Genomic DNA, 72,089 nt, shown 5'->3' with positions numbered 1-72,089 from the left:
CAGGGCCAGAGAGTGGAATTCACTAATCCAAGTTTACATTTCTAGTCTATCTATCAATTCTAGACATAACTAGAATTAGATCTAGTTTGACTCCAAATTATCTACAACATGCTTGTATAATAAAGCAAAATAGAAATATCTTCAGTCTGAATCCAAACTCAAAGTATATACTGATAAACCAGATATATCTCAAAATATCTGTCTGACTATTGTCCTATTTATCTATCAATGCTGATTCACATTGTGGAATTTAATAAAGGCATATTAAGAAGCATATGGATATATGCACATGAAAATACTGTGCATTTTTATCTCTTTTCACAATAAAATCATGGTTCACAAGCTCTATAACCTGCTAAACAACTAAAAACATACATTGCTCAAATATTTAATAATATTTTAAATTCTTTTTAAATAATATTTTTATTGTATTATGTTAGTCACCATACAGTACATCCCAAGTTTTGATGTAAAGTTCCATGATTCATTACTTGTGTATAACACCCAGTGCACCATGCAATATGTCCCCTCCTTAATACCCATCACCAGCCTATCCCATTCTTAAGTCACTAGTATTATGAACTTTATACTATTTGTCCCTTTATAGAAGAATCTGTTGTGGAAACATGTGAAAGGAGAAAAAATTCATATGACTCCATGCAATTACTGTAGAGAACTATGCTTAGCTAGAGGATTCTCCTCACAATCATCTGATTCAGAGACTATGAAAGCCGTTTCACAATGACGTAGATTCTAGATAACTAATAGCAATGTGAAACAATTATTATCTATGGACATGGAGATACAAGTATGACCAAATATTTCAAAAACTAAGATAGACTGTGTGGAGACAATAGGGTCAAATTTGTCCTGGAAAATCTGATCTGATAGATCTTTTATAGGATTCCTTCTTCAAAATGAGTAAAAAATTCACTTTTGGTAAAATTCAGCACTCTAAACTATGGCAGGATTCTTGAAAAGAGAGGAAGCAATAAAAATGTATATGAAAACTAGTAGAGATTTTTGTTTTGTTTTGTATTTTAAGGAATCAATCATGACTTTATTTTATATACTGTTTCATAACTTTCACTCAAAAGAGAATTCATTCATCTTTTTTTTTATTATATGTTATTCGCCATACAGTACATTGGTAGTTTTTGATGTAGTGTTCCATGATTCATTGTTTTTGTCTAACATTCAGTGCTCCATGCAATACATGCCCTCCTTAATACCCGTTACCAGGCTAGCTCATCCCCCCCAACTTTCCTCTCCTCTAAAACACTCATTTTGTTTCCTAGAGTCATAGTCTCTTGTGGTTCATTTTCTCATCTGTTTACCCCCCCTTCATTTTCCCTTTCTTTCTCCTACCAATCTCCCTGCTATTTCTTATTTCCACAAATGAGTGAAACTATATGATAATGGTCTTTCTCTGCTTGACTAGTATCAATTAGTATAATCTCCTCCAGTACTGTCCATGTTGATACAAATGTTGGGTGATCCTTCTTTCTGATGGCTGAGTAATATTCTATTGTATATATGGACCACATCTTCCTTATCCAGTCATCTGTTGAAGGGCATCTTGGCTCCTTCCATGATTTAGCTATTGTGGACAATGCTGCTATGAACATTGGGGTGCATATGACCCTTCTCTTCAATACGTCTGTATCTTTGAGATAAATACCCAGTAGTACAATTGCTGGATCATAGGGTAGCTCAATTTTTAACTTTTTGAGGGACTTCCACCTGTTTTCCAAAGTGGCTGTACCAACTTGCATTCCCACCAACAGTGAAAGAGGGTTCCCCTTTCTCCACATTATCTCCTACACTTGTTTCTTGCCTTGTCAATTCTTACCATTCTAACTGGTGTAAGGTGGTATCTCAATGTGGTTTTGATTTGAATTTCCCTGATGGCTAATGATGTTGAACATTTTTTCATGTGTCTGTTAGACATTCATATGTCTTCATTGGAAAAGTGTCTGTTCATATCTTCTGTCTATTTTTTGATTTGGTTATTTCTTTCTTGGGTATTGAGTTTGAAAAGTTCTTTATAGATTCTGGATACCAGCCTTTTATCTGTAGTGTCATTTGCAAATATCTTCTCCCATTCTGTGGATTGCCTTTTTGTTTTGTTGGTTGTTTCCTTTGCTGTGCAGAAGCTTTCTATCTTGATGATGTCCCAAAAGTTCATTTTTGCTTTTGTTTCCATTGGCTTTGGAGATGTGTCATGAAGGAAGTTGTTGTGGCCGATGTTGACGAGGTTACTGCCTATGTTTTCCTCTATGATTTTGATGGATTCCTGTCTCACACCGAGGTCTTTCATCCATTTGGAGTTTATCTTTCTGTATGGTGTGGGAGAGTGGTCAAGTCTCATTCTTCCATATATAGCTGTCCAATTTTCCCAGAACCATTTATTGAAGAGACTGTCCTTTTTCCTCCTGCTTTGTTGAAGATTAGTTGACCATAGAGTCGAGAGTCCATTTCTGGAGTCTGTATTCTGTTCCATTGTCTGTTTTTATGCCAGTACCATGCTTTGCGATCACAGCTTTGTAGTATAGCTTGAAATCCAGCAACGTGATGCCTCCAGCTTTGTTTTTCATTTTTGACAATTCCTTGGAGATTCGGGCCTTTTCTGGTTCCACACTAATTTAAGGGCTGTTTGTTCCAGCACTTTGAAAAATGGCATTGGTATTTTGATTGGGATGGCATTGAAAGTGTATGGTTTTGTTTTTTGTTTTTTGTTTTTTTTTTTACATTCAGATTCTTTTTTTTATAATAATATTTTTTATGATGTTAGTCTCCATACATTACATCCCCAGTTTTTGATGTAAAGTTCCATGATTCATTACTTGCATATAATACCCAGTGCACCATGCGATACCTGCCGTCCTTAATACCCATCACCAGCCTATCCCATTCCCCCACCCCCTCCCCTCTGAAGCCCTCAGTTTGTTTCCTAGAGTCCATAGTCTCTCATGGTTTATCCCCCTTTCTGTTTACCCCCCCTTTCTTCTTCCCTTTCTTCTACTGATCTTCCTATTTCTTATGTTCCATAAATGAGTAAAACCATTTGATAATTGTCTTTCTCTGCTTGACTTATTTCACATTCAGATTCTGTTAAAATGTTTGATGATATTGCTTATAAAACTTCCAAGAAGCAATGTAAGGTTTCTTTGGTAAATGTACATTTTGATGGATTTGTCTGTGTTTCTGTAACTTTTATTTATGGAAATTTCAATTTGAACTTTTTTTATTTTCATGTATCATGAATCATTATTTTTTAAATTTTTTAAATTATTATGATGTTCAATTAGCCAACATATTAGCCAACATTATTAGTTTCTGATGTAGTGTTGAATAACTCATTAGTTGCATATAACCCAATTCTCATCACAACATGTGCCTTCCTTAGTAACCACGACCTACCCCTTCCCCCACCCCCCTCCCTTCTGTAACTCTCAGTTTGTTTCCCAGAGTACAAAGTTTCTCATGGTTTGCAAATGCACATTCTTGCTGCAACTATGCAAATCTCAGACCAAATCTAATGTGACCAGACTTATTCAGTGATCAGAAAGATATATATTTGAGATTGGTTTGCCTCAGAAGGAATTTCTATATTGTCTAGTATCTAGTGGATACCTCTCTAGATCTGCTACTAGATCACTATATAGTTTTAAATAATTTACTTCAAATCACTGGGAATCAGTTTTTCATCCTTATAATAATGAGCCTATATATGAAAAATCCATTTCTTCTGTATGCAAATGAATCCCTAATGTGAGATTTTTTTTCAATTTTTGTTCGCAATTGAATAGTAACATGGATACATAGGAAAATAACATATTAAGAAAAATAATGCTAATTAAATGCATGTGATTGTAACATGCAATTTATTCTTAAACTGGTCATCAGTTAATGGCTTTTCCTCATTATGATGTAGGAATGAACTGAATATGTTCTGAATATATATATTTACAACCTACTTTACAGAGAGGATAATACAGAGAAGAGTGTTTCTTTCTAAACAAAATCACTTAGGGACACATTGGTATTGGGGCAAAACATGAATTAGAGTTCATTTAGAGGATCTGGGAGTTGTTCGTGTATTCTCTAAACCATTTATTAAAGTTGCAGTGAAGAAGTGACAATACGATTAAGACATCAAATAAGAGAAAACAGAAAAGAATCCTGGAGTGAGCAACATATAAACATTCTTGACTCTCATCTATATTGAATGTTTAATAGCTTCTATATTTTTTTGTTTTCTTTATTTTCTTTTAAATTTTTGAGCAGTTAAAAATAATTACTTTTATTTTAGAATTGTTACCTAATTTTTTGGGGAATAAAATAAAATGAGAGTATCTGTATCTCTGTCATCTAGCATCCATCCAATTTACTAGCAGAAAAACAGGGAAAGTAACTTACATCTCTGAATCTTGATCTATCATTCGCACACATCTGTAAACCATATGGGAGGTTATACGAACCTCAAAAGCCATTGATAAGAATTAAATAAAACTTATTCCTGGCAAAAATCTTGACACATGTCAGGTTCCACCCAGTGGAGATGGTCAGTAAAAGCATATAGTTCTATCTTCTCTGCCATGAATGGATTTTGTTCAGGCTCCAGACTTATTGTCCAACTCACTAAAGAAACCATCTCTTTCCTTTATTTTCCACTGTATATTGTCAATAATGCTGATTCCAAAACCAAAAAGTTTTAGTGAAATTTAAAAGATCAAGACGGGTAAAAATCTTTTGTAAATGGTTTGTAAATAGATTACTATTTCATTGGTTAAAATCAAAATAAAAGGGAAATAATCTAATTTATTTTTACATACAAAAAATGTTCTGTTTACTTTAGACCTTGAAACAGGTATTCAATACCATAGTGGTTTCCATGTCAGGTGCAGTACTTCTTTAATTATATCACATGGCAAGTTATTAGCATGTGAGAACAAAGGAACATGGATCAACAAAATGATGCTGCATTAGCAGTCATGTGACATCAAAGAAGGAATTTTTTTGACATCCATGATTTCTATTCTGTTTTTTTCCATGATTAAACAGAGATAACACCAGCTACCCCTTGTAATCTTTTTTTTTTAAATTAAATTCAATTAGCCAAAGTATAGTACATCATTAGTTTTTGATATAATGATCAATGAATGATTCATTAGTTGTACCTCATAAAATCTTTGCCATAGCTGGTCCTGTAGAAAATACAATTGGTAGAAATACTACCAATGTTAATTTCATTGGTAACTACAAATAATACATTTTTAGTCCTGTCAATAGTTGAAACTAATAATAGAAATTATGTCTTATGATATCAGTCCAATATGCTGGTCTCATTCTTATCCAAATGCCAACTTATAAACAGAAATGGCTCTCCCAGTTTTCCTCTGAAAGTTGGCTGTGACTGCATAGTAATTGAAAATTAATTCCTCCATATACAACCAGGAAAATGCTGTAGGTTTTTCATAATAGATTTGGAGATTCACATATGCAGTAATCTGAATGCATGCAAGTTATTAACTGAAATAACTTTAATATCACTTTAATATTTTATTCAAATAATGCATGGACAGGGCATTAACAACTACAGGTAAAATGATGGTCCCATAGCCAACTTCTCCAGATCCTCAAGACAAGTACTTTAAATTATTTTATAATTTTTCCAATGTTTTGGATATTTTAAGCAATAATGCTTACCTCCTAATGGTTGATTCTTAACTCCAAATACAAAACCATGATTTGTACCTCAGGCCGCTGTGGATTGTGTGTTGCCACCTCCCTATGTTACCACTCTTTCCCTCTCCTTCCCCTCCCCTCATTCAACATAGTTACAATCCCATTTTATATTCAGGGACATGCATTGACAGCATTGTCTCATCTTTAGAACTTATTGGTTGCATATGTAATATATAACTACAGTAATTATGATGCTAGCTTATTTACATTATTGTATATATTTCTTCTCATATTACTATAATTTCCCTCAAGAAGACTTTAAGATCTCTTTTTAGGAGATACTGAGAATTATGAAGACATTTTTTCAAGAAGATAATTGTATTTTCCATAAAATATTATTTAGTAGATTACTTCTCATTTATTTATTGTATTCATTGCTTTCCTTTTTTTTTTTGGCAAAGGTGGCTTTAATTTTTTCTTTCGATTTTTTTTTCTTTAAATTTTTTATCCATGCAATTTATTTATTTATTTATTTATTTATTTATTTAATTTATTTATTTATAATTTTTATTTTGTTATATTAGTCACCATACAGTACATCCCCAGTTTTTGATGCAATGTTCCAGGATTCATTATTTGCGTATAACACTCAGTGCACCATGCAATATGTGCCCTCCTTAATACCCATCACTGGCCTATCCCAGTCCCCCACCCCCCTCCCCTCTGAAGCCCTCAGTTTGTTTCCCAGAGTCCATAGTCTCTCATAGTTCATTCCCCTTCTGTTTACCACCCCCCCCCGCAATCGTTTTAAATTCTAGATCAGTTAAGACCTGGTTTTAAGACTTAGCTTAAGTGACTCCATTTTTTAATGATTTTTTTATTATATTATGTTAGTCAAGTCACCAAACCAGGTCTTAACAGTAGCCTAATTGTGCTAACCAGGATGCAATGGATGTTACTCAAATAAGAAGGCTGAAAGCTATCAGCAGAAGGGAGGAGGGGAAGGGACAAAAGCCGGGTATGAACTATTTTGTTTTGCAGAACCTACAGTTGAAGCCAAGGAGACGCCCAACTAGGTGTTTCACCTGATAGCCCCTAGCTAAGTGTGTCTGGCCTGGTATCTCCTTACTGAGCCAGTTTGAGCCTGACTGGAGCTCAGGACCTGTGCAGAAACCCCCCTGAGTTGTCCTGAAGTTACCTGCAGTTCATGCTTTTGCCGTTTGCTGGACTATCTCAGGAAAGTGGTCACGGGTCCTGTATTGCTTTGCAGTTTATGACAAAACAAAGCAGAAACCCAGCACTAACACCCGCTGGTCTCAGCTGGCTTCCACTCTCCTATGTCTGGCAACATTTCAGCACTTAGGAGCCACCCGTTCTTCTTGCAACCCGGGGGATCCTCAGACCATGGTGTCACACCTGTGATTCCACCCCACTTTGACACCTGAGCACCTTTAAGCAGGGCACATCCCCCACTGTAGCAGACTTCTAAAAGTTCAGATTTTCTGCTCCACTGCTTATAATATTTTTCTGTAGCCTCCATAATCAGGTTCCCTCCCCACTGCCTTATCCACAGCTGTATCTCTGGTCATTTTTCTGCTTGTAGACTTGCAGTTTTTGTTCTCTCAGACCTCAAATTGATTTATTCGGTGTTCGGAATGATTTGACAACTATATAGCTGTGTTCAAGGAATGAGACAAATTTAAGGTCCCCTTAATTCTCCATCATCTTAACTTCTCCTTCTACTTGTTTATTATTATGCTGACTGAGTTTTATGACAAAGGGGTGATACATATATTTGCTGAACTCACACTTATCTAGAATGAAAAGAGCTTTAAATAAACAAAAACAAACAAAAAAATGATTAAGAAAATATGCTGTAACACAGTGCATAATGTCATGTAACTATTGGGAAGCAGAGGAACAGAATGCACATCTTTTTTCAAGGAACTTGAACAGAGTCATGGAAGATACAACAAACAAAAATGAGGACTAAGTTCTCAGAAAAGTATTTACTTAAACTAGTGCTTTTGGAAGTTGTGTGAGAAGGGAGAATAAAATTGCTTTGTGAAAATTGTATTTGGCAAAAATTCATTGTATATTTCTGGAGGAAAAGCAGGAAAATGATACTTGCTAAAAAGATTGATTTGGCAGGCTTTTTGAGAATAAATCAAAACATATGAATATACACCTGCAATATGACCTGATAGGCTACTGTAATTTCAGAAATATTGGACTTAATGATAAAAAAAGCATACCCTAAGAGTCATAAAAACGTATCCAAATACGATTCTGTAATTTAATTTGTTTATAGTGATTTATAATGCCTACATATAAGATATAACTTCTGACTTTGTTAATAGTTAAACTTATGTAGGAAAATAAAAAATATATATCTTAATAAAATCATTACAAAAATAAATAATTCTCACAAATTTACAGATTTCTGTAAAGTATTTTTAAAATACTTTGCACATAGATGCTTGCCTCGTAAAATTTTTTCTGTGAGGAAGAAATGTGAGTTTTTTTTCAAAATAATTATTTTTTTTAGATTTTTAAAAATTTATTCATTTGAGAGAGAGAGAGAGGGTGCAAGAGCCGGGGGAGGGTCAAAAGGAGAGGGAGAAGCAGACTCCCCACTGAGCAGGAACCCCAATGTGGAGCTTGATCTCAGGACCCTGGGATCACAACCTGACCCAAAGGCAGACTCAACTGAGCCACCTAGGCACCCTGATTATTATTATTATTTTAAAGTTGCAGTGTCTCCTGAATAAGTCACAGTGTAATTGTAATGAATTAATAAGAATTTATTTTTTATACTTAATGTGTGTCTGTCTTTAAGGAAAACTAAATTAATGCCCCATGGAAAATAATAACCAAACTTCTACAGATTTCTTCTTATCGGGGTTGTTTCCACCATCAAGAATTGGCCTGTTCTTCTTCATTCTCATTGTTCTCATTTTCCTAATGGCTCTTTTTGGCAACTTGTCCATGATCATCCTCATCCTCCTGGATACCCATCTCCACACACCCATGTATTTTCTACTTAGTCAGCTGTCCCTCATGGACCTGAACTACATCTCCACCATTGTCCCCAAGATGGCTTTTGATTATCTCTTTGGGAACAAGACTATTTCTTTCATCGGGTGTGGTGTTCAGAGCTTCTTCTTCTTGACTTTAGCGGGTGGAGAGGGATTATTATTGGCCTCGATGGCCTATGATCGTTATGTGGCTATTTGCTCTCCTCTCCACTATCCCATTCGTATGAGTAAGAGAATATGTGCTTTGATGATAATAGGATCTTGGCTAATGGGCTCAATCAACTCCTGTGCCCACACTGTATATGCCCTCCATATACCTTACTGTCAATCCAGGACCATCAACCATTTCTTCTGTGATGTCCCTGCCATGTTGACTCTGGCCTGCATGGACACCTGGGTCTATGAGTACACAGTATTTGTAAGCACCACACTCTTGATTGTTTTTCCTTTCATTGGCATTGCAAGTTCCTACAGCCGGGTTCTCTTTGCCATCTGCCACATGCAGTCAACAGAGGGGAGGAAGAAGGCCTATTCAACCTGCAGCACACATCTCACTGTGGTGACTTTCTACTATGCACCTTTTGCTTATACTTATCTACGCCCAAGATCCCTCCGTTCTCCAACAGAGGACAAGGTTCTGGCTGTCTTCTACACCATCTTGACCCCAATGCTCAACCCCATCATCTACAGCCTGAGAAACAAGGAGGTGATAGGGGCCCTGAGAAGAGTGATTCAGAGGATGTGCTCTGTAAAAATGTAGAGGAAGTTCTTATTAGTCCTGCAGCCTCAGAAGTAGATTACTTTCACCTTGTATACTCCTTAAGAACACTATTATTCCAGGATTGAAGGCAGGGACTAAAATAATTTAGAAGATTAAAATCATTGAGATTTGACAAAATGTATATTCCTCATCACTCTTTTTGTTTTCTTTGTGATAATTTTTCAATAAAGGAAAAGGTCATTTTTTCTTCCTAACTTGTGGGCAGTAAGGTTTTACTAATATGTAGAAATGATAATAGAAACAATCCAGGCTGATGGTATTATTCAGTATAATACATCTAATATACCTAGTATATATCCTCAAAATGGTTAAAAGAGGACAAAAGAACAATAAATGTTATACTATTGCCAGATTTATATAAAGAACAATAATCTTATCTATTTATCAATATTAATAGATTTATATTTGTTTTATTTATATTATAGTTAACTCTTAAATAGTGAACACTGTTTTTTTCTGATTCCCAATGTTCAGGGAAAGTGTTAGATATAGAGATTAAGGATAAAATTCTTCATGAACTTAGAAGTCCTCCCGCCTTTACAGAGGAAATTAAGTTTATATATTTTATGAGAGGGACCCTGGGGGAATCTAGATAAATCATAAGAAAGCAACTTATTACAAGTCTTCCTCGGGATAAATAGTTATGATTGGGGAGAAGCAAAATGAACTATTAAAGAAGACCCATTGTATAAAAGGATCGATGGGAATTACATACTATATAGTCCTGAGTAATCAGTCTGAGCCACTTCTAAATCATTCCTCTAAACACTGAAATATTACATCCCCCAAAGCCATTGCTAGCCTTTCATAAGATAATTTCTGTTATGGACATTTCATTATACACTTAGTATTCTCATAATTCTCATAATTCTACTCAACCAGAATTGGGGTTTGGTTTGGTTTAGCTCTTCCGTACCACAATTTTATATATATTCAATTACTAGTCTCGCCATCACTTCCAGCTTAGATCTACACATGAACACTATGGGTGAATGACCATCACTGTTTATGGGATAATTCTGTTATATTCTCTATTTTCTGAGGGAAGATGTAAAATTAGGAAGCTTGAATAAAAATGTAAGAAGCCCTGTATTATTCCAAGCATGGCAGTGATTTATGAATGATGCATTTGAATTGGAAATACATATTTGTCTTCCAAAATAGAGATCCACATTCTAGAAGGTATATACCAATATGGACATTTTTATAGTAAATCTAAGTGAGCCTTTAGAGATTTATAGACTATTAACTGATTATGAACTAGATTTGGGAATGGCATAAGTGTGAATTCTCCTAAAATATATAATGGGGAATATTTTCATCACAAGAAACTATATGACAATATATTAATATTTTCAAAAAGTTAGCATTTGCTTGAGATGGAAGGCTTACCTCATATCACATAATTTTCAAATCTTCAAAAAAGAAGACATTCACTGCTTAATATCAGTGACAATAAGCTCATTAAGCATTGCTCATTACAAGCAAGCTACTCAATTAAATTAATTTTGGATTTGAAATATGATTATCTAAGATTCTCAACTAAAGTAAATTCATTTTTTAACAAAAATAAATTCAGTCCAACTTACAAATAAAATACTATATTAAAAAAGAGTGAGGGGTAGGGAGCTAAGATGGCACAATAGTAGGAGGACCCTAGGGTCATCTCATTGTTTGAACACAACTGTATATCTATCAAATCATTCTGAATACCCTAGAAATTGTCTTGAGGACTGACAGAACAAATTCAACAAATAGAAGGATAGAAGAGGCCACATTGAGGAAGGTAGGGCATACAGAGTTGTGGTTTGGGGGAGAAATGGATCATAAGTGCTGTGGAAGAGAGGAAGCCCTGGTCGTAGAAAAGGAGGGAGGGTAGAAAGGGGAATGCTCAAGGAGAAGACTTACTCAAAGCCATTGGCTGGGAAAAGGAGGGGGCTGATTTCTCATGAGTTTTTGCAACCAGCTGGGGTTTGAAGACTAGAGTTCTAAAGGTCTGCAAGCTTGGCTGAGATAGAGCCATGCAGGTGTTACCCTACTCATGGAAAGAAGGCAGGCAAGCAACCAAAGGCAGAGAAAAAAAAATCTGAGGACAACCTGGAGCACTAAGGGTGGGGGAGATTATTCATTGTTCTTGGAGAATGTCCATGAGAGGTAACTTTCATGGAGACACCACCCTGGGGACAAAGGATCCAGCAGGCACGATTTTCCTCCCCTGACCCTCAGCATAAATGCAGAATCACCTGACTAGAGCAGCTCCACCGCAACACTGGCTGCTGAGCCTGCTAGCTCCAAACCCATGCCTCTGCACTCTAGCACAACTGTGCTTTTAAGTCAAACCTGACTCAATCCCAGCACAGGGAAACCCTCTCCCAGAAAACCACTGCAGGTACCTGCTTGCATCACTTTTCTAAAGTCTGGAATTGTGTTTGTTGGTTTGTTTTGTTTGTTCTTTTAAAAGATTTATTTTATTTAGAGAGGGAGAGAGAAAGAGATAATGCAAGGGGATGCAGCACAGGGAGAGGGAGAGGGAAAAGCAGCCTCCCCACTGAGTGGGGAGCCTGATGCAGAGCTCAGTCTCAAGACCCTTATATCATGACCCAAGCTAAAATCAGGAGTCAGAGGCTTAATTGACTGATGCACCCAGATACCCCAAAAGCCTGGAGTTTTAAAAGTCAGCAAGCTTGATGAAAGGATAAAGAATATATATATATATATATATATATATATATATATATATATATATATAATAGAATACTATTCAGCCATCAAAAATGAAATTTTTCCATTTGCAATGGTGTGGATGGAACTAGAGAGTGTTACACTACATGAAATAAATCAATCAGGGAAAGACAATTATCATATGATCTCACTGATATGTGGAATTTAAGAAACAGAGCAGAGGATCATAGGGGGAGAGAGGAAAAGTAAAATATGACAAAATCAGAGAGAGAGAGAAAGACAAAGTATGAAACTCTTAAACACAGGAAATGAACAGAGGGCTGCTGGAAGAGAGGGGAGTGGAGGGATAGGGTACCTGCGTGATGGACATTAAGGAGGGTACATGATGTAATGAACACTGGGTATTATATAAGACTGATGAATGACCCCTACCTCTTAACTTAATAATACATTATATGTTAATTAATTGAATTTAAATTTTAAAAATCAGCAAGTTTGGCTGAGATAGAGTCCCGAGGGCACTGTGTTGATCATGGAGAGAAGGGAGATAAACAACCCGGAGTGAAGGAGGATGAAAACAGTGACTGACAAAGGCCTGGGACACACAAGGGAGAGATTATTCACTCTTCTAGGAGTGCTTCCATGACAGCAGGAAGCACAGAGACCCCTCTCCCAAAGAAAAGGAGATGACCAGAGCAATTTCCGTGCCCCAGGCCTGGGGTAGACCACCTGAGGTAAACAACACGGGGCCTACATTGGTTGCCTAACCTGTTTACATTGGGCCCCACTCCTCTGCATTCTGGCAGTACTGCCCTTCCTGGTCAAAATTGCATTGGTCCCAGCATGGCAGGCCCCTTCCACATAAAACCAGCAGAAGACCCTGTCCATACCAAGTTTACTCACCATAGAGCTCTCCTAGGCTTCAGTTCTTATAAGTACCGCACGCTAACCGATTGCACCACTGGAGCTGCACTCCTAGGCTTCAGTTCTAATTGAAATAATATCAGGTCTCATTTAACAAGAAGACCATATCATACCTAATTAAAGTCCCACACTCTGGCCAAGGACCAAACTGCCCACTGAAGGCAAGGACAGCCCCTGCAGATGACTGGCCCAAAGGATGGAGCAGCCAAAAGACACCAACAGAGTGCATGCAGCACACACCAGAGACAACCCCTGAAGCACCCAGCCATGGACACTATACAACTTCTTCATAAAGCCATTACTCTCAGGGGCAGGAAACAGAACAGACTTTTCTAACACAGAGATGAAGACAGAGACATATGCAAAATGCCAAGATAGTGGAATTCATCACATATGAAACAACACAAGGTCACCGCCAGAGACCTGAGTGAAACTGATATAAGTAATATGCCTAATGGAGAATTTAAAGCAATGATCATAAGGATACTCACTGGGCTTGAGAAAATAATGGAAAGGAGGCCCTTACCACAGAGATAAAAGAGGTAAACAAAACAAAACAAACAACAACAAAAACAATCAGAAATGAAAGCTAGAGCACCTGGGTGTCTCAGTTGGTTAAATGTCCAACTCGATTTCATCTCATGTCACCATCCCAGGGTCCTGAGATCAAGTCCCATGTAGGTCTCCACACTCAGTGAGGAATTTGCTTCTCTGTCTCCCTCTAACTCTCTCCCTGCTTGTGCTCTTCCTCTCTAAAATAAATAAATAATTCTTAAAAAAAAAAAAAGAAATGAAAACTGCAATAAGTGAGATTCAAAACACATTGAATGCGTGAACACAAGGATGGAGGAAACAGAGGAATGTATAAGTGATATAAAAGATAAAATAATATAAAATAATGAAGCTTAATAAAAGAGAGAAAGAATTATGGAACTTGAGAACAGACTTAAGGAATTCAATGACTCCATCAAGCATAATAACATTCATATCATAGGAGTTTCACAGGAAAAGAGGAAAAAGGGGGCAGATATTTATTTAGGAAAGTATAGCTGAAAATTTTGCTAATTTAGGGAAGGAAGGAAACAGACATCCAGATCCAGAAGACACAAAGAACTCCCATCAAAAGCAAGAAAAGCAGGCAAAACCAACACATGCTGTAGTTAAATTTGTGAAATACAGTGAAAAAGAAAAAAAAAGTGCTGAAAACACTAAGAAAAACAAGTCCCTAACTTACAAGGAAAGCTCCATATCTCTGAACAGAAACTTGGCAAGCCAGAAGGGAGTGACATAATATATTCATCATGTTGAATGGGAAAAATCTGTAGCCAAGAATACTCTATCCAGGAAGGCTGGATAAATAGGAGTGATAAAGAGTTTCCCAGACACACAAAAACCAAAGGAGTCTGTAACCACTAAAACAGTCCTGCAAGAAATATTACAGGGAACTCTTTGAGTGGAAAAGCAAGACTGAAAGTGATAAATACTGGGAAAAAAAAACCCAACAGAGAAAACCTCCAGAAAAAATGACAAAACAAATAATAAAATGGCATTAAATACATATCTATCAATAACCACTGTAAAAGTAAATGGATTAAACACTCCAATCAAAAGACAGTGTGTCAGAATTGATTAAAAAATCCATAAAACAAAACAAACATATTCATCTATATGTTGCCTACAAAAGACTCATTTTAGGCCTAAAGACACCTGCAGATTGAAAGTGAAGGGATGAAAAAATATATGTCATGTAATAGATATCAAAGAAAGCCGGATTTGCAATTCTTATATCAGACAAGTTAGATTTTAAGCCAAGGACTGTAACAAGAGATGAAGAAGGGCACTATATCATAATAAAAGTAACTATTCAAGAAGAAGATCTAACAATTGTAAATGTTCCCAACATGGGAACGCCCAATGTATAAAACAATAACAAAAGTAAAGGAACACATTGATAATAATAAAATAATAGTAAGGGACAGTCACACCTCACTTACATCAATCAACAGATCAGATAAGCAGAAAATCAAGAAGGTAACAATGCCTTTGAAAGGCACACAGGACCAGATAGACTTAACAGATATATGCAGAACATTAGATACTCAATCAGGAGAATACACATTATTTTCAAGTGCACACAAGAAATTCTTCAGGAAAGATTACATACAAGGTCACAAATCAGGCCTCAACAAGTACAAAAAGATTAAGATCATACAATGCATATTTTCCAACCACAATGCAATGAAACTTGAAGGCAACCACAAGAAAAAATTTGGAAAGATTATAAATACATGATGGTTAAACAACATGCTACTAAACAATGAATGGGTCAACCAGGGAATCAAAGAAGGAATTTAAAAAACACCTAGAAACACATGGAAATGAAAACAACAGTCCAAAAACTTGGGATGCAGTCAACATGGCCAGAAGAGGGAATTGTATAGCAATACAGGTTTACTTTTAAAAGCAACAATAATCTCAAATGAACAACCTCTCTTTACACTTAAAGGAACTAGGATAAGTACAATAAACAAAGTCTAAAGCCAGCAGAAGATGGGAAAGAATAAAAATTATAGCAGGAATAAATAAGATAGAAACTTAAAAAAAATAAAAGAGTTCAATGAAACCAGGTTCTGGTTCTTTGAAAAATTAATAAAATTGATAAACCTCTGACCAGACATATTAAAGAGAGAGAAAGAGAGAGAGAGAGAAAGAAAAGACCCAATAAATTAAATCACAAATGAGACAGGAGAAACAACAATCAACACCACAGAAATACAAATCATTATAAAAGAATATTAGGAAAAGGTATACGACAAACAATTGGACAACCTGGAAGAAATGGATAAATTCCTACAATCATATTAACTACCAAAACTGAAACAGGAAGAAATCGAAAACTTGAACAGGCTGATAACCAGCAAAGAAAATGAAACAGTAATCAAAACTCCCCAAAAACAGAAATCCAGGGTCAGATGGCTTTACACAATTCTACCAAACATTTAAAGAAAAGTTAATACCTATTCTGAAATTATTCCAAAAAAATGAAATGGAAGGAAAACTTCCAAATTCATTCTGTGAGGTCAGTATTACCCTGATAACAAATCCACATAAAAACTCCACTAACAAAGATAACTATAGGCCAATATTTCTTATGAACATGGATGCAAAAATTCTCAAAAAAATACTAATAAATCTAATCCAGCAGTATGGTAAAAGAATCATTCACCATGATCAAGTGGGATTTATTCCTAGGTTGCAAAGGTGGTTCAATATTGACAAATAAATAAACAAACATAATGCACCACACTAATAAAAGAAAGCATAAGAAACATACGATCCTTTCAATAAATGCAGAAAAACCATTTGAAAAAGTACAGCACCCATTCCTGGTGTTGGGAAAATTGAACAACTATGTGTAGATGAATGAAATTGGACCATTTTCTTACACCATACACAAAGATAAACTCAAAATGGATGAAAGACCTCAAAGTGAGACAAGAATCCATCAAAATCCTAGAGGAGAACAGAGGCAGTAATCTCTTTGACCTCAGCCACAGCAGCTTCTTGCTAGACATATCTTCAAAGGCAAGGGAAACGAAAGCAACATTGAACTATTGGGACATCATCAAGATAAAAAGCTTTCACACAGCAAGGAAACAGTCAACAAAACTAAAAGGCAATCTATAGAATAGGAGAAGATATTTGCAAATGGCATATCAGATAAAGGGCTAGTATCCGAAATCTATAAAGACCTTCTCAAATTCAACACCCAAAAAAAAAAATAATCCAGTAAAGAAATGGGCAGAAGGCATGAACAGATATTTCTCCAAAGTAGATATACAAATGGCCAACAGAAACTTGGAAAAATGGTCCACATCACTTGGCATCAGGGAAATAAATCAAAATCACAATGAGATACCACCTCACATCAGTCAGAATGACTAAAATTGACTGCGAATGTTGGCAAGGATGTGGAGAAAGGGGAGCCCTCTTACAATGTTGATGGGAATGCAAACTGGTGCAGCCACTCTGGAAAGCAATATGGAGGTTCTTCCAAAAGTTAAAAAATAGAATTACTTTATGATCCACCAATTGAACTAGTAGGTATTTATGCAGAGGATACAAACTTAGTGATTCAATGGGGCACACACACTCCAATGCTTATGGCAGCACTGTCCACAATAGCCAAACTGTGGAAAGAGCCCAGATGTCCATCAATGGATGAATGAAGAAAGTAGGTGTTGTGTATATACAACGGAATATTACTCAACCATCAAAACTAATAAAATATTGCTGTTTGCAACAATGCTGATGGAAGTAGAGGACATTATGCCAAGCGAAATAAGTCAGTCAGGGAAAGACAAATACCATATGATTTCACTGGTATATGAAATTTAAGAAACAAAACTGATGAACATAGGGAAAGAGAAGTAAAAATAAACTAGGATAAAAAGCAAAGAGGGAGACAAACCATAATGACTCAACTATAGGGAACAAACTGAGGGCTGCTGGAGGGGACATGGGTAGGGTGATGGAGTAATTGGTTGATGTGCCCTGAGGAGGGCACTCTATATAATGAGCACTGGGTGTTATATGCAACTGATGAATCACCAAATTCTACCCCCAAATTAATAATACCTCTATGTTTACTAACTTGAATTTAAATAAAACCAAACAATAAAATAAGATAGGGGAATAAGGAATGCTCTTGTCATGATGACATCACTGGGTGATGTGTGGAATTGTTCAATCACTATATTGTACACCTGAAACTAATATAAAACTGTATGGTAACTATACTGGAATTAAAATAAAGCATAATAAAATAAAATAAAATAAGATTTAGGTTTGTACTCAAAGCCCAATGCAAAACTATTAGAGCCAGATTCAGATTGTTTTAAAATGAAGCTCTGGTCTTCTTTTAAACATTGAATCCACTGGGATAGCTTTTAACAGTGTGTTCATTAATGGGCTAAACTAGGATCAATCTTGTCTAATTAAAAGTAAAAGGATAGAATAAGAAACAATGTCCACTCCAGATTTAATTTGGCAAATCAACTCACCTGCATTCTGATTCAACTAAAACAAAAACACTAAAATTCTTAATATTCAACTCTAGCAAATTGATGCTGTTAACCAAAAGACCAAAGTGAATGGCTTCTGCTCTTATTGAAAGGGGCCAGTATATTGCAGGGGGCAAAGTGTTACAAAGTTGAGGGCTCCAGCCTCTCTTAGACCCTCTAGCCAGCTTTTCCAATGTTCTAATTACGAAAGATGAGGCTCCAAGAAACTGTAGGGACTTTTCTCAAGCCTCCCTTTTAATTGACTTAGAGAACTAAATTGGGAATGAATCTGTGTTCTTTTTTTTTAATTGAAAACAAATTTATTTTTTGGTGTTTTTATAATAATATTTTTATTATATTATGTTAGTCACCATACAGTACATCCCTGGTTTTTGATGTAAAGTTCGATGATTCATTAGCTGCGTATAACACCCAGTGCACCATGCAATACATGCCCTCATCTATGGAACATAAGAACTAGGAAGATCGGTAGGAGAAGAAAGGGATAATGATTCTGTGTTCTTATCGACACTGGGGCTACACTCTCAGTGCTCAATACCACTGCTATAAAGCAGCCCCTACCTGAGAGTACTAAAGAATTTTAAATACTGGGGTCACCAATGAACTTCAATAGGTCTTGTTTCTAAACATATTCCCTTATGTTTAGGCCTTTTTTAGAGATACCCATGTTTTTCTCCTTAGTTCCTTCTGGCCTATTCATTAATTGGGCCAAGAGTTCTTTAAAATATTATGTTGGATTTTCATTCTCTCATACAGGAAAAAAAAATCTAGAATTTGAAAGCAGTGTAAAATTAGCCAACCAAGTGAATTAAATAACCATACAGCAACTTTAAATTGCTCCATCTCTAACGGCACTATAGTTGAGTCAGGGAACAATGATCATTTGTTCCTCTTGGGTAAGCTACTATCCCCTTTATGGGAAAAGTCTTCACTTGATCTTGGCAAAATTCACAGTGCAGTTCCTGTCAATATTCAAATAGATTTCTCAAAACTTTTCCCAAGAATTAACAGCCTATAAATAAAGAAGCCCTTCACAGCATCAAGCCCATAATAGAAGACTATAAAGCTCAGCATATTATTATTCCCTGCACTGTTCCCTATAATATCCCTATTTTACCTTTGATCAAACCCAATGATTGAGGATGGAGGTTTATTTAGGACCTCTGAGCAAGAAATAACATTGCTATCCCTCAATACACTGTTGTTCCTAACTCCCATTTACCAGAGATTTCAGTTCTCACTACAAGCAAATTTTCCATGGCAAATGACCTATACAATGCATTTTTTAGTATTCCAGTTGGTAATAATAACCAAAACTAATTTGCTTTCACTTGGTAGAAAAAAAATACACCTGGATAGTAATGCCCCAGGATTTCACAGAGAATCCTCAATTTTCACAAACATTAAAGGTTAATATTGATGATAAAAAGTTTTCTGTAGGCTTTGCTTTGTTACATTACATAGATGATTTGCTTCTCTGTCGCCCTTCTCAGGTCTCTTCACAGGAAGGCAGCGCCTACCTATTAGAACTTTTAGCCTTAAAGGGATGAAAGTGTCCAAAGGAAACAAAAACCACTTTTATTAAACTGGCATTCAATGTTTGAAGACTCAAGGACACTTGATCCCAGAAAAGGGGGCACATTTAGATTCAGATAGGTTTTATGACATCTGAACCTTCTCAAAACCCAAAACTAAGTGCCAATTATGAGGTAATCTCAACTCAGCTAACTACTGTAACATTGGATTCCATACTTTGTTTTTATGGACCAACTTCTATATGCTTTACTAAACAAAGACAGACTTGACACTATTATTCGGAAAGATCAGGATGACGTGGCTTTTGGGACTTTAATGAAAAGTCTAAGGAAATCTTCTGCCCTTGGAATTCCTAGTCATCAATTTCCCTTTTTCCTCTTTGTGTGTGAGAAGGAAGAGGATTCCCCTGGATTATTCACCCACAAACATGGTGACTTTCATTGACCTGTAGAGTATTATAGCCAACAACTAGACCTTGTGGCATAGGGAAATACTCCTTGCCCCAGAGCCATTCCTACCACTGACCTTTAGTTAAGGTGACTGAAGATATACTCATGGAATCTCCTTTAACCATCCTTGTGCCCCATGTGATAGAAGGTCTCCTGAACACTTACCATACTCAAATTCTTTCAGTCAGTTTTCTCACTTCATTTGTGAGGATGCGAAACCCTTTGATATCCTTTTTTGTAACTATTCCTCATATAACTCTTGCTATAATCAAGTTAACCTTGCTGTTCTTCTTTTCCCCTTCACTTACAAAACTTTCACAACTGTTTAATGCTGACAGATCACCTTTTGATGCCCCATGACAATTCACAGAGAAATCCTCTAACCAATGCCAATTATCATGGTTTACTGATGGTTCTTATTTAAGGGATAAAAGTGGTAAATATAATGCTATGTATGTTATTGCAATTCCTTTTTAAGTTATTGAGGTAGCACCTTTACCTTTGGCTACTTTGGTCCCCAAACCTGAATCATATGTCCTTACTCAAGCTTGTACCTCAGTCAATGGTAAAATTGCAAACATTTATATTCTGATAGTCCACATGCTTTTGGGGGTAGCTTGTGACATTGGAATATTAGGGGAACAGCAAGTTTCCTTACCTCCAAAGTGGGTGAAATTAAAAAAGTCTCCTGTGTCCACAGTTTATTAAATGCCATAGTTTTGATGTTTGCTCTGGCTATTATTAAGTTTTCTGCACAGTCCAGATTTGACTTCCTAATATTTCCATCAAAGATGACAGTCTCAAGGAAACCAATTGATAAACATCTGTCATGGTCCAAAGGGATGTTCTCCCAACTGATAATTTAGAAAAAAATGACCAGACACACTTAATAATTGACCCCAGAAAAGATAATAAATAAATAAATAAATAAATAAATAAATAAATAAATAAATAAAATCTCATAATTGTTTGTATAAAAAGGGAGAGCTGTAATTTGAACCAAATAAAAATTGAGTCCTACCAGAATTCTAAAATCCCATTACTTACCACTGCATATGCATTCAACCATTGACATAATGGCAAAATGACAGCATTAACGAATCAATATCAGTATTTGGGAAACATTAATCAGTCCATAGGAAGTGTCCATCTTGCTTGTCGTACCTGCCCAAAATACAATATTGGGAAGCCTGTCCACACTACCCCTGTGCATTTTAAATTGCCCTAATTACCATTCAAGGTTTAGCAAATGGATTTCATACAACTTCCTCATCTTGTGGCTATAAATATGTTTTAATCATGGTTTGTATTTTTTCTCACTGGGCCAAAGCTTCCCCTTGTAAACAGGCTACTCCTTCTTCTCTGGATAAAATTCAGTTAGAGATTATTCCTACCCGAGGAACTCCTGTGGAACCTTATAGTGACCAGGAAACCTACTTCACTGGTAGCTAATCCCCATAACTGTGAATCCAAAATTAAGTAGATCTGTGCTGTTTGGCTGGTCCCACAACATTTTCACTGTGCTAAACACCCTCAATCCTTGGGTTTATTTGAATGCACTAATGGCACCATTAAGTCATTTGGCAAAATGTGTAGAAATCCTTCAAATACCCTGGTCAAAAGTATTGTTATTGCTCATTATAAATCTCAGATCCACTCCCTTTGGACTCATAAACTGTCATCTTTTGAGATAGTCACAGGGTGACCTATACACCTGGCTCCTACAACTTTTGATGTACAGTTTATAAAAAGAAATAGAACTTCAATATTGTAAAGGCCTAATTGATTCTGTTGAGAATAACCATGTTTTAGCAGAACAACCATTTTCACAACACACTCCCAGGAGACAAAGACCTTAACTATCACATCTTGCAACTCAGAGATTTTGTCTATTGGAAAAGCTACCTCCAAAAAGACAATGTTTAACCTTTAGAAATGTTCCATACAAAGTACTGCTAACCAACTCTTGTGTCACCAAACCTCAGGGAACAGATTTCTTAATTTAAGTTTTACATCTAAAGAAAGCACCAACCCCAAACTGGACTTGCACATCACCTGGTGACCTGAAAGTAAATATTGCCAAGAATTAAAGCAGATGATATCTGATAGAAACAGCTTTCTCAGCTGAAGTCTACAGCAGATCTGAAGTCTTCTGTACTTCAATTGGTTTCCTTTTCTTTTTCTGTGGTGAATTGCATTCCCATGGGTATATGAGTGTTTAGATAACAGGCAAATTGAATTTCAGTGCTTATTGGGATGTTTACCTGCCCCCATCAATGTGCATAATAAATTCGAAATCTCCAATTTCTCCATCTTAAATCCCCATAACTGTTTCATCCAGGAGGTGTACATGACTTTGAGTTTTCCTCCACAAAGAGAGACTTTATCCCCTAGGTCAAAATAAGTGTCAATTAATGTGTAATCAAAAATCTCTCCCTAACATTAAAGAGCAAGCCAATTCCCCAGGGAAAACTGCACCCCACCAATAATCACTTGACTCGTTGGCTAAAACAGTTTCAGATAATTGCACAGCCCTTGATTACCTACTTGCGGAACAAGAAGGTGCTTATGCAATAGTAAATACAACCCGTTACACGTGATTAAACTCCTCTAGAGGGGTAAAAATTCCATTACACTAGATCAGGGAACAAGCTCACTGGTTACAACAAATTTCATGTAATGACTCATGGTCATTTGACATATTGAGCTGGTTAGACTTCAGGTTTGGGGTCCTGGGTTAAATCATACAAACTGAATTTGTAATATATGTTATACATAATATATAATTATATAGATATATAAATTATATAAATATATAATTATATTTTAATATAATTAAATATAAATATAAATATAATCAAATATAATATAATATAATATAAATTATATAAATATATAATTATATATATATAATTTAAATTAAATTAGCCAACATATAGTACATTATTAGTTTTTGGTGTAGGGTTCAATGATTCATTAGTTGGAGGGCACGTGATGTGATGAGAACTGGGTGTTACATACAAGTACTACCACTTTTGATTCTGCTTTGCATAATTATTTGTAAGTATTGGATTTGCTGCATGTCCAAACTTTGTAGAAATGATATACCAATAAAGTGATGCTAGCTCAGTTTTGAGATGATTGTTGGGAATTTACAACATTGATAAAGCATAGGCTTTTTGTTTCTTTGTTTGACTTTATGTAAGGAATGTCTAAGAATTCTCCCTCCATTTATTTATTTATTTATTTGTTTATTTATTTATTTATTTATTTATTTATTTATTTTTTACTCAAATATGTCCTTAGATGGTTTTCAATTGCTATGTGTTTTCCCTCTAATGTGGAACATAACAACTAGAAAGGTCCTTTGTGACACCAAGGGACAAAAATCACTACATATGGAAAACCTGACTCTTTAACAGCTATATTGTCAGAGAAAGATAATGATCAAAAGGGGGAAATAAGAAAGTGAATACAGGAAACACCACTTAAAATTGAGTTGGGAGGGCAGGAAGGGGATCTCTCACATCTTATGACTCATCATTAATTGCAGACCTGAATAGGAACAGATGTACTTTGCATTGCCAACAGGAAGGAGATTACTTTACTACTGCAGCAGGGCAGAAGAATTTTTTCTTGCACAACGACAAACACAGCCAATAAGAATATACCACAATTTAAGCAATGAGAAACCATCACCACCTTGACCTCTCCCTTTCTTCTCATGGAGTTTTATTCAGCCATCTTCCTCCTTATCTCCTTTAAATTACATTCCTCTCCTTTGATCCTCAAGCTTGTCTGTGATGTTCCTTAGCAATTGCAATTTCTCTGCTATTCCTGACCAAACCCATTTTACTGGTAAAATTACTGGCAATTTCATCAGGATAAAAAGCTTCCACACAGCGGAGGAAACAGTCCAAAACTAAAAGGCAGCCCACAGAATGGGAGAAGACATTTGCAAATGACACTACAGATCAAAGACTGGTATCCAAGGTCTACAAAGACCTTCTCAAACTCAATACACAAGAAACAAATAAATTAAAAAAATGGGCAGAAGATATGAACAGACACTTTTCCAATGAAGACATACAAATGGCTAACAGACACATGACAAAATGTTCAACATCATTAGCCATCAGGGAAATTCAAATCAAAACCACATTGAGATACCACCTTATGCCAGTTAGAATGGCAAAAATTGACAAGGCAGAAAACAACAAATGTTGGAGGGGATATGAGAAAGGGGATCCCTCCTACATTGTTGGTGGGAATGCAAGTTGGTACAGCCACTCTGGAAAACAGTCTGGAGGTCCCTTAAAAAGTTAAAAATTGAGCTACCCTATGACCCAGCAATTCCACTACTGGGTATTTACCCCAAAGATACAGACGTGGTGAAGAAAAGGGCCATGTGCACCCCAATGTTCATAGCAGCACTATCTACAATAGCTAAATGGTGAAAGGAGCCAAGATGTCCTTCAACAGATGACTGGATTAAGAAGATGTGGTCCATATATACAATGGAATATTACTCAGCCATCAAAAAGAACGATTTCTCAACATTTGCTACCACATGGACGGGACTGGAGGAGATAATGCTAAGCGAAATAAGTCAAGCAGAGAAAGACAATTATCATATGGTTTCACTCATTTATGGAACATAAGAAGTAGGAAGATCGGTAGGAGAAGAAAGGGAAGAAGAAAGGGGGGTGTAAACAGAAGGGGGAATGAACCATGAGAGACTGTGGACTCTGGGATACAAACTGAGGGCTTCAGAGGGAAGGGGGTGGGGGAATGGGATAGGCTGGTGATGGGTATTAAGGAGGGCACATATTGCATGGTGCACTGGCTGTTATACGCAAGTATTGAATCATGGAACTTTACATCAAAAGCTAGGGATGTACTGTATGGTGACTAACATAATATAATAAAAATATTATTAATAAAAAAATTACTGGCAATTTTACGTTTAACATAGACAAAAGTAAGTATGGTACTAAATTTGTGGATTGAGCAGCAGAAACAGTTAAAAACAAACACACAAATGTATATTTTTAGAAGCTCTTGAATATTAATGAAAGGTTGGCAATTTTTGTAAAACCAATAGGAAATCAAAGATTGTGGAATGACAGCATCATATTTACATTTTATGAAAATAACATTGATGACGATATGTATGATACACTTTAGAGTTGTGGTAGACTGAAATCATGAGAATGCTTAAGAAGGAATTAGAAGAAGCCAAAGAAAGATAGTGGGAGATTGAATTTGGTCAATGAATAGATAATTGGGAAATGGACTCCTAAAACTTCACTTTTTTCTACAAAAAGTAAAACTCCTATATAAATCCCTTTATATATGGACTTGAAGTAACTTAAGTGTATTAGTAAACTGGCAGTAGTAAAACCTTTGTTAAGCACAATATGATGACATGATGACATATTAGCATATAATTTCAATCTCCGCAAGGTCATATTTATATTTTACATGTTGTAGCTAAAACCAGAAATTTCTGATTTCATTTTGTATGTTGCATGCTGCAGCTACATAATCATTTTTTAAAAAAATATTTTATTTATTTATTTGACAGAAAGAAAAACAGCCAGGGAGAGAGGGAACACAAGCAGGGGAAGTGGGAGAGGAAGAAGCAGGCTCCAGTGGAGCAGGGAGTCCAATGCGGGGCTCAATCCCAGGACCCTGGGATCACGTCCTGGGCCAAAAGCGGACACTTAATGACTGAGCCACCCAGGTGCTCCTACATAATCATTTTTGTCCATGCTTTTCAAGTAAGTAATTTCTTTTAGTATAAAGAAATTAAGTTAATTTAAATATATAATTTAATATCTGAATATAGAATAAATTGTCAATTATTCTCATGTTTCCATGCGGGTCACTTAATTTCAGTATTCTTATTTAAGTTTAAAAAAATCCTAAATCTGGGACACCTGAGTGGCTCAACTGCTTAAGTGTTTGCCTTCAGCTCAGGTCATGATCCCAGGGTTCTGGGATCAAGTCCCGCATCAGACTCCTTGCTCAGGAGGGAGCCTGCTTCTTTCTCAGCCTGCTGCTCCCCTGCTTGTGGTTGCTCTTTCTCTCTCTCTCTCTGACAAATATATAATAAAAAATAAAATCTTTTAAAAAATCCTAAATCAAATAACTCCCCTAAAAATAGTTTTATAAAAGGATGTTAGGATAAGATGGACTTCAGATGTCAACTGTAACTAAGATAAAGGAAGAGAACAGTAAATAAACTTATAAGCACCACATTTGCATGCTTATTTTGCTTATTACTTCATATACCATTACTTATATTCTATATATCACAAATATATTTCATATACCATATATATATATTTAAAACAATATATTAGATGTCTAAGTTTGTGCCATCAGTTAACAAATGGCCCCATCTGCTATTGGGCACTTGAAATGTGTATAGTCAAAATTACAATGTGCTCTAAGTGTAAAATACACACAAGATTATGAAGATTTAGACTGAAAAAAATAAAAGATCACATTAATAAACTTATTTTGATTAAATATAAAAATGATAATATGTCAATATAAGTAGGAATATTAATTTGTACCAACATTGTATGTAATATAGTACAGTGATATATTGACATCAGTGCTAATATCAGTATTAATTGTAATGTTTTGAATTAAATTGATATGTTATTTAAATCAATTTCATTTTTTTAATGTGGCTACTAGAAAATTTTAAATTACATGTGGTTCACATTAGATTTCTATCAGAGAGTGCTGCTCTAGGATGTTCTAATTAATATGAAAAAGGAAAATAAAGGAGAGTTAAGGGCAGCCTTGATTATTGTTTCTTGGCAGAGAAAATCCCAAACTCTTGTCATGGCCCCCAGCTGTAGATAGTGAGATTGAGCATGGGGGTGAGGATGGTGTAGAAGACTGCTGGAATCTAATCTTCTGCTGGTGAATGGAGATTCCTGGATCAAAGGTACGTGTACACAAAAGGTGCATTGTAAAAGTGACTACAGATAAATATATTGAGCAGGTGGTGAAGGCCTTTTTTCTATCCTCTTTAGAGCAAAAACATCCTAACCATAGGAAGCAGTGATTCCAAGGAAAGGTAGGGGGAGAAAGAGACTTGTACTCACAAAAACCTTTTTCTCATTGTCCCAGATATCTATACAGGCCAACGGCAACATGGTTGGCACATCACAGAAGTGATCAATGGCCCTGGACCAGCAGCAAAGAATATGAAGAGCACAGACTGTGTGTGCCATGGAGTTGATATACCCCCAAATCCAAGATCCTATGATCATTTTCACACACATCATTTTACTCATGCAGATAGAATAATTGAAGGGATGACAGATGGCACATAATGGTCACAGTCCATAAAGGACAGGAGTAAACCTTCAGAGCATGCCATGGTCAAGAAGAAGCTTTGCACACCACATCTCAGGAAGAAGATACCTTTCTGGCCAGAGAGGAAGTTGAATGCCATCTTTGCAACAGGGTTGGAGAGAGCGAGAGTGACCTAAGGAGAAAGTACATTGGTGCATTGAGCCAGGGATCTAAGCATACAAAGTGAATTGTGGCTGAGTTACCCACTAAGGCAAGAAAAAATATGAAGACAATACAGAACAAGAGAAGCAGGCCAGTTTGATTTGAGGGAAACAACCCCAATAAAATGAAATCAGTTGAAATATGATTCTATTTCCCCATGAAATCTTATTGTTTCAACTCCCTTGGAAGAAAAATAAAGACAAAATCAAAGCATAGAACAAGAACGAAAATAAAACAGGACCATGAAAAAGAACTCTTACTTTACTAATATTTGTTTACAATGGGTTACCTTTTTTTTTTTACTACTGAATCTTTCATAGAACCGATTTTAATATCTGAATTGAATGCTCCCCTCCCACAACAAGTGATCTTAAGTGTTAAGTCTAATATAAGCCAGAAACATAAACAAGATAACTAAAACATTATTGTCTTAATAACTCTTGGCTATGCATATCTTTCAGAATTTACAAAATGTCACAGGAATCTCTGTATTTTCCAGTGTCTGTCAAAATAACATAGCATATTTGCAGTAGTAACTGGATTATGTGACTCAAAAACTTTGCGTATGTTAAATTCTAAGTCCTCTATTACCTAGTCCTTTTCTACATCCTTAATTTCCGGTCTTTCTTCCTCAAATGGCACTATGGGAGCCAGGAAAATGTTCATACTCTACCTCTCATATTCTTTAACACTTTGGTGCCTTTCATAAAAATGTGCCCACTACCCAAATTTACTATCCTTGAACTGTAAAGATATTGTAAACTTTGTGAGATCCACACTAATTATAAAACATTATTTGAATATTCTCTCTTCCATTAATGATGGTTACATCTTTTGAGGCCTTACAGAATGCAAAGTCAAATGCACATGTTTTCATGCATAATTTTCTATTCTTGAGTAATTTTCACTCTTTTGCAAAAAAAAATCAGGCTTAATTCCATATTTTGGGCTGGGTCAAAGCATACTGAAATTGGAGAGGATTCCCTTTTCCTGTACTTTAGTTTCTAAATAGCCAAAGGCAGCAAAGACAATCAAATGAAAAGCTGTCCTAGAAAAGCAGATATATGTAGGAAAATGTTCTTCTTTTATAGCTTACATGTTTGTACTTAAGAAAAGTAGTAATATTACTATAATGTATTAATTACTTTAAACAATCTAGAAAAACTTCCTTTCTGAAAAATTTTCTATCATTTTAATCTCCACAACTTTCCAAGGGAATTTTAATGTGTACCTAAATTTTTTTTTCAGATTTTAATTTAAATTCTAGTTATTTGGGGAGCCCATGTGGCTCAGTCAGTTAAGCGACTGTCTTTGGCTCAGGTCATGATCCTGGAATCTCAGGATTGAGTCCCACACAGGCTTCCTGCTCAATGGGGAGCCTGCTTCTCCCTCTCCCATTCCCCCTGCTTGTGCTCACTCTCTCTCTCTCTTTCACTCAGTCTTTCTCTGTCCAATAAATAAACACAATCTTTAAAAAACTGAATTCCAGTTATTTAACACAGAATAATATTACTTTCAGTTGTAGAATTTAGTGATTCATCACTTACATACAGCATCCAGTGCTCATCACAACCAGTACCCTCCTTGATACCCATTACCTATTTGACCCATCTCCTTGACCACCTCTCCTCCAGGATTCCTCAGTTTGTTCTCTGTAGTGAAGAGTCTGTTTTCTGGTTTGCCTCTCCCCTCCCCATGTTCATCTGTTTTGTTTCTTAAATTCCATATGAGGGATTCCATATGATTTTATAAAATATGAATGAAATTGTATGGTATTTGTCTTTCTCTGGCTATTTTGCTTAGCATAATAGTATCTAGCTCCATCCATATTGTTGCACATATAGTGAAAAGAAGGGGCACTTGTACCCCAATATTCATAGCAGCAATGTCCACAATAGCCTAACTGTGGAAGGAGCCAAGATGTCCTTCATCAGATGAATGGATAAAGAATATGTGGTTCATATACACAATGAAATATTATTCAGCCATTGGAAGGGGTGAATACATACATCATTTGCATCAACATGGATGGAACTAGAGGGGATTATGCTAAGTGAAGCAAGTCAAGCAAGGAAAGACAATTATTACATGGTTTTACTCATATATGGAATATGAGGAATACCACAGAGGACAATAGGGGAAGGGAGGTAACACTGGTGAACAAATCAGAAAGGGAGACAAACCATGAGAGACTCTGGACTCCAGAAAAAAACTGTAGGTTACAGAAGGGAGAGGGGTGGTGGGGATGAGGTAACCATGTGACAGGTATTAAGGAGGGCATGTGTTGTGATGAACACTGGGTGTTATATGCAACTAATAAACCATTGAACACTACATCAAAAACTAATGATGTACTATATGTTGGCTAATTGAACATAATAAAAATAATCGATTAATTAATTAAAGTTAAGAAACCAGTCAAATACATATGAAAATATGAAGTCCCAAAATAATACTTGGATACGAGTAATATGGGAAAAACAAAACAAAACAAAACAAAACAAACAAGATTTTTTAAAGTTTTAATTTTAATTCAAGTTATTTTACATACAGTGTTATATTTATTTCAGGTGTACAATATAGTAATGCAACACTTCCATACTTCATCCTGTGCTAATTACAAGTGGAGTCCTTAATCTCCACCACCTATGTAACCCAGCCTCCCCTCCTCTGGTAATCATCAGTTTGTTCTCTATAATTAAGAGTCTAGTTCTTGATTTCTCTCTCTCTCTCTTTCTCTCTCTCTAGTTTTTCTCCTTTGCTTCAATACAAGAATGTTAACATAGCACACACACATAAGAAAGGGTTTCATAATCAATTGACATTCATCAAATAAATATATATTGCAATTTTTAGGAGGTCCCTATCACTTACTACTTCAATAAATAAAATTAAAAAATTATACATTTATTTGCTATGTTATAAATGTACATGATTCATCAAATTGATAAGAAAATAAATAAGAAAAATAATCATTTCCCAGGACCCATTATTTTCCTTCTGAAATTATATTAATAAATACATTTCATAGAAATGAGGAACACTACACAGAAAAAAATATGTATATATGTATAAATAAATATTATATATATATAATATATGAGTTGGATGAAACAGTGTGATAAATTAAAAATAGATAGATATCATAATCAATCAAGTCCAGCTACTGTAGTTAATTAGTTAAATACTACCAAAGCTATAATAGTGTGCTTCTAGGTGTTAGTAAAACAAAACAATAGTGTTATACACAACTAATGAGTCATTGAACATGACATCAAAAACTAATGATGTTGGCTAACTGAACATAAAAATAAATGAATAAATAAATGTATTAATTAATTTTAAAAAAGAAAATTATATTATCACTTCTAACATGAAGTGGTAAGAACAAGAAGAAAAATTTGTGTTTGTGGGCCACGCTTACAATCTGGTTTGCTTCTTAGCAGAGAAAAATAAATAAATAAATAAAAACTACAGATTAGCTCACTAGTATTTGTAGATAAAAAGGAGCCTGTGACAAATTTCAAAATTAAAATTTTAAGTATTCAAAATTAAATTTTTTTAAAGAATTGGAAAACTTAGGTTTGGAGCAATATATTATAAATATTTACTTCCAAAATGTTTATATATTACTGGTATTAAGGAACAATTATTATAAAATTTGGTATGGGGTCAATATTGCATAGGGTCCACATTTCTTCTCTTGTTTAATAAAAAAATAAAGACCATAAAGACTGCTGTGTTTTATATTGATTGCTGACTGGCAGGTTTCTGATGTATAGCATTTTTCTTAATACATTTGAAAGATCATATGAAGCACAAGAGAAAGGAGTGGTCTGCTCCACTAGCAGTGTGCCAAGGATAGGGTGACGTGGTTTGACCATGAGATGTCTGTAGAAAAGTAGCATCGCTTGCTCTATATTGCCTGTCTCTGTTACAATAATATCCTTCTGCAACCAAGATCCATCCTTTCATGTCCTATTATCAACATGTATCAATTTATTAAGGTAATTATCTTCCCAGCACTTTTCTGAGAGCTCCAGCCACGTCCTTGTACCATAGACTGTAGATGAGGGGGTTGAGCATAGGTGTAAGAATGGTGTAGAAGACAGAGACTACTTTGTCCTGCTCCTCAGTGTGATAGGCTTTGGGGAGAAAATACTTGATGATGGCACTTCCATAGAAGAGAGACACAACAATCATATGGGAAGAACAGGTTGCCAAAGCTTTTCTCATCCCCAAATTTGATCTTAATCTCAAAATAGTGGAAAGGATCTGCCCATATGAGGCCATGATGGCAGATATTGGAAAAAGGAGAAACAGAACACCACTGACAAAAAGACCATTTTCATAAAGAGAAGTATCTTCACAAACAAGTTTCAGTAGTGCTGGGATCTCACAAAAGAAATGATGGATTTCCCTGGAGGCACAGTAAGGAAGACTCAGAGTATAGATAACATGGATCAAAGCATTGAGAAGTGCACCCAGCCAAGTGCCAGTCACCATGAAAGCACAGACTACAGGACACATGAGGACTGAGTAATGGAGGGGATGGCATATAGCTACATAGCGGTCATAAGCCATTACTGCCAGAAGAAGACACTCTGCTCCCACAAGAGTCGTGAAGAGGAAAAGCTGAATTCCGCAACCTATATATGAAATGCTGTTTCTTCCAGACAAAAAGTCAATGGCTATCTTGGGAACAAAAGTAGAGCTATATAAAAGATCCATTAAGGAGAGTTGACTGAGAAGGAAATACATAGGAGTGTGGAGGTGAGAATCCAACCAAATAAGAATCATCATCATAACATTGCCACCAAGAGCTGTAAGAAAAACCAGGAAGATGAGAGTGAAGAGAACCTTGGGGGCTTGAATGTGAAGAAACAGCCCCAGAAGAACAAAGTCAGGTCCAGCGGTGCTATTGATCCATCTTTCCATTCTCTCCTGTATTCTTTACCCTGGGTAGAGTTTACAAATATATTGAGACCTACTCTATCCATTTTGGTACCATCCTCATTTTATAATGTGTCAATTTCATTTTATCCCTTAGTTTAGCAATATCAAATATATTAAGTTTTATATAAAACTTAATTTAAACACTGTCTTAACCCAGTTTTACTTCTCTTGTTATTGAGTATTTCTAAAGAATATATGGCATCAGACATGTGGTAAATACATAAATCTGGTATTTCAAAGTACTTCTCAATTTTACTAATATTTATACTGAATTAAATATGTAAATATGTTATTTTGTAACTTTACTTTTCATTGTGTTGCAAAGGCAAGGCTGATGATGTTGAATAAAGTAACTATTCACCTAAGCCAAACAATATTTTGGTCATCATAAAACCTAACATTCAATTACATTTTGGTATCAAGTAAATCTATTTTTGTCTGAAATACTATATAGAAATGATTACCTTTTATTACTTTTTTCCTCAAGACATCACCAGGAAACTATTTACATGAATAGAAGTATTATGCATAAATGTATCCAGATTGATTCATCTTCATCTTCACTTGATGTCAGGGCCATACATTGCCAACAAACTAAGGAGGTTAAAGAGTAATACAAATCTCCTTACAAAACAGACTTTTGACAAATTATAATTCTACCTGCACTGTCCTCAGAGTACATGTCCCTTGTTTGCCTCTCTTTTCCCTTAGGTACACAGTAGCACAATTATTCCATTGTCTTTCAAATGTCCTAATTAAACAAATATGTTCCCTTAAAAACAAGCAAACACAAATATAATTCTGCTGAGTATTTATTTATCTGCACCAGATTGATAATTTAGCAACTGATGTGGTGAAATCCCAGTTCAGAATTTAGTAATTGTCAATTATAGAAAAATTATCACTTAAGACCCACAGCAAGTGGACTTTTTTTTCCTGACTTTGCCATTTTTTAGTGATCTCAGATATTTTAATTAACATTTATTTCTTTTGACTCTTCATGTATAAAAAGAGATACATGTGTATAGTTTTGTGAGTATAAAGTTCATTGACTGTAGCAATTCTTTTTTTGTTTCTTTTTTTAATAATAATTTTTTATTAAGTTATGTTAGTCACCATATGGTATATCCTTAGCTTTTGATGTCGTGTTCCATGATTCATTATTTTCATGTAACACCCAGTGCAATTCTTTTGGATAGTGACAGATGCACAAGAAATACTAGAAGTTTCCATATGGAATTGAGTTTGAACTTTAAGAATAAATATTATTAGGAATATGAATTGATTTATCATATATAATTATGTTTTACCTTCTAGTAATATCAAATATACAAATTAGAGACATATAACAATCAACATCTTTATTTTTCACAGACCTAAAGCTTAATATAGTTTTTATTTTTATCGAGGTACCCATGTACAGAAATTGAACTTCAAATACTTCTAAAAGGTTTATAATAAAAATAACAATAATCTTGCTCCAATCTCTCCTCTTCCAGTCTTGATGGCCAAAACCAATCACTCAAAAAAATTTTTAGCTATTTATTCTGTGTTTATGACACAAGTTTAAATTAACGCTAGTGCTTTTATTTCTTCATTTCCCAACTTTAGATATTATCAGTTGAGATTATCAACCTGTCAATCTCCTGAATGAGGCCACCACTCATGGGATATCAGGCTTCACTTCATCTCATTTTGCTAAAGCACATCTTGGGTAAGGATAGAGAAACAAAAGATAAAATGAACTTGTGGGACTTCATCAAGATAAAAAGCTTCTGCACAGCCAAGGAAACAGTCAAAAAAACTAAGAGGCAGCCCACGGAATGGGAGAATATATTTGCAAATGACACTACAGATAAAGGACTGGTATCCAAGATCTACAAAGAACTTCTCAAACTCAATAAACAAGAAACAAATAAATCAAAAAATTTGCAGAAGATATGAATAGAATCTTTTCCAATGAAGACATACAAATGGCTAACAAACACATGAAAAAATGTTCAAAATCATTAGCCATTAGGGAAATTCAAATCAAAACCACATTGAGATACCACCTTATGCCAGTTAGAATGGCAAAAATTGACAAGGCAGGAAGCAACAAATGTTGGAGAGGATATGGAGAAAGGGGATCCCTCCTACATTGTTGGTGGGAATGCAAGTTAGTACAGCCACTCTGGAAAAGAGTGTGGAGGTCCCTTAAAAAGTTAAAAATTGAGCTACCCTATGACCCAGCCATTGCACTACTGGGTATCTACCCCAAAGATACAGACATACTGAAGAGGAGGGCCATATGCACCCCAATGTTCATAGCAGCACTGCCCACAGTAGCTAAATCATGGAAGGATCCGAGATGTCTTTCAACAGATGACTGGATTAAGAAGATGTGGTCCATATATACAATGGAATATTACTCAGTTATCAAAAAGAATGATTTCTCAACATTTGCTGCAACATGGACGACACTGGAGGAGATAATGCTAAGTGAAATAAGTCAAGCAGAGAAAGAGAATTATCATATGGTTTCACTCATCTCTGGAACATAAGAAATAGGAAGATCGGTAGGAGAAGAAAGGGATAAAAAGGGGGGTAATCAGAAGGGGGAATGAAGCATGAGAGACTATGAACTCTGAGAAACAAACTTAGGGCTTAAGAGGGGTGGGTGGTGGGGGAATGGGATAGCCTGGTGATGGGTATTAGGGAGGGCATGTATTGCATGGTGCACTGGGTGTTATATGCAAGTAATGAATCATGGAACTTTATATCAAAAGCTAGGGATGTACTGTATGGTGACTAACATAATATAATAAAGAATATTATTTAAAAAAAAGACATAGCGCCCCCCCCCCAGAAAATAAGGGTAGGAACTCACCTTCCTATTGCCCTCTGGCCTCCTAGAGCTATACTGCTGATTTTAAAGTATCTAGAGGTAAGCTCAGATGATCATAATATTCACAATGCTAAGCCTTACGATTTTTCAAAGCCAAATATGGGGACTCATCTTTCCAGTTCAGGTCCCATGTACCTGGGGTACCTGGTGTGGGATCAGCTTTTTTTCCTTCTCCATGTTTGTTGTGTTCCTCCCATTGGGTTTAGTCTTCTGGGAGCTTGGTTCCTGACTATATTTCAGTCCCTCCTACCATTTTTGATGTGGGCTCCACTCTAGGATTAATTGTGGACAGTCTGTTCTGCTGGTCTTAGTCATTTCTGAGTTGCATGGATGTGGCTGCTATCTAGATGTGTCTTTGAGACAAAGGGAGCTTTGTATCCTTATAACCATCTTCCATTCTTGATCTCTTATTGATGTAATTAAAGTGTTGTAATGTTTACTTTTATTTCACCTGTTTTTGCCTGTATATTCAAATAAATTTTGCAATGTATATTCAATAAAATACAATGTCTGCAATTCAATAATTAATATATTTTAAGGAAATAATTATTTGACAGATGATTTACTTAGTTTTATGTAGAAAATGGTGATTAAAATAGAATAAGTTCACAAATTATAAGATAGATGATCATAAATTAAACGCAGCTACTTGAAAGTAGTAGCATATTACAAGCACATGTGGATGCCCCCGTCTTTTCCTATTCTTTACCATTTTTTTCCTTCCAAAAGTACCACAATATTTACTTGTAACAGACTGATAATTTGCACACATTTTTTTTGCAGTTGAATATGTGGAGTCATATTGTATGTAATTCTTTGTGTCTGACTGCTTTCATGTAATATTATTTTCCTGAGATTCATCGATGGGGTTTTGTTTAGAAGCAGGTAATAGAATTGTATTGCTATGTGGTATGCTCTCATATAACTACATATAATCTATTTAAGCATTTTGTTTGCAATGGATATTTGGGTTGTGTCTGGTTGGGCTTTTGTGAATAACACTGTTGTGAACATTCTAGTAATTGCCTTCTGGAACATACATACATGTTTTTCTGATAGGAATTTACTTAAGAGTGGAATTGTTAAATGCTAAGCTCTCTGTAGAGGGTGAAAAGTTAATCTACAGCTAAATAAAACATGGGGAAATGTAGACATTACAATAAAATTGCAAACCTTTTAGAATAAATGATATGTAGATAGATTATTCTTAGCATGAAACTAATAAGCCTAAGTGATAATATCAGAGAAAAAAAAACAATGTAATTACACAAATTTAACAAGACTGTTACATATTTAAATCTTATATTATAGAATTTTATTTCTATACATATAAAGTTTATATAATTTCCATTAAAAAGGGATCAGTTTGTATGTATATATGTAAGTTTTCAAGTTAGCCATATAATTAATTAATTGATGGAAATACCTAGGTAGCTCAATTAAAATTTATAATTAATGAGAAAAAGTACTTTATGAAATATGAAAACCTATAATAAAACACAATAATTATTTGTCATATCAGTTCAAGAACAGGAGAATGCAACAAACTAGGAAGTGCAGATATAAATTTGTACTAATTTATGACAAAGGTGCCCATTTAGGTCAATGGGGGAAAAACTGTTTAGTGAAGCTTCTGAATAAACTGCACATTCAGTGTAAAAAAACAAGTGTGCTCATTCTTCTGATCATTTGCAAATTAAAAATAAATATAAATCTAGATAGCTATAGATCTAAAGTGTTAAAGATAAAACAATAAAACATCAAGAAAATAATTAAGGAAAATATTTTCATTACCTAGGAGGCAAAAAAACATTCTTAGGTATAATAAAAACATGTTAATCATAAAGAACAAGATTGATAAATCATACTGTAAGAAGCAAAGGTTGGTAACAGATTTCCTCAAACATAATTTTTTATTTCATTATTACCTGAGTATCTTGTAATAAACTCACATTTGACAATTTCCCTGCAAAAGGATAGCTGTTCTTCACAAGATCCAATTTTTACTTTATGTATTTGCATATACAGGGAAAATAGATACTTATTGACTGCTTGCAGCATGTTATGCAAGACTGTATGCTACTTTCCTGTATTAACTAATTTAATTCTTAAAAATCACCCTCAGGAGTAGGTGCTATCATGTGTCCCACTAGAAAGTTAGGAGTAAATCTCTGAGTAAATAAAGCAAATATGTTCCTGTTCTCCCATACGGACAGAGTAAGCCAGCCTTCCCCAGTTCACCTCCACCACAGCAATCTACTTCCAACACAGGGCCCAATGTATGAATTCCTAATGGCATACCTCCATTTTTATACCACAGGCACCATTTGAAATTTAATTTTCACATAAACATCCTAAGTAATTTACTTTTATTGTTACAGGATACATTTAAAGTATTTTCTAACAAAATATCAAATGCAAATAAAAACAATGAATGAGCACTATTAAAACATATTCGACTTTGGCTCAGTTAGTTAAGCATCCAACTTTTGGTTTTGGCTCAGGCCATGATCTCAGGGTCATGAGATCCAGCTCCACATCAGGCCCCACATTCAGTGTAGAGTTTGCTTGAGATTATCTCTCTCCTCCTCTGTCCCTCCCCCCACTTTCTCTCTCTCTCACTCTCTCTCTCTCAAGTAAGTAAATCTTAAAAAAAAAAAAACACCTCATTTGACTTAGATCAGAGACAGATTTGAAGCTAAAGAAACTGAACATTTGAAGCTTCTCACTTACATAGAGTTTTTCCAAGGGCAGATGTCAATTTTTTGCTTGTATTTGTTTTTGTTATATTTTCCTTAAGAGATCTCCCCAAACTGCAAGATTCAGGGTTCTCAAAATTAAATTTACCATTTGATATTCTAGAAATATTTCCTATTGCTTGGATTTAGGCAAGTGTTAACTATTAAAGGGACTTATTTTTCATTAAAATTAGATATATGAGAGGGTGTGGGGAGAAGGGTAAAATGGGTGATGGGGATTAAGAAGTGTAGTTGAGATGAGCACTGTGTGATATATGGAATTGTTGGATCACTCTATTGTACACCCAAAACTAACAAAACACTGTATGTTAACTAACTGTAATTAAAATAGAAACTCAAAAAGACAAAAATAAAGATGTTATTTGAAGGATACATTATAAAAATAAAATCAGATATTTGGACTTAAAAGTGCTGTTTCCATCTAAAACTGTCAATTACTCTTTGTCTCCTCACTGGAATTTCCTTTTTGAGGAAGTTTTATAAGGTATTTTACAAAAACTGATAGAACATATATTGAATTTTAAAAATTGTATGTTGTATTTGGGGAAAATAAAGGTAAGATATATGTACTTATTTAAAAGTACATATCCTATACTTTTAACAGGTACAGGATATGTTCTTAACAAAAGTTATATCCTGTTAAGAATAGGTTGAATTCAGTATGCATATGTTTCCTCAAAACTTTAACCTCCATCATTTTGCTTCTTGTTTTTGCATATACGTATAGATATATCAATATGATATAGATATACATATATATACATGCAAATAAAATAAATATTTATATAATACTATATATGTAAATATATAATAATATTAACAATTAAATATATAAAATATAATTTATAATAAACAAAATTTATAATATATAAACATATATTTGCTTTTTTTCCTGAGGAAAAAATGTTACTTATGTCATCTCATATAATTAATTATGGAGATTAGCTAAAATTCACTGTCTCTTTAGTTTTCCTGGATTAAATAAATCTTGCTTCAATAGAATAATATTAAGTGAGTGCCATGTCATTACTAACTTCCTGTCTATGATCATGGGCACAATGAACCTAATTGGTTACATTATTATTCAACCTGTGGGCACTCAGAATTGTGACTCTCCTACTTCTTCTTTTTTTTAATAATATTTTTTTATTATGTTAGTCACCATAGAGTATATCCTTAGTTTTTGATGTAGTGTTCAATGATTCATTATTTGCGTATAACACCCAGTGCTCCATGCAATATGTGCCCTCCTTAATAGCCATCACTGGCCTATCCCAATCACCCAATCCCCTCCCCTCTGAAGCCCTCAGTTTGTTTCCCAGAGTCCATAGTCTCTCATGGTTCATTCCCCCTTCTGTTTACTCCCCTTTCATTCTTCCCTTCCTTCTCCTACTGATCTCCCTGCTATTCCTTGTTCCATAAATGAGTGAAACCATATGAAAATTGTCTTTCTCTGCTTGACTGATTTTGCTTTGCATTATCTCCTCCAGTCCTGTCCATGTTGCAGCAAATGTTGTGAAATCGTTCTTTTCGATAGCTGAATAATATTCCATTATACATGGACCACATCTTCTTGATCCAGTCATCTGTTGAAGGGCATCTCGACTCCTTCCATAATTTAGCTATTGTGGACAATGCTGCTATGAACATTGGGGTGCATATGGCCCTTCTCTTCACCATGTCTGTATCTTTGGGGTAAATACCCAGTATTGCAATGGCTGGGTCATAGGGTAGCTCAATTTTTAACTTTTTAAGGGACCTCCACACTGTTTTCCACAGTGGCTGTACCAACTTTCATTCCCACCAACAATGTAGGAGGGATCCCCTTTCTCCACATCCTCTTCAACCTGGCTACGGAGACCTGGAAAGCCTGGAAATGTCAGCAATGCAAAATTCATAGCTCTAACTGAGAAGAACATGCAGTCAAGGATCCTTTATCCAGCAAGGCTGTCATTCAGAATGGATGGAGAGACAAGGACCTTCCAAGCCCAGCAGAAACTGAAAGAATATGTGACCACCAAGCCAGCCCTATCAGAAATATTAAGGGGGGCTCTATAAAAGTAAAAATACCCCAAGAGTGATACAGAACAGAAATTTACAATCTATAGAAACAAAGACTACACAGGCAACATGACATCATTAAAATTGTATCTCTCAATAATCACTCTCAATGTAAATGGTCAAAATGCTCCCATAAAACACCACAGGGTTGCACATTGGATAAAACAACATGACCCATACATATGCTGTCTACAACAGACTCATTTTGAACCTAGAGATACATCCAGACTGAAAGTGAAGGGATGGAGAACCATTTTTCATGCCAATGGACCTCAAAAGAAAGCTGGGGTAGCAATTCTCATTCAGACAGATTAGATTTTAAGCTAAAGACTGTAGTTAGAGGTACATAAGGACACTATATTATTCTTAAAGGATGTACCCAACAAGTGGATATGACAATTATAAATATATTTGCCCCCAACAGGGGAGCAGCTAGATACACAAGCCAACTCAGAATAAAGGGGCATATAGATAATAATATGTTAATAGTAGGGGACCTCAACACTCTGCTCTCAACAATAGACAGATCACCTAAGCAGAAAATCCACAAAGAAACAAGAGCTTTGTATGACATACCGGACCAGATGGACCGCATAGATATATACAGAACATTACATCTCAGAAGAACAGAATACTCATTCTTTTCAAATGCACATGGAAATTTCTCCAGATTAGACCATATACTAGGTCACAAAACAGGTCTCAACCAATAGCAAAAGACTGAGCTTATTCCCTGCATATTCTCAGACCACAATGTTTTGAAAGTGGAACTCAATCACAAGGAAAAAATTGAGGAAACTCAAACACTTGGACACTAAGAACCATCCTGCTCTAGAATAATTGGGTAAACCAGGGAATTAAAAATTAGATTAAGTAATTTTTGGTAACCAATGAGAATGATAACACATTGGTCCAAAACCTATGAGACACTGCAAAGGCAGTCCTAAGGGGAAAATACATAGCCATCCATGCCTCACTCAAAAGAATAGAAAAATCTAAAATGCAGTTTTTATATTCTCCTACTTCTATTACCATGCTAATCTTAATATATATACTTTTTAGGATAAGAATATTGCAATATTTAACACAAAACCTCTCTTGAGTCATTTAAATCTTCTGGTCTATATACATATTTTAAAGGTAAAATAGAGTTAAGTAATAATTTTATAAACCTATGAATTAAAGTAATCTGTTTTTCACTTGAAAAATTTATTTTCAGTTTTCACGCTGATCTCAAATTTTTTTTTTGTTCAGTGATGACAGCAGCTCCCACAAAAAATCATCAACAATGAAGAGAATACATTTAATTATGGACTAGAGACCAAGTTTTCCCTAAAGGGTTTATGCAAACAACATATGAGCGTCTGCCATGATTAGGCAGTGATCTCACTTAATTTGAGATGTTAAAAATTGTATACTATGGTTGAGAGATTGACTTTTGTGTTTGAATTCTACTTTCTACTGAATTGTTTGTGCTAATGATTGAAGGCTTATTGTCTCAGGTAATGAATAACTAATCTTTCAAATTTGTAGTGTATTAACAGTTCCTAAAATGTGCATAATCTTAAATTATAAAACTTTTCTTTTTAAATTTACTTCTCTGTTTCTTTGCAGCAATGCCACATTGCATTGCTCAATTATTAGGATGATGTTGTTCTTTCTATATAACTCTTTGATATATGTGATCCTCAAGTAATACAATTTTATTAAAAAAATATTATCAAATATGGGCATCTGGTTGGCTCAGTCAGTTACGTGTCTGACACTTGATTTCAGCTCAGGTCATTATTGCAGGGTCCTGAGATTGAGTCCCCTGTCTGGCTCCATGCTGAGCCGGGAGTCTGCTTGAGATTCTTCCCCTCCTGTCTTCCCCCTCGCTCTGCTCCTTCTGGGTTCATGCTCTCTCTCTCTCTGTCTCCCTCTCCCTCCCCCTCTCTCTCCTTCTTTCTCTCTCTTCATCTTCACAGAGTGACATGGAATCAGGGTTAGGTAGCTCAGCCGATCTTCACACTGAGAGAGAATGACCTGGAGGATCCTTGTATTCGTACTTGGAGTAGGAAGCATGCACATTTATTCCTCATTTTATCATTAAAATTTTACATTATATTTAGCAATAATCATATTCAATAATATTTTTGGAATGATGAATGTTTGTAAAATAGGTGGAGTATTTAAAAATTACAAATACATGGTAAGAAATTTATGAGGTTCTATTAAAATAAAATATTTTGTAAGTTGAACAACTCCATAACAGTGCTAGTTATTAACTAGCTTAATTAAAAACTTCATTTTTGCCTGATAATATTATGGATGTATCAGTTTTTTTACATCCATTGCTTTCAGTTCTACACATTTCTCTAATTTTCATCTCTACACATTTCTCTAATTTTCATTTCTTGAAATAAGTTACTTAATACCTTTAAATAAAATCTACAATATTTTCTAAATAAAACCAGAACTCAAAATTCAAGAGAAAATTGGAGGACAATAATACAAAAATATTTGTGGATGATGAAGATAAACAGAAGAAACTATATATGATATAATTACAAATGTAATTGTTTATTCAATAAAGTTGTTTAAGGAGAAATTTGTGACTTCCAGTTTATGGATCTAAGAATAGTAAGCTAGTTTTCAAATCTACCATTGTGTATAAAAAATATTATTGCTTCCTCTGTCTCTGATAAATGCTCTATAATACACTTTAAGTGGATGTGATTTTACTTTGTTTAACTCATATTGAAGGCCCTTATCACTAATATATCAGAACTACATTTAATTCAATTCCTTCAGGATTGGAATTTATTTAAATATATTGGTGAATATAGTATCATAAAAGCTGTTAGTCCTCAATATATTTATTTTATATTGATGTCAAATGAACTTTTCCTTTAGAATTTCATCTAAATCGGGGAAGTAAAAATAGATGTTGGAGAAGGAGTAGGGTGGAAGGTAGGAAATTTCTTATTTTTTGGATAAAGGAGATTCAAGATGACTTTTAGGTACTTCTCAACTTAGCATTCATTTTTGCACTTCTCCCTCACCTATGAGTGAAATATGTTTTCTTTTTTAATTTATTTATCATATATTATAGGTGGCATGACCTAACATGAGTTCTTTAACTATATGGAGAGTTTTTTACAGAATTTAATGTTGATACTTAACACACTATTGTCTTTTGGAATCAGAACCTGTAGAAAACCTGGTTAGATAGATTTGTATAAGCTTAACAAAAGGTCTAAGAATTATGTCCTTATTTAAAAAAAAAAGTCCCAATTGAAAAAAAAATGTCCTTATTGTGCATGTGATATATATATATATATAAATTTTAAATTCCAGTTAGTAAATATATATAAATTATATTCAATACTGTGAGGACTTTACGAGGACTCAAGTGTGCTTAATATATCTGATGATAAAAGACAGGTCAGAGGTAAAGGAAGGAAAGTGGCAAAATAACCACATTCTGAAAGTTGTGTTTAAAGAGAGAGATTATACCCAGAACATCCATTCACTACTCTCTGAAATAATAAAAGAACTGTATTGAGAATTTTTATCACTAAAATTTGAAAAGAATAAAAGTAGGGTGTAGTCTAGATGTTTTACTTGGCTTAGGGTAATGGTATGGGGGCATAGGTTCACTCAGCACATGTTGAGTATATTGAAAGCCAAGTTGAGATATACAACCACACAATATCCAACTGATGATGTTTCCATTTTAGATAGTCATTTTTGTTATTTTTCTAAGCATATAACATTTTGACTGTGCTATGATCAATAGGCATTATGATTGTGTATATGGATTTGTGTGTGCATGTATGTGGGCATAATATCTGTAACTGTCTAATTTTCATAATTTGCTTTTCAATATCTACACCTTATATCATCAAGATAATTATTTTTTTATTTTCTTTTTCACTGTTTATGATGTGCTCATAATTCCAAATTAACATGATAAAGGATTTTACTATTAACATATTTGTACCAAAGGTGTTTTATAGTTAGAATTATTTATTCAAAAAATTACCCACTATAAAATTATTAGTCCAAAAATATGAAAATGATTAAAGTTCATAATAAATAATTAGTGATTTTTTTTAGAAAATCTACCTGTGTCACCAAAAATGTGTTCATACACATTTAACTATGTTTTTTAAACTGTAATTTTATTGATAATTTAATATAATTGTTCTGTTTAAACAACAAAGATGTAGATACAGGTTAACCATTTCCCTATTTTAAACCTTTCATTTTCTCTATTATGTTTCTTTTTATTATTATTACTAGTAGTAGTATTGCTTTTGTTATTAAGCTTTTATTTAAATTCCAGTTAGTAAAAATACAGTGTAATATTAGCTTCAGGTGGAGTGCCTGGGTGGCTCAGTCGTTAAGCGTCTGCCTTCGGCTCAGGGAGTGATCCCAGCATTCTGGGATCGAGCCCCGCATCAGGTTCTTCCGCTGGGAGCCTGCTTCTTCCTCTCCCACTCCCCCTGCTTGTGTTTCTCTCTCTCACTGACTGTCTCTCTCTCTGTTCAAATGAATAAATAAAATATTTAAAAAATATATTAGCTTCAGGTGTACAATATAGTGATTCAACACTTCCATACAACACTCATCACAAGTGCACTCCTTAATTCCCATCAACTATTTTACCCATCTCCCCAACTACCTCACATTTGGGAACCATTAGGGTCTTCTCTATAGTTAAGAGTTTGTTTCTTGGTTTTCCTTTCTTTGTTGTATTTCTTAAATTCCACATATGAGTGAAATCTTGTGGTATTTGTCTTTTTCATATCTTTTTCTCACTTATTCAGACATATCTTTTTTTTTCCCATTTGGTGAAGTCTTTTTAAAATATCAATTTTCTCAATTGCTCTAAAAATATTTGCCAAAGTCCAATTAAAATTTATAATTTTCTGCGTGTGATTTTTGAAACTTAAGCACTAATAAATCAGAATAATATCAGCACATAGTAAAATAAACATTTCAATAGATTAGAAAATACTGCCATCTTTACTCCTATATTTTAAAAATAGTTTCCCTTCCATATATTGTTAGTGATATTATATTTTCCTGTAACAATTTATTATAAAATATAACATCTATTACCACCCATAACTTTATTTTTTTTAAAGATTTTATTTATTCGACAGAGATAGAGACAGCCAGTGAGAGAGGGAACACAAGCAGGGGGAGCGGGAGAGGAAGAAGCAGGCTCATACAGGAGGAGCTTGATGCGGGGCTCGATCCCATAACACCGGGATCACGCCCTGAGCTGAAGGCAGACACTTAACCGCTGTGCCACCCAGGCGCCCCCACCCATAACTTTATTATTCATTTATTGTTTTACCCCATCACATCATTTTTTCCCATCTATTTAAATGTATAAAGCTCATAGGTTGCATTTTTTCCTCTACACTCTCTTGTCAACATTTTCGCTTTTCTTTTTAACTTGATCCTTTAATGCTACATATTTATTCAAATAATTACCTCCTGCTCTGAAATATATAAACTTGAAATTTAGATTTGAATTTCATTAATTGATTTACTCAGAAGTATCTGATGATATTATTTAATCTATCCTATAAATCACAGGCTAGGTTGCCTGGATGGCTCAGTAGGTTAAGCATCTGACTTCTGCTCAGGTCATGATCTCAGGGTCCTGGGATCAAGGCCCACATTAGGCTGCCAACTCAGCTCAGAGTCTGCTTGCCCCTCTGCCTCTGCCTCTCCCCCTGTTGATGCTCTATGTCTCTCTCAATAAATAAGGAAAATCTTATCTGTGTGGGAGAGAGTGAGAGAGAGAGAGAGTACAAGCAGGGGAGAGTGGTAGAGGGAGAAGCTGAATCCCACTGAGCAGGTGGCCTGGCACAGATTCACTCCCAGGATTCTAGGATTATGACCTGAACCAAAGACAGATGCTTACCCAACTAAGCTTCCTAGCTGCCCAAAGAAAATCTTTAAAAAAACTAAAAATCAATCAATCAATCACAAATTATATTTGTCAGTGTATTTAATATTTTTAAAAAGAAAAACCAGTTTTTATGATAAATAATTTAAATTATGTATAATTCTCATTGAGTATTTATTAGGAATATGAAAATATTTTAAACCATTACAAAAAAGATAGCATATTACTTGTTTACTGTTTACATTACTAGATGATTATTATTAGTTATATTCATATTCAAAAAGAAGCATTACCTTTATTATTTGCTATTGTAATTTTTATTTTTGTTTCTATCTTATTTCATGGGCTACAACTTTCAAAATTGTAATTATAATGATCTTGAATGCATCTTTGATTTTGTTTTCTTTTTTTTAAAGATTTTATTTATTTATTTGACAGAGATAGAGATAGCCAGCAAGAGAGGGAACACAAGCAGGGGGAGTGGGAGAGGAAGAAGCAGGCTCATAGCAGAGGGGCCCGATGTGGGGTTCGATCCCATAACGTGGGGATCACGCCCTGAGCCGAAGGCAGACGCTTAACTACTGTGCCACCCGGGTGCCCCTGATTTTGTTTTCTAAATTGAACCAATAGTCATCATTATTTTATATTATTGTATTTACCATTTTAGATATAAATCCTTCCATTTTTGGAATAAGGATCTATAGTGATAGATACTTATTTTAAAAATCTTTTTCTTGAGAACTGGTTTTGATAGGATCAAATCATTTTCAGATAACATTAAATCTATAGTATCTTTCTTATTTAACTTACTAGTTTTTTTAATTGTAGTAGGATTTATCTTTGTGTAATATTACCTTGACAAATCATAGATAAGTATAACTTGATGATAACTTATGGAATTCTACTTGCATGTGGGATTTGCACATCTTTATTTATCAGTGATTTTGTCATTTCTCTTCATCATATTTTGAGATCAATATGGGCTAGATTTCTTTGAAAAAATTTTAAATTTCTTCTCTTTGTTTTACAATAAATTTGTAATAATTTAAATACTTCCAAATTTCAAATAAACTGTATTTTTTTTAATTCCCTAACTTGATTCAGGAGCAAGTAATAGCATTTCACTGTGTTGTTGTTGTTGTTGTTGTTGTTGTTGTTGTTAATGCATTGCTAAAATGAGCAATTCTACTATCAATATAAAATAACACAGTCAGGTTAAAACTAGAAAAAAGTTCAGATTCTTTTTTTTATAATAATATTTTTTATTATATTGTTAATCACCATACGGTACATCCCTGGTTTTTGATGTAAAGTTCGATGATTCATTAGTTGTGTAAAACACCCAGTGCACCATGCAATATGTGCCCTCCTTACTACCCATTTTGAGAGAGGGATAAGGGTGAATACCAATTGACTTTGATTTTTTTTAAAGATTTTATTTATTTATTTGACACAGAGAGAGACAGCCAGTGAGAGAGGGAACACAAGCAGGGGGAGTGGGAGAGGAAGAAGCAGGCTCCCAGAGTAGGAGCCTGACATGGGCCTCGATCCCACAACGCCGGGATCATGCCCTGAGCTGAAGTCAGACGCTTAATGACTGAGCCACCCAGGTGCCCCAGACTTTGATTTTTGTAATGATATATCAGTCACAATAGAGTATATCATTAGCTTTTAATGTAGTGTTCCATGATTCATTGTTTGCATTAATTTTATTTTTCTCTGCCATTTTGTGGGTAAAAAGCTTTCCACTTGAATTTTTTATCTTTCTTCTGCCCCATTCCCACATTAAGTGTGTGCTTTCAAATTTACAATGTGAGTGAGGCTTCCTCTAATACACGTATTTCCCTGTGGTTTGGACTATCAAGTTCACCTTGGAAGGCTACCTTATGATTTAAAATGTAGATCTATCTTGCAACTGCCTTTAAATAAATATGGGATTTGTTTATTTTTAATTTTTTAGTTATGATATGTTAGTCACCATACAGTATATCATTAGTTTTTGATGAAGTGTTCCATGATTCATTGTTTGCGTATAACACCCACTGCTCCATGCAATACATGCCCTCCTTAATACCCATCACTGAGCTAACCCATTCACCCAACTCCCTTCCCTCTAAACCCTCAGTTTGTTATCCCTACACTCTGAAGCATTTTAATCAGGAAAGGATGCTGTAGTTTGTCAAATGCTTTTTCTGCATCTATTGAGAGGATCAAATGGTTCTTGACTTTTTTCTTGTTGATATCATCTATCACACTGATAGATTTGCGAATGTTGAACCACCCTTGCATTCCAGGGATGAATCCCACTTGGTCATGATGGATAATTCTTTTAATGTACTGTTGGATCCTATTGGCCAGGATGTTGTTGAGAATTTTAGCATCAATTTTCATCAGGGATATTGACCTGTAATTATCTTTTTGATGGGGTCTTTGCCTGGTTTTAGGATCAAGGTAATGCTGGCCTCATAGAATGAGTTTGGAAGTTTTCCTTCTGTTTCTATTTTTTTTTTTTTTTTGAAACAGCTTCAGGAGAATAGGTCTTATTTCATCTTTGAATGTTTGGTAGAATTTCCCAGGGAATCCATCAGGCCCTGGACTCTTGTTTTTTGGGACATTTTTGATCACTGCTTCAATCTTGTTACTGATTATTGGCCTATTTAGGTTGTCAATTTCTCCTTGTTTCAGTCTTGGTAGTTTATAGGTTTCCAGGAGGGCATCCATTTCTTCCAGGTTGCTTAATTTATTGGAATATAGTTGTTGATAATAGTTTATAATAACTTTCTATTTCCTTGGTTTTAGTCATGATCTCTCCCTTTTCCTTCATAGTTTTCTTAATTTGGGTCCTTTCTCTTTTCTTTTGGCTAACTCTGGCCAGTGGTTTATCTATCTTATTAATTCTTTCAAAGAAACAGCTTCTAGTTTCATTGATCTGTTCTACTGTATTGCTGATTTCTTTTTCTTTTAATTTTATTTATTTATTTGACAGAGATAGAGACAGCCAGTGAGAGAGGGAACACAAGCAGGGGGAGTGGGAGAGGAAGAAGCAGGTTCATAGCAGAAGAGCCTGATGTGGGGCTCGATCCCATAACGCCGGGATCACACCCTGAGCCGAAGGCAGACGCTTAACTGCTGTGCCACCCAGGCGCCCCTGTATTGCTGATTTCTAATTCATTGATCTTTAATCTTAATTAGTTCTCCTTTAATGCATGGCTTAGGCCTATTTTTTGTTGTTGTTTTTGTTCCATCTCCAGTTGTTTAAGGTGTGAATATTGGGTCTGTATTTTAGATTTTCCTATTCCTTTGAGTGAGGCTTGGATGCTATGTATTTCCCCCTTCGGACCACCTTTGCAGTATCCCATAGGTATTTGAACCAATGTCTTTTCATTCTCAGTGGTTTTCATCTATTGTTTATGTTCTTCTTTGATTCCTGGTTGACCCTAACATTCTTAAGCAGGATGGTATTTAGCTGCCAAATGCTTGAATTTCTTCTAAATTGTTTCTTGTGATTGAGTTCCAGTTTCAAAGCATTGTGGTCTGAGACCATGCAGGGAATAATCTCAATCTTTTGTTGTCAGTTGAGAACTGATTTGTTACCCAGTAAATGGTCTATTCTGGAGATAATTCCATGTGCATTCGAGAAAAATGAGTATTCTGTTGTTTTAAGGTGGAATGTTCTGTGTGTATCTATGAGGTTCATTTGGCACAGTGTGTCATTCAAAGCTCTTGTTTCTTTGTTGATTTTCTGTCTATTGCTGACAGTGGAGTGTTGAGGTCCCCTACTCTTAACATATTATTATCAATATGTCTCTTTATTTTGGTTAACTATTGGCTTATGTAGTTGGCTGCTCCCATGTCGGGGTCATGCATATTTACAATTGTTAATTCCTCTTGTTGAATAGACCCTTTAAGAATGATATAGTGTCCTTCTGTATCTCCTACTACAGTATTTAGCTTGAAATCTAATTTGTCTGATATGAGAATTGCTACTTGAGCTTTCTTTTCAGGTCTGTTAGCATGAAAAATGGCTCTCCATCTCTTCACTTTCAGTCTAGATATATCTTTAGGTTCAAAATGAGTCTCTTGTAGACAGCATATGGATGGATCATGTCTTTTTATCCAATCTGCAACCATGTAGCATTTCATGGGAGCATTTAGGCCATTAACGTTGAGAGTGCTTATTGAAAGATATGATTTTATTGTCATCATGTTGCCTGTGAAGTCCTTGTTTCTATAGACTGTCTCTGTAAATTTCTCTTGTATCTCACTCTTGGGGTCTGTCTCCTTTTATAGAATCCCCCTTAATATTTCTTGCAGTGCCAGCTTGGTGGTCACATATTCTTTCAGTTTCTGCTGGTCTTGGAAGCTCCTTGTCTCTCCATCTATTCTCAAGGAAAGTCTTGCTGGATAAAGTATGCTTGGCTACATTTTCTTCTCATTTAGTATGCTTCATATGTCTTTCCAGCCCTTTCTGGCTTGCCAGGTCTCTGTGGACTGGTCGGACATTATTCTGATGTTACTCTGTCTGTACATAAGAAATCTCTTGCCCCTCACTGCTTTCAAGAATGGATTTAAGATTCGCAAATTGTACTATTATATGTTGTGGCATTTGTATGTTCTCATTGATCTTGGGAAGGGTCCTCTCTGCCTCTTGGACACAAATGCTTATTTCCTTCCCCAGATTACGGAAGTTCTCAGCTACAGGTTGCTCAAATATATCTTCTAGAACTCTCTCTCCATCCCCTAAGGGATCCCAATGATTCTGATATTGGGATTTTTCATCAAGTCACTAATTTCTCTCAGTTTGATTCCTTGGGTTTTAACTTTTTTCCCATGCAGTCTTGGTTTCCTTCTTTTCTATCATCTTATCCTCTAGCTCATTAACTCATTATTCTGCCCCATTTACCCTGGCAGTTAGAGTATCCAGTTTAGACTGCATTCCATCCATAGCATTTTTAAGCTCTGCCTAATTAGATGTCATTTCTGCTCTTAGAGATTGTATATTGTTACTAATATTTTTCTTAAGCCTAGATATTGATTTCATTTTTTTAAGATTTTATTTTTATTTATTTGACAGAGAGAGACAGCCAGCGAGAGAGGGAACACAGGCAGGGAGAGTGGGAGAGGAAGAAGCCGGCCCCCAGTGGTGGAGCCTGATGTGGGGCTCGATTCCAGGACTCTGGGATCATGCCCTGAGCCGAAGGCAGACGCTTAATGACTGAGCCACCAAGGTGCCCCTGATTTCATAATTGTTATTCTGATGTCTATTTCTGATGTCTTGCTTATATCCATATCTATTAGGTCTGTGGCAGAGGCCACAGTCTCTGAATCTTTTCTTTGTTGGGGTTGCTCCTCTTAGTCATTCTGATGAGGTGTGGTTGAGGGAATGTACAGAGTCCAAAGTATTAACCACGACTCAAGCAAAATGAACCTCTTTTGTAGAGACCTTAGGGTTGTCATCCTCTTATTCTTCTAGCCTGTCTTCTGAGGGAGGGGCCTGTTGCACTATTACTCAGGCAACCCTGTTTGGGCAGAGTTGTCCTGTCCCGTGTATGTGGTGGGGATGGGCTCAGTGAAAACTGGTTTTGGGGGGCTTTTGTTCTCTGGTGGCTTTCCCTGGTGGCTTTCCCCTTCTCTTCCAAGAGTCAGAGCAGCAGTGACCATATCCAAACCTCTGTCTCAGAACAGAGAGTTTGCAGCCTGTTCTTCACTGAGCTCTCCAGGCCACACTGTCTCTTTTTCTGTCTGTGCTGCTGAGAAAACCCAGCATTCTGTGTTGTGTGTCTCACAGCAGCACTCCCAGCCCTCACTCCCAGGGCCTGGCACATCTCTGCCCTATGTTTCTAAAACCACAAGCCATCCCCACCACCACCAGTTTGTGCATGCAGACCTGAAACCCCAGGTTTCAGTTTGGGGTGCTGCCCTAAAGTCCTTTTTCTGTTGCTACCAGTCTGCGAGTCTGTGCCTGGTCCCCAGTGTGGGAGGCTTTTGCCTTCTCAGGCAAGATCATGGCGGCTCCTTCCCCCTTCTGTTTATCTTCCAATATCTGTCTGCAGAATCATGGCTCCCCACTTCATACCTCAAGACCAACTGCCGGAGATATTCTGTTTGTAGAGATCCAGAAATATCTTCTTACATCTCAGGCTGATTTCATGAGTGTTCAGAATGGTCTCGTAGATATCCAGCTCAATTCACGGGACTGGTTGAAATAGGGTCTCCTACTCCTCTTCCATCTTTTCTCCCATACCTCAATAAAAGTGGGATTTTTAAATTATTTTATTATATGTGTGGGGCTTTTTTTGTATTATGCAGACTGATATCATTATTTGTGTTTCTTTTTTTGTGTTATAACATAGTTAATAGAAATTTCAGGAAGAAATTGGATTGCCTTATTTGAATTCTTGTATTTATTTTGAAATATACAAAAGCTCTTCCAGGCTTGTTTCATACTGTCTTGTGGATTCTCACTTACTCACTTTTTTTTACAAAGCTTAGTAATAACATTCTCAATATATCAGCCTTTTATTAACACATATATCTGTGTTATTCTTCCTACTGTGTTTCATTTTCCCCACACCCTTAAGTGGAAAGCCTGACACTACAAATACACATGACGGAGAATGGCTGCACACTTTTGAAGGAGGAAATTAGTCTGTTTCGTTTATAGCTTTTCAGAAACTATCATTGTGCTGTTCCCATAGTAGATATTAAATGCCAGCAGCATTTATTATTTAATTTAATCATTTAATTTTTAAAGATTTATTTATTTGAGAGAGAGAGAGGATGAGTGGGGGGGAACAGGGAGAGGGAGAGTGTATCTGAAACAGATTTCATGCTGAGCGTGGAGCCCCATGCGGGGCTCTATCTCACCACCCTGATATCATGACCTGAGCTGAAACCAAGAGTCAGACACTTAACTTACTGTGCTACTCAAGTGCCCCCCATTTTCTGTAATTTTATTAAATATTTGTAGAATCAGAGGCCTTTAGTATGCATGATATTATTGTTCTAGAAATATGGGCTTTTATAGGTCAGGTTTGCTTCAGAAAAATAAAAAAGAAAGAAAGAAAAATGATTTGTTATCTTTGACTTAATTTTTTTGAAGATTTTACTTATTTGACAGAGAGAGAGCAAGCTAGCACAAGCAGGAGGAGTGGCAGAGGTAGAAGGAGAAGCAGACTCTCTGCTGAACAGGGATCCCAAATTGGGGTTAGATCCCAGGACTCTGGGATCATGACTTGAGCTGAAGGCAGATGCTTAACTGAGGTACCCAGGTGCCCCCTGAATTAACATTTTTAACATGCTGCTTGAGTGGAACTTATTTTTTTTAACTTTTTATTATGTTATGTTAGTCAACATACAGTACATCCTTAGTTTTTGATGTAGTGTTCCATGATTCATTGTTTGCATATAACACCCAGTGCTCCATGCAATATGTGTCCTCCATAATACCCATCACCAGCCTAGCCCAATCCCCCAGCCCCCTCCCCTCTGAAGCCCTCAGTTTGTTTCCCAGAGTCCATAGCCTCTCGTGGTTCAGTGGAACTTAAATTAGGATGTTTTCTTTTATATTTGACTGATTCAGTATCAAGCTCTTTCAAGCATCTGTTATACTCTTTTCATCAATTGATTAAATCTCTTCTATATTCACAGGACAAAATCAATAATTTATTAGGGCTTTAATATTGCTTCCATACAAAAGTTAATATATTTTTTATACCAAATGATGGGCAATACAAATTAAAAATTGTGAAGTGCAGAAAAGAAACATTTAAAAAATTATACTTGACCAAATCTGTTGTGCCAAATTTATCACTTTTATGAGTGAATTAAACTAAATAATATTTAAAAATATTTTATTTAGTTTTTAGAGAAGTAGAAAGTGAGAGCACAAGCAGCGACATTGGCAGAGGAAGAAAGAGAAACAGCCTTCCCACCGAGCAGGAAGCCCAATGGTGAATTCAATCCCAGGATGCTAGGATCATGACCTGAGCTGAGAGCAGATGCTAAACTGACTAAGCCACCCAGGTGCCCTGCAAAATAATATTTTTATAAAAAGAGAATACTGGTTCAACTTATTGTACTGAAGACATTCACAAAAGAGGAAAATAATTCATGTGGGCAAGTCATCTTAATGTTTATTTTATTTTCAATTTCAAATTATAAATTGTACATTCAATAACAACCTTTATTTTTATTTTGTCTTTTGTAAAGTGTATCAATCAATAGACACAGATTCCATTATTTAAATGAACAGTGATATATCCACCTAAGTTTATTGAATAAATCCTTATTGAATTTAATAGCAATTATTTTGTTTTCTTTTAAAAGGCAGTGCTGTTACATGGAATTTGCAAATATTATCTGCTTTGACATTTTGATTTAAGTCATGAAGATAGGAAATCAAAGTATTGAAACATATTTTATACTTTTTGGTCTTTTCCAATATGGTCAAATGGACGCATTCCTCTTTGTTGCCATTGTATTCCTCTTTTCAGTGGCTCTGATGGGAAATATCATACTGATCCTTCTCATTCGACTGGACACCAGACTGCACACTCCAATGTACTTTCTACTCAGTCAGCTCTCCTTTATTGACATGATATACATCTCCACCACAGTGCCCAAGATGATAACTAACTTCTTGTCAAACAATAAGACCATTACATTTTTAGGTTGTGAGATTCAAACTTTTGTGTTCCTGGCCGTTGGTGGAACTGAAGCCCTTCTTCTTGGTTTCATGTCTTATGATCGATATGTGGCCATCTGTCATCCTTTACACTATCCTGTACTCATGAGCAAGAAGATCTGTTGGTTCATGGTCACATGTACATGGTTGAGTAGTTCTATCAATGCTTTAGTACATACATTGTATGTATTTCAACTTCCATTCTGTAGGTCTCGGATCATTAACCACTTTTTCTGTGAAATTCCATCCCTTTTGCCATTGGTGTGTCAGGACACTTCCCAGTATGAGTACACAGTCCTTCTGAGTGGGCTTATTATCCTCCTGCTACCATTCATGGCCATTCTAGCATCCTATGCCCGTGTGCTTACTGTCGTGTTCCAGATGAGCTCAGGTAAAGGACAGACGAAAGCTGTCTCCACTTGCTCCTCTCACCTGATTGTGGCAAGCCTATTTTATATGACTACTCTATACACCTACACAAGGCCACACTCCTTGCATTCTCCAGAACAGGATAAGGCAGTAGCTGTGTTTTACACCATCATCACACCTCTTCTGAACCCATTTATTTATAGCCTGAGGAATAAAGAGGTGATCAGGGCCATAAGGAGAATGCTGGGGGGGTATATGTTTGTACAGAAAATATGACTTTTGGAACCCTTTATTGATTAAGATTGAACAACATAAAAATTGTGCTAGAATACTGCCTAGAATGATATAACATTCAATGTAACATTCAATAAATGTTTATTACATAAATCGATAAATGCCTTGATTCCCTTTTAGTTTCAGAAATAACTAAAATACCATTATTGGAACTAGATGAATTTTTTATATAGACCTAGAGAACGTGATTGTCAAACTTGTTTAACTTTTAAAACTATATAATTCAATCCTGCTACACCAATGTTTCCATATCAAAAATGTTTTGAATTGTCCTTGTAACACCTGAAATGCAATTCATAGAGCATATAATCTATCCAAACATATGACATCAAGAGATTCTGTAAATGAGGGGCGCCTGGGTGGCACAGCGGTTAAGCGTCTGCCTTTGGCTCAGGGCGTGATCCTGGCGTTGTGGGATCAAGCCCCACATCAGGCTCCTCACTGTGAGCCTGCTTCTTCCTCTCCCGCTCCCCCTGCTTGTGTGTTCCCTCTCTCACTGGCTGTCTCTGTCTCTGTCAAATAAATAAATAAAATCTTTAAAAAAAAGAGAGATTCTGTAAATGAGCACACAGTAACATAGAGCAAAGTATTTAGTCCATTCATTTATTTTTTCACTTAACAACTATTTTAGTACTTTAACTGTGTGTGTTGCACTGTCACAGGAACTAGTGATATAAGAGTTTTCAAAAATATAAATTGACTGAGATCCCTGATCTCATGAGGTTTACATTTCAATGTAGGAAGACTACATATAGTGTATCAGAGTAATATTTGTCATAAAAGTGAGGCAAGACATTACAATAGGGGATTTCCAATTTTATATAATATTTCCTAAAAAGGCAAACTAAGGATGTGGTATTTGGTTAAAGATTTAAAGGCAGTTAGAAAGTATGTTGAATGGATATGTGGTAGAGGAAGAAGAGAACGAGAAAGTTCTGATCAAGGAACATGCCTGGAAGAGTCAAAGAAGATCAAGGAGGAAATTAACATATTGCGGGAAAGGAGTAGATATAATGGAGTCAGAACTTGAGAAGTAAAGTAAAGCACTGTAAGATTTTGGCATTTGATCTAAGACAATAGGCAACTATTTCAGGGTTTGCAGAGAGAATTGAAATGGGCCTTTGGGAAGCCATTGCAGCTGTCTAGTTCTGACAAGGAAATGTCTTGTGCCAGGATGGTAATGATAGACAAGTATGAAGTGACCAGATTCAGTAGGTTGATGTAAGGAAAACATCTGGACAAATGGAATATGAAGTGTGAGGGGATTAAATAAGTTCAGAATTAGGCTCAGATATGAGCATCTGCAGAATGGAATTACTGAAAATACAGCTGTGGAAAACCACAGCAAAAATATTTCCATTTTTGAGTCCCCTCTTCTCCTTTGATGTTGGCTCCTTTGTCCCAACTATGGTACTCATTGTTACTCATTGTGTTTGAGTAAAAGTATTCATTGACTGAACAAAGAATAACTTATTTTTTGTGTGTCCAGCTACATTTATTAAACATGTTCATAATATTGAACCATAGTTTTACATGCCCTGATAAGACAATCCTTTTATTGTATTGTGGCATTCTACCATATGAATATATCACAATAATTTTCATGTGTTGATGGATACTTTTGCTGTTGTGGATAAAACATCCATAAAACTTCCTGTACAACAATTTTTGGTGGGCATATAAAGTCAGTTTTTTGATCATATTGCTAAGAGTGAAATTGCTTGGTCATAGATTAAGTGTTTGTTTGATAGAAACAGTCAAATTGTTTTCCAAAGTGGTCTTGATAACTTGCACCTAAAGCTTCAATATGTGATGACTTCTTGGTTCCTAAATGTTCATGATAAATTAATGTATTTGTGTGCTAAAACATCTGGTGCTAAATTTAACGTTAATATAATTTGGTGGCTAATAAAATGAACACTGGTTTTCTGTCTAAGTGAGCAGTGATAGTGGCAAGAAAAATGTATTTTCTGTGAAACATTTTAGAGATTCTTTGATAATATCTTTATATCCATTGTCAATAGTCTGAATAGTAACAGTTTGCAATGGCGTGTAGAAGTATTTAGTCTTACTTCATGATACAGTGCATTCATTTGTCCATGAATGTCTCATTATAGTTAGCTTAATTGTTTATAATGTGCACTACCAAGCCAACCACTCATCCTGAGAACTAAAACAATAAAAAAGTTTGTTCTCTTTAATATTACTCCATATATTACCTCCCTACCACCCCAATTATTTTAAATACCGAGCTCGTTATTTTGTTATGTTTATAATATCTCCAAATCTATATGTAAATTTACAGAATGTTAACTTTTATTGTTTGGAGCTTTATAAAAAAATCATGCTGTGGGTCATTTTTCTGATCTCATTTTTGTCACTCAGTGGGGTTTTTTGTTTGTTTTCATTAATATAGTTGAATCTAACTCTGGACCACTTTAAACTACATACGTGTCCATTGTTTTGGTGAATATATGCTTGAGTTATTTCCAGTTTTCTGTTATTTACAAATATTGAAGTTTAAACATTGTGTTTAAATCTATCTCTAATGTTTTTCATTAAATAAGTTTTTATTAAATTTATAACTATGAGTGGAATCTCTGGTACATAGGATAAGAAAATGTTCATTATTATGGAATAATGTGAAGTGGTTTCCAAAATGGTTTCATACACAGAATATATATCTTAGTGATCAAAATATTTTTTTAAATTTCAATTGAATTTTCCTAAAATAATATTTAATTTTTAAATTGTCTTTCTTATGAGTGTAAATCATTTTTATTTTATATAAAACACATTGACATAAGTTTGCAAAACTAAATTGCAGTTATTATCAAGAAAAAATAAATCCCCATGAATCCCCACTATAATGAATGGATAATACATTTTAAAAACTTATGTTTTAAATAATTTCCACATTGATTGTGTCCAGATTTATATCTATAAACCATATTATTCTTTGAAGCAAATAACATTTTTAAGCTTGTAAATATTTTCCAACTTTTCTGAGACATTATTTAAATATGACATTATTTAAATTTAAGGTGTGTAATGTGTTGACTTTACACACATACATTGCAATATGATTTCCATAACAGCATTAGCTAACATTTCCATCGTGTCACATAACTACCATTTTTTAAGTTTTTAAATCAATTTTTTATATTTAAATTTTCTTTATTTGCATACAGTTGACACACAATATTATATTAGTTTCAGGTGTTCAATTTAGTAATTCAACTTCTTTTTTTTTTAAGATTTTATTTATTTGACAGAGAGAACACAAGCAAGGGGAGCTGCAGGCAGAGAGAGAGAGAGAGAGAGAGAGAGAGAGAGAGAAGCTGGCTCCCTGCTGAGCAAGGAGCCCAATATGGGGCTCGATCTCAGGACTCTGGTATCATGACCTGAGTGAAAGGCAGATATTTAACCAACTGAACCACACAGGCACCCCAGTATTTCAACTTCTCTATGCATTATGCTGCTATGCTCACCAGAAATGTAGCTACCATCTATCATCATATGGCACAATTACAGTATCATTGATTATAATCTTTGTGTGTACCTTTAGTCCCAAGACTTACTCATACCATAACCAAAAGACTGCATCTCTCACTCCCCTTCACCAATTATCACACAGTCATAAAAAAGGAAGAAATCTTGCCATTTGCAATAACATGAATGAACCTAGAGGGTTTTATGCTAACTGAAATAAGCCAGACTGAGAAAGACAAATACCGTATGATTTCAGTCATATGTGGGATCTAAAAAAACAAAACAAAATACAACAACAAAACCTACAGTTGAATGAGCAAACGAAGAAAATCAGACCTATAAATACAATTTCTTTGTTGAGGTGAGAAAACCTAAGATGCACACTCTTAGCAACTTCAACTATATAATACACTATTATTTTAATAATTTTATTATTTGTTGGTTGGTTTTTAAGTTTTACTTAAATTATAGTTAGCATATAGTGTAATATTGGTTTCAGGAGTAGAATTTAGTGATTTATCACTTACATGTAATACCCAGTGCTCCTCACAAGTGCCCTCCTTAATACCCATCCCCATCTAGGCCATCCCCCACTCACCTCCCCCCATCAACCCTCAGTTTGTTCTCATAGTTGAGTCTCTTATGGTCTGCCTCCCTCTTTTTTCCCCCTTCCCTATGTTCATCTGTTTCTTAAATTCCACATATGAGTGAAATCATATGGTATTTGTTTTTCTTTGACTGACTTATTTCACTTAGCATAATACCCTCTAGCTCCATCCATATTACTGCAAATAGCAAAATTTCATTCTTTTTGATGGCTGAATAATATCCCATTGCATGTATGTATCATGTCCTCTTTATTCATTCATCAGTTGATGGACATTTGGGCTCCATAATTTGGTTATTGTTGATAGTGTTTCCATAAACATTGGTGTGCATGTGCCACTTTGAATCAGCATTTTTATAGCTTTTGGGTAAATAACTTGCAGTGCAATTTCTTGGTTATAACACTATTATTAATTATGATTACCATGCTCTATATTAGATCCCAGATCTTACTCAACTTCTAATTGGAAGTTTGTACTCTTTGAACTATATCTTCCCTCTCCCCTCAATCCATGGTGTCCACCATTCTAATATCTGTTTTTGCAAATGTATCTTTTTTTAAATGAATGAAGTATATAATGAAAAAAAATATAAGGCAAATATTTTTTATATAATTGAGTTTGTTTTTAGAGAAATTTAATCACTACTAACAGCATTTTGTTTCTTTCTGGTTTTGATGATTAAAGCGTGACATAGTTATTTACTAGATATAATCAGAATATTTTTGAAAATAACTATTATGTGCTTACCATTTTACTAGGTATTGTCTTAAGTACTATGATTCACACAAAGGTAAACATTTACTGAGTAAACGGGTAACTAATATTGAATGAATTAATCCCAAACATGCAGTTACAAACACCAAGTTAATTGCAACTCCTGCATGGGAAAGATTTGGATCTCATTTTATTCTATATTGTTGCAGATGCCTTTAGGTCCCATTATCTTTCTAGGGTTTTGAGGGTACACAGAAATAACTCCTTAGACCATTGATTTTAAAAGCTGTGAGATACTCAGATATTTTGTTACTGCCATTTATGAGCTGCAGTGACAATAACACAATAACAAGGTTCCCTTGACCTTTGGCATCAAACAAGACTACTGAACTATACCACATATAAGTGATATCATGCAGTATTTCCCTTTTCTTGTCTGACTTATTTTATGTAGCATAATGCCCTCGAGGCCCATCCATATTGTTGCAAATGGCAGCATTTTTTTTATTCTTGAGGCTAAATAATATTCCTGTGTGTGTGTGTGTGTGTGTGTGCAAAAATTTGTTGATTTGCTGTTTTATTGAGTTGTAGTTGTTTATATATTTTGGATACTAACTTCTATCCAATGTATTATTTGCAAATATTTCTTCATTCTGTAGGTTTTTCTTTTTTAATTTTATTGATTATTTAATTTGCATAATTTTTTAATTTAATGTAGTCTCACTTGTTGATTTTTGCTTTTGTTGCTTTTGGTTTTGGTGTCATATCAAAAAAATACCTCATACTAATGTCAGGAAGATTTTTTCTTGCTATTTTCTAGGGTTTTTTAATGTTTTCAGATCATAAGATTTTAATCCATTTTGCTAATTTCTGTGAGTGGTGTAAGAGAGAAGTCCAAATTCATCTTTCTCCCTGTGGTTGCCCAGTTTTCCCAAAGTTCATTGATTAAATGATCCTTTCATCACTGAGTTTCCTTTAATTCAGTGTCAATTATGAATGGCTATATATGTGAGGGTTTATTTCTGAGCTCCCTATTCTGTTACATCAGTCTATATCTATTTTTATAGTAGTAGAATACTCTTGTGATTACTATAGCTTTGTCATTAGTTTCAAATCAGGAAATGTGATGCTTCTGTCTCTGTTATTCATTCTCATGATTTCTTTGGTCATTAGGAATCTTTTTTATTTCATACTAATTTTACTATTATTTTTCACATTTCTGTAAAAAATGTCATTGGAATTTTGATAGGAATTGCATTAAATTATTAGATGGCTTTGGTTAGTATGGACATTTTATTTTATTTTTATTTTTCTCAACTAACATTTTTTTTCTTTTTCTTTTTTTAAGTTTTTGGTGTAGCATTTAATGATTCATTAGGTGCATATAACACTCAGGGCTCATCACATCATGTGCCCTCCTTAATGCCCAGCACCCAGTTTCCCCATCCCCCATGGACCTCCCTTTCCACAACCCTCAGTTTGTTTCCCAGAGTCAAGAGTCTCTCATAGTTTGTCTCCCTCTCTGATTTCTTCCCCTTCAGTTTTCCATCCCTTCCCCTATTGTCCTTTGGACTATTCCTTATATTCCACATATGAGTGAAAACATCACTAGTATGGACATTTTAAAAACAATGATTTCTTCCAGGACATAAACGCAGGCTTTTTCCATTTGTTTATGTCTTCTTCTATTCTTGTTTCAGAGTCTTGTAGTTTGAACTGTCTTAAACTTATGCCTGAGTATTTTATCATTTTTGATGCTATGGTGAAGTTGTTTATTTCCTTTCCAGTTAGTCCATTGCTAGTGTATAGAAACACAACATATATTTTTATTGCTATCATATCCTGCAAATTTAATCAATTTGTTGACTAGTTCTAATATTTTTGAGTGTTTAGGATTTTCTGTATATAAGATCATATAATTTGCACATAAAGATTGATTTATTGCATACTTTCTAAATTAGATGATTTTTAAAAAATTAAAATATACTGTATCATTAGTTTCAGAGGTAGAATTTAGCTATTCATCAGTTGCATAAAAGTCCCAGTACCCATTACTTCAAGTGCCCTCTTCAATGTCCATCACCTGGTTACCCCATCCCCCACCCTCCTTCCCTTTGGCAACCCTCAGTTTGTTTCCTATGGTTAAGATGCCTTTTCTTTCTTTACGCTGTCTGATTATTCTAGCTAGAATTTCCAGTACTATGTTCAACAACAATAGTGAGAGTAGGGGCTCCTGGGTGGCTCAGTCAATTGAGCATCCAACTCTTGATTTCAGTTCAGGTCAGAACCTCAGGGTCCTGAGATTGAGCCCCCCATCAAACTCTGTGCTCAGCATGGAGTCTGCTTGAGATTTTCTCTCCCTTTCTTCTGCCTCTCCTGCTTGTGCACTCTCTCTCTCTCTAAAAATACATAAATCTTTTTAAAAATGTAAAGTTTACATATTCTATTGAAATTATCTTTTTTCTTTATTTTTTAAAGATTTTATTTATTTATTTATTTATTTATTTGAGAGAGAGAGAGAGCATGAGCAGGGGGAGGGGCAGAGGGAGAAGCAGAATCCCTGCTGAGCAGGAAGCTTGATGGGGTCTCAATCTCAGGACCCTGGGATCATAACCTGAGCCAAAGGCAGACGCTTAACTGACTGAGCCACTTAGGCACCACTTTTTTCTTTTTTTTTTTAATTGAAGTATAATTGACACACAATTTTACATTAGTCTCTGATATACAACATAGTGTTTCAACACCTTTATAATTTTATGCTATGCTCACCACAAGTGTAGCTACCATTTATCACCATACACCACTATCAAAATACCATTAACTATATTCTTTATGTTGTTCCTTTTACCTCTGTGACTTCTTTATTCTAGAAGTGGAATCCTGAACCTCCCACTCACATTCACCCATTTTGTGCATCCCTCCATTTCCCTCCTCACTGGCAACTATCAGTTTGTTCATTATACTTAGGGTCTCTTTCTGTTTTCTATTTGTTTTGTTTTGTTTTGTTTTGTTTTGTTTTAGACTCCACATATAAGTTAAATTATATGGTATTTGTCTTTGTCTGACTTATCCACTTAGCATAATGCCCTCTATATCTATCCATGTTATAATGGCTGGGTAATATTCCATTGTGTATATATACCGCGTCTTTTTTTTTTTTTTAACTTGTCCTCTCACCCACCTCCTCTCTGGTAACCACCAGTTTGTTCTCTATAGTTAAGAGTCTATTTCTTCGTTTGCATCTCTCTCTCTCTTACTTTCTCTGTTTGTTTTGTTTCTTAAATTATATACCACATTTTCTTTATCCATTCATCTATAAAGGGACACTTAGTTTGCTTCCATATCTTGGCTATTGTAAATAATGCTGCAATAAACATTGTGGTGTGTATATCTATTCTATTTTTTTCAGGTAAATTCCCAGTAGTGGAATTACTGGATGATATCGTATTTCTATTTTAATTTTCTAAGGAAACTCCATGTCTTCCACAGTGGCTGCACCAATTCACATTCTCACCAACATGAGGATTTATTTTTCTCCCCATCCTCATTAACACTTGTTATTTCTTGTCTTTTTGTTACTAGTAATTCTGACTTGTGTAAGGTAATATCTCATTGTGGTTTTGATTTACAATTGCCTGATAATTATTTATGTTGAGCAACTTTTCATGTGTATGTCTTTGGAAAAATGTTATTCGGGCCCTCTACCCATTTGAATCAGGTTATTTGTGAGGTTAATTTGGTAGTGAGTTGTAATGTTCTTTATTTATTTCAGATTTTATAAGCTGATCATTCTTAACATGTTCCTTAAATCAAAGTTAATAAACATTAAATTGTATTTAAATGATTCATATTCACATGTTGTGATGAGCACAGGGGCTTATACACAACTCATGAATCACTGAACACTACATCAAAAACTAAAGATGTACTGTGTGGTGGCTAACAACACAATAAAAATAAATTAGTTTATTAAAAAAAAAAAAAAAGAAGAGACTCGGCAATGTCCACAATCACCTCTCTGGGGAAATCATGAAGGAATCAATAAAAGAGTAACAAAAAATGTTATATGGAATTCTCAAATATTATCACTTTGATATTTCAATTTAAGCATGAAGACAAGGAATCAACATGTTGGGACAGATTTAACACTTCTTTGTCTTTTCCAATATGGTCAAAAGGACACTTTCTGTTTTCTTGCTGTCATCTTCCTCTTTTTAGTGCCTCTGATGGAGAATATCATACTGATATTTCTCATCTGATTAGATGTCAGACTCCACACTCCAGTGTATTTTCTACACGGTCATCAGCCTTCCTTCATCAACATGACATACTATTTTTTAAAGATTTATTTGTTTATTTGACACAGAGAGAGAGAGCACAAGCAAGAGAGCACAAGCAGGGGAAGTGGCAGAGGGAGAAGGAAGCTCCCTGTTGAGCAAGGAGCCCAATGCAGGGCTCAATCCCAGGACCCTGGGATCATAACTGAGCTGAAAGCAGACACTTAACCGAGTGAGCCACCCAGGAGCCCCAAAATGATATGCTTCTTCACCTATTGTGCCAATATGTTCACCAAATTTCCAAATTAATAAGACCATTAATTTTTAGGTTGTGAGATTGATATTTCTGTTTTTGTTTTGAACTGAAGCCCTCCTAGGTTTCATGTTTTATAATTGATGTGTAGCCATCTGTCATCCTTTATTTTATTATGTACTTATGAGTAAGAATATCTCTTGGTTCATGGTCACATGAACATGGATCAGGAGTTCTGTTAATGATTTAACACATGCAGCGTAGGTATTTCAACTTTGCATCTGTAGATCTTGGCTCATTGACTACTCTTTCTCTGAAATTCCATTTCTGTTATCAGTAGTATGTCAGGACACTTTCCAGTATGAGTATGTGGTGCCCCTGCGTGGCCTTATTGTTGTGTTGCTACTGCTCATGGTCATTCTTGCTACTTATGTCTGTGTGCTTACTGTGGTGTTACAGATGAGTGCAGGTGAAGGAAAGACAAAATGTATCTGCACTTCTTACCCCCAATGTCTCAAGGCTATACTATATGACAAGTGTCTTCACTACATGAGATCTCATACCTTGCATTCCCCTGCACAAGATAAGACAGTGACTGTGTTTTACACCATTTTGACACCTTTTCTAAATCCATTTATTTACAACCTGAGAAATAGGGATACCATGAAAGCCATTAGAAAACTGTCAGAATAATGTCTAGAATTATTCCTGTAAAAGTGTGAAATTTAAAACATGTTTATTAAATAATTAATTTGATAAATTACTTGATTTATTCTCATTTAAGAAATAATCAAAACACAACTCTCAGAAATATCACCATGGGTAGTATAGACATTTTAACAATATTTTTTTCCTTCCAATCCATAAACATGGAATGCCTTTCCATTGTTTTGTGTCACCTTCAGTTTCTTTCATCAATGTATTATAGTTTTCAGAGTACAAGTCTTTCACCTCTTTGGTTAGATTTATTCCTAGGTATCTTACTATTTTTGGTCCAATTTTAAATGGAATCGTTTTCTTAGTTTCTCTTCCTGCTGCTTCATTATTGGTTTATAGAAATGCGACAGATTTATCCACATTGATTTTGTGTCTTATGACTTTACTGAATTCATTTATCAGTTCTGTAGTGTTTTTGGTGAGGTCTTTTGGGTTTTCTGTATATGGTATCAAGCCATCTGAAAATAGTGAAAGTTTTACTTCTTCCTTACCAATTTGGATGGTTTTTTTTTTTTTATTTCTTTTTGTTGTCTAATTGCTGTGACTAGGTTTGCAGTACTATGTTGAATAAAGGTGGTAAGAGTGGATATTCTTGTTTTTCACCTTAGGGCAAGAGTTCTTAGTTTTGTTTTGTTTTTCCCATTGAGTATGATGATTGCTGTGGCTTTTTCATATATAGCCTTTATTATTTTGAGGTATAGTCCCTCTAAACCTACTTTGTTGAAGGTTTTTTTTATCATGAATGGATGCTGTACATTGTCAAATGATTTTTTTTTGCATCTATTGAAAAAATCATATGGCTTTTATCTTTTCTTTAATTGAGGTGATGTATCACGTTGGTCTATTTGTGAATATTGAACCACCCTTGCATCCTGGGAATGAGTCTTACTTGATTGTGGTGTATGATTTTTTTAAAATGTATTGTTGGATTCAGCTTGCTGGTATTTTGTGGAGAATGTTTGCATCTATGTTCAACAGAGATATTGTGGTTCTCCTTTTTTGTGGTATCTGGTTTTGGGGTCAAGATGCTTACAGAATGAATTTAGAAGTTTTCCTTCTTCTACTCTTTGGAATAGTTTGAGCAGAATATGCAATAACTCTCTTTCAAATGTTTGGTAGAATTTACCTGTGAAGTCATCTGCCCTGGACTTTTATTTGCTGGGAGTTTTTACTGACTCAATCCCCTTGCTGTGAATCAGAACTAGAAGGATTTTATAGGCAGAATCTGAATAAATGGGTTGATTGTCAAATTTCTTTAGCTTCTAAAGCAGTAAAAGTGACTGAGTCTAATCAGTGTTCCATACTACACGTCTTGAATCACTATATTTAAAACATAAAATGCACTGCATATGAAAGAAATTTGATCTACCAAAGAGGCAATATCAAGATAATCTCTGTAGTGACCAAAAAATTTTAAAGGGAAAAATCCATTCGTTCATACATTCATTTGTTCACTAAAATTTTATTTTTATACCTTAATGTGTGTGACACTGTGACAGTCACTGGTGATATGAGGGGAAAAATTGACAGAAATATCTGATTACATGAAATTTACATTTCAGCATGTGGAGACATTAAGTAAATTTTTTAAAAGCATGCATTTTAGAATAATTGTTATAAAATAAAGTAAGCAGGAAATTGGCATTGGAAAAACCAGAGTCTTTAATTTTAAATAAAATAGTCCGCAATATGCCATTTCTCTCAGCATAAACACAGAAACACCCAAAGGAAGCAACTCAGTGCTGACACTGGCTCCCTAACTTGCTTACACCAAGTTCCACCCCCTGCACTCTGGTAGCACTACTCTTCTCCATCAAGCTTGCTTCAGTCCCAGAGTGGTGGGCTATAGCCCCAGAAGACCAACACAAGACCCGGCCAAAGCCACATTTCAAGAAGAGAGAGTTCTTCAGGGCCTCAGTTTTGGGTGAGATGGTGTCAGGTATCATCTTATAAATAAGCCAGAGCACACCTAGGTAAAACTTGCCACATTCAGGCCAGGAACCAAACTCTATCTACACCAGGCAAGGAGAACATGTGCAGATGACTGGTCTGAAGGACAGAACAGCCAAAACACAACAGCAGAGTGCATGTCAAACACCCCAGAGACATTCCCTGAAGCACCAGGCCATGGGCAGTAAATATCCTCTTCTTCATTAGACCATTACTTCCAGGAACATGGCTTTTCTAACACAGAGAAGAAGGCAGAGACTTAGAAAAAATGCCAAGATGTAAGAATATATACCAAATGAAAGAACAAGTTAAGGGCATAGCCAGAGATTTAAGAGAAACAGATGTAAGTAACATGCCTAATGGAAAATTTAAAGCAACAATCATAAAGATACTCACTGGGCTTGGGAAAAGAATAGAAGACATCAGGGAGAACATTATGGCAGAGATAAAAGAATTAAAAGGGAATCAAACAGAAATGAATGCAATAAATTAGGTTACAAACAAGATTGAGGCAATAAAAAGCAGGCTGGACGAAGTAGAGGAATGGATTAGTGATATAGAAGACAAAATACTGAAAAATAATGAAGCTGAACAAAAGAACAATTACAGAAAACAATAACAGACATAGGGAACTCAGTGACTCCCTCAAACACAATAACATTTGTATTATAGGAGTCCTAGAAGAAGAGAGAGAAAGGGGGCAGAAAATTTATTTGAGGAATAATAACTGAAAAACTTCCTAATTTGGAGAAGGAAATAGACATCCAGCTCCAGGAGGCACAGAGAACTCCCATCAAAATCAACGAAACAGGCCAACACCAATACATATTGTATTTTAATTTGCAAAATATAATGATAAATAGAGGCACCTTGTAGGCTCAGTCATTAAGCATCTGCCTTCAGCTCAGGTCATGATCCCAGGCTTCTGGGATTGAGTCCCAAAATGGGCTCCCTGCTCAGTGGGAAGCCTGCTTCTTTCTCTCCCACTGCCCCTGCTGTTGTTCCCTCTCTCACTGTCTCTCTCTGTCAAATTAATAAATAAATACATAAAATCTTTAAAAATATATATAATGATAAATAAGAAATAATAAACACAGTAAGACAAAAAAATAATAATAAGTCCTTATCTTACAAGGGTAAGCCCATGAGGCTAGGTAGAGATTTCTGAACAGAATCTTAGCAAGACAGAAGTGATGGGCATGATATATTCATTGTGGTGAATGGGAAATATCTGCAACCAAGGATACCCTATCCAGCAAGGCTATCATTCAGAAGAGAAGGAGAGAAAACTACTTCAAGGAAAAACAAAAACTAAAGGAGTTCATGGACACTAAACCAGCCCTGCAAGAAATATTACAGGGGACTCTTTAAGTGCAAAAGGGATACCAAAACTTGAAGACAAGAATGGGTCAGAGAAAATCAGCAGAAACAATAACAAAACAAAACAAAACAAAAATAGTAATAAATATATATCTATCAATATACCTTTGAATTTAATGGACTAAATGCTCCAATCAAAAGACATAGGGTGTCAGAATGAATAAAAACAAACAATGAAACAAAACAAAAACAAAAGCATGTCAATCAAAGAAAGACATGAGTCATAGCAACTTCTTAGTAGACATATCTCTGGAGACAAGGGAAACAAAAGCAAAAATGAACTATTGGGACTTCATAAAAATAAAAAGCTTCTGCACAGTGAAGGAATAAACAACAACAACAAAAAAACTAAAAGGCAACCTACAGAATGGGAGAAGATATTTTCAAAAAACATACCTTATAAAGGGTTAGCATCTAAAACATATAAAAAAGATTATCAAAATCAACATCAAAAAAACCAAATGATCCAGTTAATAAATAGCACACACGAATAGATATTTTTCATAGAAGACATAAGGATGGCTAACAGATACATGAAAAAAATGCTCAACATCACTCATCATCAGGGAAATACAAATGAAAACCACAATGAGACACCATCTCACACCTGTCAGAATGACTAAAATTAACAACACAGTAAACAACAGACATTGGGAAGGATGTAGAGAAAGGGGAACACTCTTACACTGCTGGTAGGAATGCAAACTGGTGCATCACTCTGGAAAACAGTATGGAAGTTCCTCAAAAATTTTTAAAAAAAGAATGATCCCATAATTGCATTACTAAGTATTTACCAAAGAATACAAAAATGCTGATTCAAAGGGTCACATGCACTCTGACGTTTATAGCAGCATTATCAATAATAGCTAAATTATGGAAAGAACCTGAATGTCCATGGACTGACAAATGGATAAAGAATATGTGATATATAGGTAGAATGCAATATTACTCAGAGATGGAGTGTATTGTGCTAGGAGAAATGAGTCAGAGAAAGAAAGTGAAGTAAGTCAGTCAGAGAAAGAGAAATATGATGCTATTTCACTCATATGTAGCTTTAAAAAAACAAAACAGATGATCATAAGGGGAAAAAAAAGAGAGAGAAAGAGAAGCAATCCTAGAATCAGGGTCTTAACCTATAGAGAACAAAGGGAGAGATGCTGGAGGGAAGGGTGCACTGTGGCCTTTTCATAGATGGTTTTTATGATATTGTGGAATGTTCCCTCTATCCTTACGCTATGAAGAGTTTTTAAAACTATTAGAGATGTTTAATAAGAAATGTAAAAAGGGAATTCTTGATGTTGAAATAAAAGATGTTAAATACATGATGGGTAATAAGGAGGGTGCTTGTTGTGATGAGCACTGCATGTTGTATGTAAGTGATGAATCACTAAATTCTATACCTGAAATTAATATTACACTGTATGTTAACTAACTGAAATTTAAGTAAAAAACTTGGGAAAAAGATAAATGAAAGGATGTTGAAGAGGAAAAAAACAGAATAAAAATATAAAACTCTTGGCAAAGATAAATATATAGACATACACAGAATACCTTATTACTATAACAGTGCTGGATAAATTATTGTTAATTCTAGGATAAAAGTTTAAAAGCAATTTATTAAAATAACTGTAACTGTAATTATATTTATAGATACACAATATAAATAGATGCAAATTGTGATATCAATACTGTATAATGTGGGGAGAGAAGTAAATGTATAGAGATTTTGTATGAAATGAAGTTAATTTACTGTCAGTTTAAAATAGACAGTTTTTAGATATTTTATGTAGATATTTTATGTAAGCCCCATGATAACTGGAAAGAACATACCTATATAAGTTACACCAAATAAAAAGTGATAGGAATTAAATAAGATCAATCCAAAGCTAAATAGAACATCCAGACAGAGAATCAAGAAAGAAACTGTAGACCATAGACTAAATGAACCATACAGATGTAGTCATAACTTTCAACCCATCATCAACAAAATATACATTCTTCCCAAATGCACATGGAAAATTCTCCAGGATATATTACATGTTTATTCATAAAACAAGTCCTAAAATTAAGAATATTAAAATCATACAATGGAAGGAGACAAGAACAATTAAGAAAAACTAAGCTACACTTTATGAAGTCAGCAGGGGGATTGATTACCTTTTCAAAAGGGAATGTCAGGGCTTTTGGTGATAGTTTTCAATGTCCTCCAGACAGGAAGCCCGAGGAGCACACATGCATTTGAGAGAGGTAGGTTTATTTATTGTTACAATGAGGGAGAACACCCATCAAGGGGGATTTGTAGGACATCTCAGTAAGAGAGTGTTAGAAAGAAACTTCTGGGTACTGCTCCAATATAATTGAAATCAGGATCTCTAAAGAGTATTACCACTTTCATGTTCAGTGCTGCAAAATGCACATTAGTCCATATGTAGAAATAACATAAATGTCATTTGACAGAAGAATGGATTAAAAAATGTGGTGTGCACATACAATGGAATATTCATTATTCAGTCTTTAAAAAGAATGAATTCCTGAAATATGAATCAAGATGGAAGACATTATGCTAAGTCAAATAAGCCAATCACAGAAGGGTCATTATTGCATGGTTCTACCTATATAAAAATATCTAAAATAGTCAAACTTATAGAACCAAAGAAGAGAATGGTGGTTGCCTTGGACTGGGAGGAGAGAGTAATAGCAAATTAGCAACACATGAGAATGCCCCTGAAGTTTCCTGCCATTCTCTAATTATTCTTCCTCCCAGTAAGAACCACTATATTTACTTACAATAGGGTTATTATTTGAGCATATTTTTGAAATTGTATAATGTATTGTGTGTACTTCCTTCTATATGTGTGCTTTCCCTTCCCATTATGTTTCTGTGATTAATCTAATGGAGTTATAGTTGGCAATAGTTAATTAACTTTGTTTTCTTTATGGTTTTCTGCTCTGTAACTGTATAAGATTTATTTAAACATTCTAATTTTGATGGAATTTTGAGTTATTTCCATTTGTATATTGTGAATAATGTTTGTCTTGTGATGTACA

At 35.1% G+C, this 72,089-nt stretch overlaps 3 protein-coding genes and 1 pseudogene across 3 annotated transcripts; 2 read left to right on the top strand and 2 right to left on the bottom strand.

Moving 5' to 3' along the window:
* The first annotated feature begins 8,550 nt into the window (after positions 1-8,550).
* LOC123780174 (olfactory receptor 2L8-like) lies at positions 8,551-9,489 on the top strand. The gene has a single exon (XM_045778962.1). The coding sequence runs from the start codon at positions 8,551-8,553 to the stop codon at positions 9,487-9,489; it is 939 nt and encodes a 312-aa protein (XP_045634918.1).
* A 17,555-nt stretch (positions 9,490-27,044) lies between these two features.
* LOC123780143 (olfactory receptor 2L13-like) lies at positions 27,045-27,968 on the bottom strand (annotated as a pseudogene).
* Positions 27,969-31,738: 3,770 nt separating this feature from the next.
* LOC123780142 (olfactory receptor 2T2-like) lies at positions 31,739-32,626 on the bottom strand. The gene has a single exon (XM_045778927.2). The coding sequence runs from the start codon at positions 32,531-32,533 to the stop codon at positions 31,739-31,741; it is 795 nt and encodes a 264-aa protein (XP_045634883.2). The 5' UTR covers positions 32,534-32,626.
* A 22,016-nt stretch (positions 32,627-54,642) lies between these two features.
* On the top strand, positions 54,643-55,632 carry LOC123780141 (olfactory receptor 2AK2-like). The gene has a single exon (XM_087861906.1). The coding sequence runs from the start codon at positions 54,688-54,690 to the stop codon at positions 55,630-55,632; it is 945 nt and encodes a 314-aa protein (XP_087718032.1). The 5' UTR covers positions 54,643-54,687.
* Positions 55,633-72,089: the final 16,457 nt, after the last annotated feature.

This window comes from Ursus americanus, chromosome 5 (assembly GCF_024610735.1).
Source record: "Ursus americanus isolate L20-20 chromosome 5, mUrsAme1.1.p, whole genome shotgun sequence".
Taxonomy (NCBI): Eukaryota; Metazoa; Chordata; class Mammalia; order Carnivora; family Ursidae; genus Ursus; species Ursus americanus.
This window is presented reverse-complemented; position numbering and strand designations above follow the sequence as displayed.

Coding starts and splice junctions, on each gene's coding strand:
- LOC123780174 (XM_045778962.1), top strand. CDS start 8,551: ATGGAAAATAATAACCAAACTTCTACAGATTTCTTCTTATCGGGGTTG.
- LOC123780142 (XM_045778927.2), bottom strand. CDS start 32,533: ATGATGATGATTCTTATTTGGTTGGATTCTCACCTCCACACTCCTATG.
- LOC123780141 (XM_087861906.1), top strand. CDS start 54,688: ATGAAGATAGGAAATCAAAGTATTGAAACATATTTTATACTTTTTGGT.